This window comes from Engystomops pustulosus, chromosome 2 (genome assembly GCF_040894005.1).
Source record: "Engystomops pustulosus chromosome 2, aEngPut4.maternal, whole genome shotgun sequence".
Lineage (NCBI taxonomy): Eukaryota > Metazoa > Chordata > Amphibia > Anura > Leptodactylidae > Engystomops > Engystomops pustulosus.
Window position 1 is genome coordinate 176,021,611 of NC_092412.1, and position 72,089 is coordinate 176,093,699.

General features: G+C 43.0%; 2 protein-coding genes across 3 annotated transcripts in view; both read left to right on the top strand.

Moving 5' to 3' along the window:
* Positions 1 to 3,758, top strand: part of LOC140118913 (triggering receptor expressed on myeloid cells 2-like) — a 24,206-nt gene extending 20,448 nt beyond the window's left edge. For both annotated transcript variants that reach the window (XM_072137364.1, XM_072137362.1), the window contains exon 4: positions 3,018 to 3,758. In XM_072137364.1, coding sequence (XP_071993465.1) covers positions 3,018 to 3,177 — 160 coding nt within the window. In that variant the 3' untranslated portion in view covers positions 3,178 to 3,758. The remainder of the gene's footprint in view (positions 1 to 3,017) is intronic.
* Positions 3,759 to 23,465: 19,707 nt separating this feature from the next.
* On the top strand, positions 23,466 to 57,445 carry LOC140118916 (uncharacterized). Its single transcript, XM_072137375.1, has 7 exons — positions 23,466 to 23,590; positions 30,660 to 30,995; positions 32,001 to 32,318; positions 41,832 to 41,909; positions 41,983 to 42,061; positions 57,053 to 57,150; positions 57,228 to 57,445. The coding sequence occupies exons 1-7, from the start codon at positions 23,512 to 23,514 to the stop codon at positions 57,278 to 57,280; spliced, it is 1,041 nt and encodes a 346-aa protein (XP_071993476.1). The 5' UTR covers positions 23,466 to 23,511; the 3' UTR covers positions 57,281 to 57,445.
* The last annotated feature ends 14,644 nt before the right edge of the window (positions 57,446 to 72,089 follow it).

Sequence of the window (72,089 nt, forward strand, 5' to 3'; positions counted from 1 at the left end):
AAGAGAGGGGGAAGCCATAATCCCTCTTTAATACTCTTTCTGATGAAAAAAGGCTGTTGTATCTCCTAATACTTGGCTCCATACATCTTCCACCCCCAAAGTATGATGTTTCCACTCTCATGCTTCACAATTGGGGTGGTTTTCTTGGCCTAAATGAAGAACTTTTAATCCATGACAGTATAGTGTGTTATTTACTTTAATCCTTAAGACTTCAGGTCAAGGTCATTGACAAGGTCCTCCAGTGTTGTTATGGGCTGATTCCTGACTTTTCTCAGAAAGTATGACAGTCAGCTTGCGTTGATTCCATTTTCTTATAATTTTACCACCAGTTTTTGCCGTCTCACCAAGCTGCTTGACTCTTGTCCTATTGTCCTAGTCTTGTTGTCAGGATCAGTGGTAGTGGATCCTCTGGACCACCACGTATGATGATGTAAGCCAACACCTGGGACCGGAGTCTAAGTCTAAGTTTTCACCAGAGCCCGCCGTAAAGCAGGTTTTACTTGCCCACCAGGTTGTTCCACAGGTGCAACTTTGTCCGCAGTGGCAGACAAGGCAAAATACAGAATTGTGAGGGGAAAGCGTGGTCGGGGACAGGGAGGAGGTCAAGACAGGCAGCACGTCAAGACAGGCAGCACAGGATCAGAGTCAGGGACGTAGCAGAAGGTCAGGACGAGCAGCACAGAAGCGAGGTCAGGAATGGAATCAAGGTCACAACGGGAAATCAGAATAATCGGACAGATCATCAGGAATAAGCTTTCTCTAAGGCAATGAGGCACAAAGATCCGGCAGGGTGTGTGGGGAGAGGCTGAGTTAAATAGAATTCTGGGTAAGGCCAGCGCCAATTAACGGCGAGCTGGCATTTTAAATCTTGCGCGCGCGCTCTAGGGGGCACACGGGGGGCACGGGAGACCTATGTCTCAGGTCGCAGGCCACCCGTGACACTTGTGCAGGTCTACAAGTTTGTGCCTGGTGTCCTTAGAAAGCTCTTTGGGCTTGATCATGGTGGAGAGGTTGGAGTGTGATTAATTGTGTATACAGGTGCCTTTTATACAGGTATCAAGGTGCAATTAAAACAGGTAATGAGTACAAAGTAGGAGGAGCTTCTTAAAGAAAAAATAGCAGGTCTAAGAGAGCCAGATTTCTTGCTGGTTGGTAGGTGATCAAATACTTATTTCATGTATTAAAATGCTAATTAATTATTTAAAAACCATACACATTCAACAGTCTCTCAATCTTTAAGTGTACCCACTTAAAAATTATACATCTCTTCTTTATTTGGAGGTGGAGAAATTGCTAAATCAGCAGTACAGGCAGTCCCTGGGTTATAGTGGGCAGAGAGATCTGTCTGTAACTAGGGTTCGGGTGTCCGTCAAGGACTGCCTGTAAATCAATTACATATTTTACTATATGTATGTATACACACATATATATATATATATATATATATATATATATATATATATATACACACACATATATATATATATATATATATATACACATAGCTTCAGTAGAGGCTGTAATGTTTCGGTGTAGTATGAACAAATCCACTTAATTTTTTACTTTTGGCCTTTTTCTTGGATACTGTATATTATATGAAGTTTTTTTTCCAGACTCTGTTGGCCTTGCAGCCACATTCTATATACAGCGCTACTCTGGAATTTTGTTTTGATATACATATATATGTGTGTGTGTGTAGATATATATACCATATATATACTGGAGTATAATACGAGTTTTTCAGCACAAAAAATGTGCTGAAAATCTCAAACTGGGCTTATACTCGAGTCAAGAAAAAACCTCACCTGCTGACACCATAATATGCGCCGGCTGGGCCTTGTGCACAGACCCGGCGCTGACCTGGAACTGAAGAAAGAAGGGGACCTGCCCGGGGTTTCAAAAAAGTGAGTACTTAGTTTATTTTTTTTTGTGCTGGGCAAACTGGGGACTGGCTAGCTATATACTACATGGGACTTCTTATATACTACACGGGGGCTGGCTACATACTAAAGTGGGCTGGCTATATACTACAGGGGGCTGGCTATATGGTAAAGGGGGATGGCTTGCTGTATCCTAAAGGGGGCTGGCAATATACTAAAGGGGGATGGCTGGCTATATACTGAAGGGGGATGGCTGGCTATATACTAAAGGGTGCTGGGTGGTTGGCTATATACTAAAGGGGGCTGGCTATATACTATAGGGGGCTAGCTATATACTACAAGGTGGATGACTAGCTATATACTACAGGGGGATAGCTATATACTACAGGGGGCTGGCTGGCTATATACTATAGGGGGGCTTGCTGACTATATACTGGGAGCCTGTGACCAATGCATTTCCCACATTCGGCTTTTACTCGAGTCAATAGGTTTTCCCTGTATTTGGTGTTAAAATTAGGTACCTCGGCTTATACTCAGGTCGGCTTGCACTCGAGTACATTCGATATTCCTTAGCGTGCTACTGTTTTGGTTTTTGTTTTGCTTTTTATATTTGTATATATCTTTATACACAAAAAAAGAAAATCCAAGAAAGTGGCCCCATCTTCAGGAGTGCCACTTCTTTGGATTTTCTTAGTGTCTTCTATGGACTGGGTATCCTGTCCAACCTTAGCTGTGCACCATATTACGACTTTGATCCTATTGATTCACAGTGCTACTCCAAAACTACATTTGTCTGGCTGCTAAGTATATACAGTATATACATATATCTACAATCATTTTCTTTAACCTACATATAGACCAATTTGACATGCTTTGTGCAGTGCTTCGTAATCTGTGTGCGCTATATAAATAAAGAATTATTATTATTATTATTATTATTATTATTATTATTATTATTATGGTCACTGCCCAGTCCCACTTCAAGTATCTAATAGTACCAATTTTAATCCCATAAATCCAGTAGACTTGGTTCTGTATATATGGTTCTGATTCTGTTATAATAATTTTCAGTATGTGTATTACAAGTTTTTTGACTTATAATGACTTCTCAATTGTCTCTTCTCAATTCTCATATAGCTTTTATTGGACCAGTACAGACCACGAACCATTTTCTATGCCTTTATCTGCTGGACATTCAGATGCTGAATATTCTCTACCCAATGACAGAGAGGAAAACAATGACTACCCACAGTATATCAATTACCTTTATATCGGACATCTAAATCAAGCTCATTAGCAGTTATTACTATTTACATCAAAATATATATTGGTATAAGGCTTCTATTATATTCCCAGACATTCTGTGTTCTATCTTTGTGTTTCTGCTGCAAAATACAGATTTAAAATGTTCTTCCCACTACATGTTACAGGTCAAACTCAATTTATTTTAACTCAGATAAAATTTGGTTTTTTTGCCACTACATCAGTTTTCCACATAACAGTGTGGAAAGATCAATATGTGAAGTGAATGAGGGAACTGCTAAAAAAAAGATAACACTTGTTGTGTTTCAAAACCCATGTTGTACAATTAATTTCAGGCATTCGGAAATGAATCCTAATATTTTGAAAGAATTCAATTGCACATGATTTTGTCTTATGCTCCTCATTAGTCTTAAAGTTGCATGTTTCTTTTGTGATATATTATGAAGTATTGTTATTTTCTTCCCTCCTTAATCCTTCTGAGTTATGAAGTTATTAAACAAGTTTAGTAAACAATCCTAAAGTGTACCTAAACAACATTTTATAAATTGATAGTTCAGATGTTAATAATAAATTATGTAAAATACTTTATTAAAGAAATATGTTCCTGTGTTTCCATCTTTTTCTCTGCCTCTCTTCTTTAGAATACTTTCCCATCTTTGGTTTTTCAGATGCAGTTTTTAATAAACCCTAAGTGGAGTAAAAAAATATATATATCAATGATATTGTCTCACACATTGGGGTCATTTACTAAGGGCCCGATTTGCGTTTTCCGACGTGTTGCCAGAATAATTTCAGATTTGCGCCGATTTTCCCTGTATTGCCCTGGATTTTGGCGCACTCGATCGGATTGTGGCGCATCGGCGCTGCCATGCACGCGATGGAAATCGGGGGGCGTGACCGAACGAAAACCTGCCGAATTCGGAAAAACTGCCGCATTTTTTAAAAAAAAAGTGTCGCGGGACTCGCGCTTACCTTCACTAGGAATAGGCCGGTGAACTTCAGTGCATTCCGGCGGGCCTCGGGGAACTTCAGCGCAGCAGCGCCACCTGGTGGACGTCGGAGGAACTACCTTAGTGAATCCCGGCCGGACCCGAATCCACCGCAGAGAACGCGCCGCTGGATCGCAAATGGACCGGGTAAGTAAATCTGCTTCATTGTGATCCAGATAAACTGCACACTGCAGAAGGAAGGTCGGAAAAAGGGCACAGAAAAGATGCTTTACTTGATTAAGTATATTATAAAGTTTACCATTATTACTTGCTGTATTAATTTTGGAAATTTAAAGACATTTCGTCAAAGGTCTAGTTAAGTTTTTAAGCTGCATACTTTGCTTTTCACTAAGTTTAGAATGGTCAAAGGTGTGTGACCTTTAGGGGGCCCCAGAGTGATGGGGGCACTGAGACAGCTGTTGCATAGCCTATGTTCCATCTCCTCTCTTTTTACTGCTGCAGCAGTTAGGTCAGTGAGAAGAGAGGAGAGGGCAGAGCACAGCAGGAGAGTGTGTCAGGCTCCAGCATCACAGGAAGAGGAAGCTGCAATGTACAATGTCCACAGTAGCAGTTCTCAGTGTGTGTCCTTCTGCCTCCATAACAATTCTTGTAAGATTAATAGATTAATTGTGTTTGAGAGGACTGCAAGCCTGACAGTCCTCACTGCTGGTAAGTATATATGAAAAATGTGTTTGTGTGTTTTCAAATAAATAAAATTATAAAACTTTTGTTAAATACACATAAGTTTGCTAAAGTGCATTTATGTGTTTTTATGCAAGTGTTAACGTGTGTGTGAATGTATCTGAACATGCCTGTGTCTGCATATGTATCTCCATATGTGTCTGTGTGCACGTGTCTGTGTCTGCATATGTGTCTGTGTGAGATTGTGCATGTCCCTGCGTGTGCCTGTGCATACATGTGTCAGTCTGCATCATCATAGTATCATAGTATATAAGGCTGGAAAAAGTCCATCAAGTCCAACCTTTAAGAATTAAATGCATGTGTCTGTGTGTGCATTTGTCAGTTTGTGCATGTCCCTATCTGTGACTATGCATTCGTGTTCGTCTGCATGTGTCCGTGTGTGCATGCATGTGTGCATTTTACTTATTAAAGATATATATATAATGGTATGATTTTCAATATAATAATTAGTAGATTACATGGAAAGGGAATCGTAACTTCTGTTCATGTATTCCTCTGAGGAACAGACAGTGAACAGAAGACAATCACCATTTATAATGCACAAAATGATAGTCCTTCATATCTACGCTTTACTGTAAGAGTGGAACCACTCAGGCAGGAGTGCACTACAGTGTCTGGCTCCAGCAATACAGAAATTGTTGTTGCATATCCCAAGTAAAATCAATATTCTTTATTAAAAATAACAAGGTATGCAATAGGTGTAGGTGGAACCCTACACATTTCGGCTAACAACTAAGCCTTCATTCATGGTATGTTAATATCAAGGCACAACATTACCATATAAAACAAACAAAATAAGAAAACGGACACAAGATATAAGATTATATTACTGCTTTTTCTAATATATAGCATGGTAGATACAGTAGGTAGATATGTGGATGATATTCTACTATTGTGGCAAGGGAAACATAATAAAAGTAATGAATTTGTAGCAAATATCAGCAACAATACTATTATTTATGGTTCATGTTTGAAAACCCAATCCTAGACATATTTTTTTTAGATAGTAGGCTATCAGCATCGATTGGTCAGGATCACATAATTACCACCATGTATACCAAACACCTAGCCAGTAACTCTATTTTGTCTGCATCCAGCTGTCACCCTCTTCATCACTATTATTGCTATCCCTTATGGAGAATTTCTCCTTGCTAAACGCAAGGAGGGGTATGACCTTGGGCAATTAGTGTAATTGTCAGGATTCGAGGTTGTGGATCCTCTGGACCACTGCGGATGATGACACAAGCCACAACCTGGGACCGGAGTCTAAGTGATACCCGGTTTTCACCAGAGCCCACCGCAAAGCAGGTTGGTCTTGCTGCGGCGTGGTACCACCAGGTCGTTCCACAGGCGTGACTTGTCCGCAATGGCAGCCAAGGTCGGGGTACAGAAACGGCAGGCAATCTCGTAGTCGGGGACAGGCAGGAGGTCAGGACGGGCAGCACAGGATCGGAGTCAGAGATGTAGCAATAGGTCAAGGCAGGCGGCAAAGGAGCGAAGTCAAAAGCAGAACCAGGGTCACAACGGGAAATCACATAAACAGCACACGGCATAAACAAAGCTTTCTCCAAGGCACAGGGCACAAAGATCCGGCAGGGATCACAGGAAGAGGCAGGAATAAATAGTTTACCTGAAATGGCCAGCGCCAATTAGCCAATCTGTAGAAGTTGGTGCGCGCGTCTTAGGAGCCGGGGACGCGCGCGCACGGCCGAGGACGGAGGAGCAGCGGCAGCTGGAACTGAAGAGGCCAGGACTGGAGTCGGGACCCGTAAGTTGCGTTTGCGGTGCGCAGGCGGGGAGCGAGAGGCACGGGTGACCCCGCGATCCGCGATATGGATCGCGGGACCACCCGGGACAGTAATTAATATTAAATCCAACACCAATACATGGTTGTCCGCTAAAGGACTTTATAAAGTCTGGTGGATCTTGATGCATTGTCTGTATTTATGCTGAAAACAGAACCCTTGAGTTTAAGATAAATGAAAATAAAACCCAAATTATGAAGTCCTTTATTAATTGTGATGCACATCATGTGGTCATATGTTGCATAGACTGTATATACGTGGGTTGCACTATCCAAAAACTGAAAACAAGGATTGCACAACATATAATTAGCGTTAAAAATGGTGACTCCAAAAATTGTGGCTTCTGGAGCAGCAGAACGGCAGTCCATGTGAAAGATTTTACATGGACTGTAAAATCGGTCTTATGGTATCGGACAAGTTAATTAATGGGATTCATCTGATTGGCACTGAATTCAAGATACCCTTATGGTATGAATTCAAAAAACAACTTATATATTTATTTACAACTTATATATTTATTTATTTTCTTACATTGATAAATGTGTGCCATTATCCTTTCTGCTATATATGAGAAAAAGCTGTAATATGATGTTATATCCATTTAATCTTGTGTCTGTTTTCTTATTCACAATCGGAAAAAAGCATGTGATTAATCAGGTGTAGTTTGTTTTATAGGAAGCTGTACCTTTATTTTAACATACCTTGAATAAGGCTTAGTCGTTAGCCGAAACGCGTAGGTTTCCACCTACACCTATTGCATACCGTGTTATGTCTTTTTTAATGAATGAAGAATAAAGAATCTTGATTTTACTTCGGATGTGCCACAACAATTTCTATGTTGTGGAACCTTCCATTTATAGTTTGATATACACTCTTCTATAATAATAGAGCACAACACAAAATTAATCCATTGATAAAAATAGAAAAATAATGTGTTTTTTAATAAATAACTGAAAAATTGCAACACCTCTGCCAATGCAAGGGTTAAACCTGGTGTTTTAAATCTTAGTCCCTTTCCATACCATATAGATTCCTTTAGGAGCCTGATCAACTCACTAGGGGTCTCAAGTGCTGGATAATGGTAATGATAACCATCTGCCTGAGGAGCAATGTTAAGGTACATTATTGCGTTGACCAATTGAATGTGTTATAATATTGTAATAAAAGGGGAAAGCTGGTTGAATAATGAGCTGCCACCTCACAGGGAGAGTTTATAAAACCCCTTGTGTCTGGAAATGTCAAGGTCAGTCCAGAAGGTCTAGAGATGCAGAGTTCCTTAAGCAGAGGTGTCTGTGGCATGTTGCCTTGACAGATTAGGCGTTTGAGAGAACACCAGGGGAGAGGAGACATCCATGACCTGGAGTCTGTAACTACTTACTGCTGAAGCAGCCAACTATTTCCTCCATTTTGAAGATACCTATCGCCGTCTGCTAGGCTGCATTAGCCAGCCACTCAGGTATTCAGGGCCCCGGCTTCCTCCAGCCACCAAAAAAAGGCTAGGCCCCATGAGGGATGTTGCAGAATAACAGAAGGAATCCGCATACATGTAACCCTATGGGGAATTGAGCCCTTTCAAACAAATAACACTATGGGAAATGGCGAACTTTCATACATGTAACACTATGGAGTATGGAGGGTGGTAAAATGAGCCATATAATGGATTCTTTTATGTACAATATATGGATTAAATAAACAATAGCATATTGCTAGGACATTCTGACACTTTATAGCTGGCAAGGACCCTTCATATAAGAGAACAAGGGTACATCCACACTGAACTAAAATGTTGCAGAATTTTCACACAAAGTTCATGTGTGGGAAATCATCTGCATTTTAAGGGTGAAATCTGTGACAATACATTGCTGCAGCGTCTATTATGTTTTGCAGCAGTTCAGGTGTGTATTGTGATGTTCTCCAGCAGCTGAGGTGTGTACTGTGATGTTTTGGTGTAGCTGAGCAGTGTATTACAAGGTTCTGAGTTTCTGCGGCAGCTAAGTTATGTATTTTAATGTTTTGTAGAAGCTGATGTGTATGTTGCGATGTTCTAAATCAGTTGAGGTATGTGTTAAGGGATTTTGGTGTTATGAGGCATGTGTTATGGTATTTTGCAGCAACTATGGTGTGTATAAAGATGTTCAGTAGCAACTGAGGTATGTATTATGATGTTCTGCAGTGACTGAGATGTATATTATGATGTTCTGCAGCAGCTGAGGTGTGTATTATAATGTTCTGCAGACGCTGAGTTTTGTATTGTGATATTCCACAGCAGCTGCAGCGTCTATTATGTTTTGCAGCAGTTCAGGTGTGTATTGTGATGTTCTCCAGCAGCTGAGGTGTGTACTGTGATGTTTTGGTGTAGCTGAGCAGTGTATTACAAGGTTCTGAGTTTCACCCTGTAAGCTACAAAACCTAAAAACTGCCCTGCTGACAAACAATTTAACAATATATTTATGCCACAGATTATTGAAGTACAAATGAATACATCATTATGCAACTGTCAATAGTATTTGTCCTTTTAGAGCAGCTGGTTAATGGGCAACTTCCTTATTTGAACTACCTTATTTTCAAACATGTTGAATCAGCAACAGCATGTCTATGACTCACAGCCATAAACATGAGCATGTAGACAAAAAACATAAAACTCAGCACAGATGCAGCAATTACCTTCCATTATTAGATTTTAAGTATAGCATAAGTATAATTAGAGCAGGCAAATGCCAAAATACATACCTCAAAGTCTGGGTCTAGATTGTTGAGAATACATATGTCATTAATGAAATAATATATATATATATAAATCCACATTTATGTGTATTACTAAACTCTGAATAAAAAATATTTTTTATTTGAATGCTTTGTTCTTAAAGGGATTACAGGATAGGGGATGACATGATATTATCATCAAGGATCTGGTTGCAGGAACCTCCACTAGGGTCTTGTTCCTCCTAATAAAAGCAGCAATTTGAAGATGCACCCTGCGTACTATGCTTGGCTATGAAACATCTGTAAAAAATCAACAGAGATGCTGATGCAGATGCTTATTAAGGAAAACAGGACCCCCCCCACACACACACACACATTCTCGTTATCAGTAAGAATCCCAGCAATGAACCCCTGTGGATGGTGGATAACATAAAAACTTGGAGAGCCATGGTCAAACACATGAATCCAAAAACTGGCAGATAAATAACACCTTTTCTGGAAACTTATAAAAACTGAATAGTTGGTACAGGTGCCATGTTTTTGGTTTCAACATAGCCACCACATCTGCACTAAACTTCCTATCGCCAGAACTTCGATATAAAATCCTGAGCAGTACAGTGACACCTCATCCTCCGTCACAGGCAAACTTCCAGATCCTGAGATTGGTAAGTGTTAGCTATTTACGCCTACACCTCAACAATTACAAATGTCCATCTTGTGCCGATTATAAACCTTAATTCACTCCCTCTTCTACTAACTGTTAGAAAGGTCCCTATATGTTTTTTCATCTCAAATGAAATCTTGATGAATTAATATAGCAATTAATATTCAGAAATGTATTTCTTAAACCATTGATTTATCTATTTATTTATGTATCAATTTATTTATGTTTTATTAATAGATCTAAGGCTATATTCACACTGCTGTTGCCCGCCCGTACCGTACCGTAGCGGGCAACGGCAGTGTACGGGGAGAGGAGGAGGAGGTGAGCGCAGCTCACCCCCGCCCCTCTCCATAGCAACCTATGGCGCACGGCGCCGTATTACGGGAAAAGATAGGACAGGTCCTATCTTTTTCCCGGGTACGGAACGGTACGGTGCCGCACGTGTGCTGCACCGTACCGCTCCCGTAGGGTGCCGTGCGCCCATAGAAGTGTATGGGGGACGTATATCGGCCGTATATACGTCCCCCATACGTTAGTGTGAATGTAGCCTTAAAATGTCTACTCTGACAGATCTACCAGCCTGTTTCTTTCTATATTCTATATTTAACTTATCTACAGAGAAGAATTTTCACTTGAAAAAGGGGACCAGCTTTCCCCAAAACACCTTGTTACACTATCCAGCACCCTTTCATTTATAATTAGTAAATTTCCAGTTTATTCTTATCAAAACTCTTGAAAAATTGTGAGTTTGGTGTGCACGGGTGTTCTCTGCGCTGGAATCAGGTCCGGCCTGGATTCATTAAGGTAGTTCCTCCAACGTCCACCAGGTGGCGCTGCTCCGCTGAAAAGCATCGGAACGCGCTGGAGTTCACCGAGCCGGGCTGAGTGAAGGTAAGTGCAAGCTCCGCGACAGATTTTTTTTTTTTTAATGCGGCGGTTTTTCCAAATCCGTCGGGTTTTAGTTCGGCCACGCCCCCCATTTTCGTCGCGTGCATGCCAGCGCCGATGCGCCACAATTCGATCGCGTGCGCCAAAATCCCGGGGCAATTTAGGGGAAATCGGCGCAAATCGGAAATATTGGGGTAACACGTCGAGAAAACCGCGAATCGGGCCCTTAGTAAATGACCCCCATTGAGTGCCCAAACTACAACCAAAAGCCACATATTTTTCACAAAGTGCCAAAATGTCCATTTAAAATGGCTTATTGCTCCCTGCTCTGTCACAGGTTTCAAACTTATTGGCGTCCTGAAGACACCAATACATTAGAAAGAAGGAGATATTTGGATTATCATTGTAGCTACCCTTTAAGGTCTACTTAACAGCAAAGGCCCAGAGAAGGGTCTACAATGATAATCTGTTCACACCTCCTTGCTCCTCTTGCACTTCAAGTCAATTTAAAATACCCCTGAATATGGCACTTCCTGGGCTGCCTGTGACTGCAAGAGGAAGTCTTGAGTCCTGAATGGCTGGGTAATGGCCTGGGTGCCCACAGGGAGGTTCGCCACCACTGCTCTAGGAAATGTTCAGATCCACCACAATAGAAGCACAATAAAAAAGTTAGGCCCCTTCCACGCTTGCGTTTTTCACGCATGTTTTCTGCGCGTGCTTTTGACATGCAGAACTTGCATTGCACTCTGACCCATTGTAATCAATGGGCTTTTTCAGACTTGCAATTTTTTGTTTTTTAACGCACGTTTAAATCTCGACATGCTCTACTTTTGCAAGTCACGCGCTTGAAAAATGCACCATACAAGTCTATGGAGTTGCATCAAAGATGCATTGCACTCTGAGACACATGCAAGTGCAATGCATTTTTCATGCATCAATTGCCATAGAAAAGATAGAGCTCAGTCCTGAGTCCTTTTCACACGCATTATCTGCGCGTGAAAAACTGAGACAATGAACAAACTCTGACTGAAAACTGACTGAACTCTGATGCAAAATGTCAGTTTTTCACTGACCAAACCCTGATCGCACCCTGATCAAACGCTGACGTGAGCTGCAATCTAAGTGTGGAAGGGGCCTTACACAATGCTCTCACTGGCTTTTGGCATTCAAGGTTGATGACAGAGAAGGTAACCCAGAGCAGCAACTTTTGTCTACTCTAGACTTGCATCTATCCCTTAAGGCAGCGATGGTCAATATGGTAAGGATGACCAGCGCAGGCATTTTTTACGGATTCACATAAGTCTCGTTTGAAGAGGGCTTTTTATGGAAGGTTGAAAACAATTTAAAGTCACACAGTACTTGCGGAATTCCATAAAAAACTCTTCCATGGAGTGTGTGTGCATAAGAGACAATCATTTGGATTCTGCAAGCCCCTGATCATGCTCAGAATAAATGGCACCCAATGATTGAAAAAATATTGATCCAGGGATATACATTCCGCTGTACCTGTAGAAAATTTTAAAGCCCTGGACTGGGGATCCCCTTGGAGATTACTACCCATACCATGTGGACTTTGGAGGCTAGAGGATTAACCCCAAAAATAAAAGCAAATAGGACTCCCGGAATGTTTCAAACTTCTCACAGTCTCCTGAGAAATTATCCAGAGGTAACATCTTTATCTTGTTTGCACTATGGGGAAAATGTTGCTGGGCTGCAAGAGGAGCTGCAGCAGCCCCAGCCTGGAGCTGTGACAAAGCATGAACCTCGTTTGCTAAATCTGCAACTGTGCCTGCTAGGCCCTCAATGAGGTGCACAAGATCTGGAATGGAACTCAAACTAAGCTGGATCAGGAAGACATATCATCAATTAGTATTTTTTGGGCTGGTAATAATGTAATGTGGATTGGGACAGACAGGACAGTGATCTCTAAACTGAGCCCCCCAAACTGTCACCTGCCTACTTGCTTCTGCATATCCTAACTGATACGGGTACAGTCACAGAGACAATCCCTCCCTAGGTCACTGTGCAGACATAAAACTAGACAAATAAACGGAAAACACAATAAAGCACTGTCAGAGGTCTGGTCACAACAGAAATGGCAGTCTCAGAACTGTAGCCAAAAATCCGAAAACCAGTAGAATATCAATGATAATACAATAATTCTTTATTTAAATAGCACACACAGATTACGCAGCACTCGACAAAGCATGTCAAATTGGTCCCTGTCCCCATGGGGCTCACAATCTAAACAACCTACCAGTATGTTTTTGTAGAGTGGGAAGAAACCAGAGTACCCGGAGGAAACCCACAGAAACACAGAGAGAACATACAAACTCTTTGCAGATGTTGACCTGGGTGGGATTCGAACCCAGGACCCCAACATTGCAAGGCAGAAGTGCTACTTACTCAGCCACTGTGCCGCCCACAAACAATAGAGGAGAAAATAAAAGCCAGTCATGTACTAGATGTGAGCCGGATATAAATATGAAACCAGAGAGTCTCTGGCCTACCCGACTGGAGGAGAGCTACAATATGTTTATCACAGCAAGTTAAAGGGGTATTCCCACAAAGACAAATTTCTTAAATATACTCAGGATAACAAAATAACACATTCTATAATATGTTATTAACAAAAATACAGCATTTCACAGATATAAGTCCAACCTGTCTCTATCAGTCCTGGTATACACAATTTCAGTTGCCCCTAGACACGATTCTGTAACTTCTGACTTATGGTTGGGGATGCCATCTTGGATTTCTGTGTGACAGCCGTGGAGCTGAGTTTCTCTCTCTCTGCTCCTGAACTTTAGCCCCGCCCCCTGCAGTCTCTGAACGCACAGTACGTCGAACTTTGAGGCAGATGGGCTACAGCAGCAGAAGACCACACCGGGTGCCACTCCTTTCAGCTAAGAACAGGAAACTGAGGCTACAATTTGCACAAGCTCATCAAAATTGGGACAATAGAAGATTACACATGTATAAATGTAAAATTTAGAGAAGTTTTCAATTTTTCCATAAATAAATACAAAACAAATCACCAAAATGTTAAAATTAATGTACAGTGTGTCAATAAAAAATGTATCAAAATCACCTGGATATGTTAAAGCATTCCAAATTTATCTAATGCCACTTTCCAAAATGACGTAAAGATATCTCAAAACAACAAAGCACCAAAGGATTAGTGATGAACAGATCTATCAAAATTTGGATTCCTTGAGCTTCCAAACTGTCCTTGATGAGAGGTGTTTCCTCTGCATCCAAGCCACGCTTCAGTGATGACCTTGAGCTGCTCTGGGTGTTACCTTGCTGTGAGGAAAACTCTCCACCTCTTCCTCATCTTCCTCCTCCTCCAAAACAGTTCACCAGCGGCACAGTGAAGACCAGTGCTGACCAGCACTCCAGCAACCCACCCTGCAATCCATGTGTGGACTGACCTTACACATGTTCCTCCTCATCCTCCTGTGCCACCATTACATCCTTTGTCATGGCCTGAAGAGCTTTTTCAAGAATGCAAAAGACAAAGGTGGTAGCCCTGACCATATTGGTGGCATGTTAAAAGCAAAGCAGCACACCACAAATATCCTTATGTTGGTCAAGTGCTGTTGGTCTCTACTTCGACTCGCCTGGGCATTCTGGAGCTGTATTTCAAGAAGATGCAAACAATGTTCTAAGTACAGTCCAAACTCCTGAAAGACTGTTTTGCACAGAAGGGATACCCTCAAAACTTTAAAGATGCCTACAAAAGATCAAGTAGCCTGTCACAAAATGATTGTCTGCTCCCTACCGGTATTAACGAATCAAAACAAACAGTGAGGTCCACAAGTTTTATTACCATCTATACATCTGATCATCAAATTGTAAGAAACATTCCTACCAAACATTGGAATATTTTGCAAAAAGACCCATATATTGCAAAAAAAGCGCAATTAGCTGTTAAAAGGGCTCCAACTTTAAGAAAACTTCTTGCCCCTTCGAAACTTTACCAAACAATTTTTGTTCGGGCTAGACACACCCACCCCTCTTCACCCTAAACACCTACTAAATTTGTACAAGAAATTATAATACAGATGTAAATTTCAAATAGATAATCTTTATTATGTACATAAAATTGCCCTTAGGGACAAAAATGACAAACCAGACAACATAGGAGCAATTGACAGACTAACATACAGTGCATAATGCCCGCATGTAAACAGTCATCATTTCTAGTGTAATCCCTGATAAACTGTATATTAAATCCAGGGAATGAGCAAAAACTACAGAAAAATATATCTACATAGAGTATAGCAGCACATAGTCCTGAATCACTCTGTTATTCAAGGGAAACAGGAATTTGGTAAAGGTGCTTGTAAACCAGGGGAAAAAAACACAGGTTACAGATATAGACACCTGTTTCGCCACAAAGGCTTCTTCTGGGGGCGTTCGAAACTTTGCAAAAAAGTCCCCACAAAACCAGTCTGGGCGGGTATAAATGCAGTGTAGATAAATGTAAGACAAGTGACATCCTAATTAGAGATGAGCGAACACACTCGTCCGAGCTTGATGCTCGTTCGAGCATTAGCGTACTCGTAACTTATCGTTGCTCGGACGAGAATTTCGCCAGCTCGAGAAAATGGCATCTCCCGCCATTGTGATTTTTGGCGGCCAGAAACAGAGCCAATCACAAGCCAGGAGACTCTGCACTCCACCCAGCATGACGTGGTACCCTTACACGTCGCTAGCAGTGGTTGGCTGGCCTGATCAGGTGACCCTGGAATAGACTAGCCCCTGCCCGTGCTGCTCGGATCATTCTCTGTCTGGATGCCGTTAGGGAGAGAGCTGCTGCTGGTCAGGGAAAGCGTTAGGGTGTTCTATTAGAATAGTGTTAGGCAGGAGTGAGTCTACAAGAACCCAACAGCCCTTCTTAGCGCTACAATAACGTTATATTTTTTTTTTTTTATTTGCTTGTGGCTGGGCTTGCTGGCACTAGAAGTGCAGCTAGTACCATATTGTGAGGAATTTGCAGGGAGACTTGCGATCGTTGTGTTTAGCTCTTAGTGACACACATATCCATTTCAAACACCTAAGTGGGACAATTTATTAGGGGTTTGATTTGAATTAGGCACAGTCTGCTGATTTATTTTTTTTTACGTTTATTTACTTTTATAACTCAAAGTCATCAGGCACAGCACAAAATCCAGTTGTGTGCTGTCAGTGTAGTTTAGAAACTAGCCATAGCAATAGGATAGCATCGTTTTGTTTAAAAAAAAAACACAAAAAAACAAAAAACAAAAAAAAATTTACAGTTTACACTTTAATTTTGAAAATGTTTAACCCGAGGGCTAGGGGTAGAGGACGAGGGCGTGGACGTGGGTGTCCAACTACTGCAGGGGTCAGAGGCCGTGGTCCTGGGCGGGGTGAGACACCACCTGCTGATGAGGGAGCAGGGGAACGCCGCAGAGCTACACTCCCTAGGTTCATCATGTCTCAACTTACTGGGACTCGTGGTAGAGCACTGTTGAGGCCAGAACAGTGCAAAGAGGTGATGTCGAGGATTGCGGACAATGCTTCTAGCCATTTGTCCACCAGTCAGTCTTCCACGCAGTCCACCCATGTCACCGAAATCAGCACTCCTCCAGCTCCTCTACCTCAGCCTCCTTCCCCCCAGTCTGCCCCCTCCCAGGAAAATTTGGCATTTGAACCGGCATACTCTGAGGAACTGTTTTCTGGACCCTTCCCAGAGTCACAAACCACTTGTCCGGTTGCTGCTGAGCTCTTTTCAGATGCCCAGGTTTTCCACCAGTCGCAATCTGTGGGTGATGATGACATTATTGACGTAGTGGAAGAAGTGTGTAAAGAGGTTTCGGACGATGAGGAGACACGGTTGTCAGACAGTGGTGAAGTTGTTGTCAGGGCAGGAAGTCCGAGGGGGGAGCAGACTGAGGGATCGGAGGATGATGAGGTGACAGACCCAAGCTGGGTTGATAGGCCAGGTGAACACAGTGCTTCTGAGACGGAGGCGAGTCCTATACCAGAACAGGTTGGAAGAGGAAGTGGTGGGGCCAGACGGAGAGGCAGGGCCAAAGCTGGTGCATCGGCGCCAAATGTTTCACGTAAAACACTGGACGACCGACGGACTGTGGTGTGCAACTTGTGCCAAACCAGGATCAGCAGGGGTTCCACCACTACTAGCTTAACTACCACCAGTATGCGCAGGCATATGAATGCTAAACACCCCACTCAATGGCACCAAGCCCGTTCACCTCCGGCCAGGCACACCACTGCTCCTTGCCCTGTTTCATCTGCTAGTCAGCCCCCTGACCAGGACCCCGGCCCAAACACCTCCCGTGCAAAAACCCCATCTTCGCCTCCACGATCCTCCAAAGCATCCACCAGCGTTCAACTCTCCATACCCCAGACGCTGGAGCACAAAAGGAAGTATAGTGCAACCCACCCACATGCCCAAGCCCTCAACGTCCACATCTCCAAACTGCTTAGCCTGGAGATGCTGCCCTATAGGCTGGTAGAGACCGAGGCCTTTCGAAACCTCATGGCGGCGGCCGCCCCTCGGCATTCGGTCCCCAGCCACCACTACTTTTCCCGATGTGCCGTCCCAGCCCTGCACAAGCACGTGTCAGACAACATCATCCGTGCCCTGACCAACGCCGTTTCTGACAAGGTCCACCTGACCACGGACACGTGGATGAGTGCTGCCGGGCAGGGCCACTATATATCGCTGACGGCACATTGGGTTAACTTGGTGGAGGCTGGGACCGAGTCTGACCCTGGGGCTGGTCATATACTGCTGACGCCGAGGATTGCGCCATCCGTTGGTAGCTCTAGGCACAGCAGCAGTGCCATCACTAAGCGACAGCAGGCGGTGCTCAAACTGCTGAGCCTAGGCGATAAAAGGCACACCACCCAAGAGCTATTACAGGGCATCACGGCGCAGACTGATCTGTGGCTGGCACCGCTGAACCTGAAGCCAGGCATGGTTGTGTGTGACAACGGCCGTAACCTGGTGGCGGCTCTGCAACTCGGCAGACTGACGCCTGGCCCATGTGTTAAATCTCATAGTTTAGCGGTTCCTCAAGACATACCCCAATCTGTCTGATTAGCTCACAAAGGTGCGCCGCATCTGTGCGCATTTCAGGAAGTCCAGCACAGATGATGCCACTCTCAGGGCAGCACAGCGCCGCCTCCAACTGCCCGCTCACCGACTGTTGTGCGACGTGCCCACGAGGTGGAATTCAACATTAACCATGTTATCCAGAGTTTACCAGCAGCGCAGAGCGATTGTAGACTGCCAGATGTCAACTTCCACCAGAACTGGTAGTCATGTCAGTCAGCTTCCTCAAGTCTACAATGAGGAGTGGACGTGGATGTCTGATATCTGTCAGGTGCTGAGTAACTTTGAGGAGTGAACACAGATGGTCAGTGGCGATGCCGCCATCATCAGCCTCACCATCCCGCTGCTTGGCCTGTTGAAAAACTCTCTGGTCAGCATGAAGTCGGAAGCTATGCGCTCGTCACAAGAGACGGGGGAAGAAGATTCCCTTGTTGATAGCCAAAGCACCCTCAGGTATGTTCCTCAGCGCATATCGGAGGAGGTGGAGGAGGATGAGGAGGAAGAGGAGGAGAATGTTGGCGAGACAGAAGAGGGGAGCATTGTTCAGTCCTTCACTGTTCAGCGTGTATAGGTAGAAGAAGAGGAGTTGGAGGAGTTGGAGGAGGAGGAAATTGAGAGTCAGGCCAGTGAGGGGAGTGAATTCTTGCGTGTTGGTACTCTGGCGCATATGGCAGATTTCATGCTAGGCTGCCTATCCCGTGACCCTCGCATTCAAAGAATTTATTCCAGCACCGATTACTGGGTATTCACTCTCCTGGACCCACGGTACAAGCAAAATCTTTCCACTCTCATCCCTGGAGAGGAAAGGAGCGTGAGAATTCATGAATACCAGCAGGCCCTGGTGCACAAGCTGAAACAGTATTTCCCTTCTGACAGCGCTAGCGGCAGAGGGCGTACTTCTGCGGGACAAGTAGCGAGGGAGAGTAGGCGAGCAGGCAGCTTGTCCAGCACTGGCAGGGGTACGCTTTACAAGGCCTTTGCCGGTTTTATGTCACCCCAGCAAGACACTGTCACCTGTCCCCAGTCTCGGCAGAGTAGGGCTGATCTTTACAGAAAGATGGTGAGGGAGTACGTAGCTGACCATACCATCGTCCTAAATGATCACACAGCTCCCTACAACTACTGGGTTTCAAAGCTGGACATGTGGCACGAACTGGCGCTGTACGCCTTGGAGGTTCTTGCCTGCCCTGCCGCTAGCGTGTTGTCCGAGCGGGTTTTCAGTGCAGCTGGTGGCATCATCACCGATAAGCGTACACGCCTGTCGACTGACAGCGCTGACAGGCTGACGCTTATCAAGATGAATAAAGCCTGGATTTCTCAGGATTTCAATTCTCCACCAGGTGAAGGAAGCTCAACCTGAATAATTTATGCACTCCTCCTCCTCTTTGTACACTAAATTTTTGGGAGTGCCACATACAGGCACTCAATCTATTTAATTTTTCTGGAGGACCACCTACCTGCTCCTCTGGTTTGAAAACTTTTTTGGACTGCCACATACAGGCACTCAATCTATTTAATTTTTCTGGAGGACCACCTACCTGCTCCTCTGCTTTGAAAACTTTTTTGGACTGCCACATACAGGCACTCAATCTATTTAATTTTTCTGGAGGACCACCTACCTGCTCCTCTGGTTTGAAAACTTTTTTGGACTGCCACATACAGGCAATCAATCTATTTAATTTTTCTGGAAGACCACCTACCTGCTCCTCTGGTTTGAAAACTTTTTTGGACTGCCACATACAGGCACTCAATCTATTTAATTTTTCTGGAGGACCACCTACCTGCTCCTCTGCTTTGAAAACTTTTTTGGACTGCCACATACAGGCACTCAATCTATTTAATTTTTCTGGAGGATCACCTACCTGCTCCTCTGCTTTGAAAACTTTTTTGGACTGCCACATACAGGCACTCAATCTATTTAATTTTTCTGGAGGACCACCTACCTGCTCCTCTGGTTTGAAAACTTTTTTGGACTGCCACATACAGGCACTCAATCTATTTAATTTTTCTGGAGGACCACCTACCTGCTCCTCTGCTTTGAAAACTTTTTTGGACTGCCACATACAGGCACTCAATCGATTTAATTTTTCTGGAGGACCACCTACCTGCTCCTCTGGTTTGAAAACTTTTTTGGACTGCCACATACAGACACTATCCAAATTAAATTGTCTCCATAGAAGCCTCCACACGTCGTCTTTTTAGCTTCCTCCACACGTTGTCTCCATTGCTACCTCCACACGTCATCTCCATAGCTGCCTCCAAATGTCGTCCATATAGCTGCCTCCATACATCGTCCCCTTCATAAACGAGCTGTGTCAGGCAGAATTTTGGGTTGTTTTCATGTTAACTTTGTCGCCACCCTGCTGTGTTATCCACAAAATATACTGGCAAACTTTTATCATTTACCGATATTATTTCAGCGCTTCTTGCGCATCTGTTTACATTCCCCTCACCCGCCATAACCCAAACCTATAAGAACACTACTACACTTGATCTTATACAAAAGGTTCTTAGAAGTGCTGTTTGGGGAGGAGCCGAGAGACAGGGGCTTGAACAGGCGAAAGCTCGCCTGGCAGCGGACCGCCAGCTCCATCCCAAGATACAACTAACATAGTTTTAACTGCAGCACCTTTAATATACTACTACTTCATTGCCTCCATACATCGTCCCCTTATCAAACGAGCTGTGTCAGGCAGAATTTTCAGGTGTTTCACCAGATACACAGTGGAACTCGGCCCATCTGTCGCCGCCATGCTGGAGACCTGAAGTTGCAATCATAGCAGCGCAATATGGATGCCCCATACTGTCGCTCTTAATCATGGAACCATTTCCGAAAAAACAATTAAAAATAGAACCACTATGCTATTCCATCATTCCTAGGTGAAATATTCAAACGACCCCGCCTGCTTTGAAAATTATAATTTTTTCAAAGTAAACGCTTCTGGCCCCCAGGCCCATTTTGGGTGGGGAGGAGCCGAGAGACAGGGGCTTGGACAGGCGAAAGCTCGCCTGGCAATAGGACCGCCAGCTCCATCCCAAGATTAGGCAGCCTCAGAGGCATCCATGCATACTGCCCCTGCTGTTTCCTGTCCATTTTGCCTCCACGATCCTCCACAGCGTCCACCAATGTCTCCATGCGCAACTTTCAACTCTCTATACCCCAGACGCTGGAGCACTAGAGGATATGCAGCACATCATCCCCTTATCAAACGAGCTGTGTCAGGCAGAATTTTTAGGTGTTTCACCAGATACATAGAGGAACTCGGCCCATCTGTCGCCGCCATGCTGGAGACCTGAAGTTGCAATCATAGCAGCGCAATATGGATGCCCCATACTGTCACTCTCAATCATGGAAGTCGTCTCCATGGCTGCCTCCACATGTCGTCCCCTTATCAAACGAGCTGTGACAGGCTCATTTTTCGGGGGTTTCACCAGATATGTTATGGAACTTGGTCACTATGTCGCCACTATGCTGTGTTATCGACTAAATATACCGTCAACCTTTTGTTCACAGAGGAAATCATTTCAGCGCTTCTTGCTCACCTCCTTTGGTTCCTCTCTGCCGCCTTAACCAGGCAAAATACTGATAAATACAGTGCTACACGTCATACTCGCCAAAAGGAATTTTTTTAATTGGTTTACGTCCATTTGGGGTATGTTGCCATGCCACTCTCTAGCCTGCAGCTGCTGCCGCTGCCTCTGCATGCCTTCCCCTATAGTGTCAGGGTCAATTATTGCATGTTTTAGATGCTATCTAGCCTCATTTGGTCACTCTGTCATGGCCATGCTGTTGCCCATAATTTTGGCATAATGGTACGATTAAGCAGCCTCAGAGGCATCCATGCATGCTGCCCCTGCTGTTTACTGTCCATTTCCGTGGTGTTTCCATCCTTTTCTGAGGTTCCCAGGTGTTTGGCCAAGCTTCCCTGTGCAGAGCCTTGGTCCCCTTGAAAAATGCTCGAGTCTCCCATTGACTTCAATGGGGCTCGTTATTCGAAACGAGCACTCGAGCATCGGGAAAAGTTTGTCTCGAATAACGAGCACCCGAGCATTTTAGTGCTCGCTCATCTCTAGTCATAAACAAACGTTCTTTACTGTGCAAGCATTGAGACTATGAAACTCTCTGCCACAAGATGGTGTAATGGCTGATCATTTGAACATGTTCAGGAGGGGCCTGGATGCCCTTCTGGAGAGCAATACTATCACAATGTAGGGGAATAAAACTATTTTGCAGTTTCTATTGATCCAGGGAGTTATTCTGACAACCATATAAGCCTTTGGGCCAATTGGCATCAGCCTTGCAGGGTTTTTTTTTTCCTTCATCTGGATCAATATAATGTATATGTTGGACTTGATAAACTGATGTCTTTTTCTAACCTTTTTTACTATGATACTATAAGTATGCTGTTCTGCATGCTAAGTGTCTACTGTGAGTGCCACCAAGTAATGCATCTTGTCCATGTCCAGTTATTTATCAGGGGTGTTTCCTGCTGATCTGCAGCCCAGATTACCGTCTGCTGGTTTGCCGCAGGAGGATCTGATGCATGGCAATCATTCAAGCTGTGCGGCAATATCAGCCAATCTATCTCATGTGTACTGGTCAGTAGCACTGCTGCTGGCCATCACATCTCTTATTTCCCTATCTCACTTGACTCCATGGGGGTCATTTACTAAGGGCCTGATTCGCGTTTTCCCGACGTGTTACCCGAATATTTCCGATTTGCGCCGATTGTACCTGAATTGCCCCGGGTTTTTGGCGCACGCGATCGGATTGTGGCGCATCGGCGCCGGCATGTGCGCGACAGAAATCGGGGGGCGTGGCTGAACGAAAACCCAACGTATTCGGAAAAACCGCCGCATTTAAGAACGGAAAATGTGTCGCTCGGGACGCGCTTACCTTCACTTGGTCCGGCCCGGTGAACTCGAGTGCATTCAGGTGCTTTTCAGCGCAGCAGCGGAGGAACTGCCTTATTAAATCCCGGCCGGACCCGAATCCAGCGCAGAGAACGCGCCGCTGAATAGCGAATGGACCGGGTAAGTAAATCTGCCCCCATGACTCTTCATTTCACCACCAATCAGTAAAATTAGTATACTGCTGTGATCATAAAAGCATTTCCTGCACTCCAGGTGGTTATAAGAGCTGCAACCGGACCAGAATATTTAGGATACTGAGCAGGAGATACTCTCACACACATCTGCTCACATGAATGTACATGCTAACCCCACCCTGATATGATTTAAAATAATTCTTGATCATTTACGGACATTTTATCTGTTGAACAATTTGTCTGTGAAAATAAATAACTAATATATAGTCTGTGGGTTTTCTCATGTCATATAGCAGTGTCCATAATGACAAACCATTTCCTATCTGTGGTTATCTGCACATGCCATAACTTCCTTTGATTTTAGCTTGGAAAGAATGATGAAGACATATTGTACATAATTTAACAGTACCAAAACAGTTATATTGCTCTTTCTAGACAGGAACATAAACAGCATCACAATCATGAAGTCAGTGAAGTTACATCTCTTTCAAGTTGTGGGATCTATGGCTTTTCATATTTTCTTTTTTACATGGATACAATGTAAGTAACAGATTATTTATTTATATGGTAAACTACATGTATGAAGTAGTGATCATTGTAGTGGCCATGTTTATGGCTTTCCTGAAGCCAATGTCTATCCAATTCAAATTTTATTAAAAAAACATACTTGGTTATATACAAACATGTACTGCAACATTTCCATAGGTTCATATAGGGCAAAGGTAATTTTTATATGACAAACGTGACTATGCTCTAAGCCATTGTCTTCATACTTGTGAACTAAAATGTTTTCTTTAATGTACACTGGAGGTGAAATTAGATAACAATGTATGATCACTTGATTTTTATCAGAAATTATATAACTATTGATCCCCTAGTGAGAAGTTGTTTTGTACATAGTGTTCTAGCAGTTGTTACACCACAAGACCACATTAAATTACATGGTGAAACAATTATAGTATGAAATGCAATAATTACAATAAAAATAGACACGAGCTTGACAGACATTAAAAAGGGATACTACAGAATGGGTGCCGATGCGACACTAACGGTGATTTGGGTGAAACAGTGGTATGCCGCAATTGGTTTGGTAGAAGAGACACTGTTCGTAGCTCCACATTTGCCAAGTATTGGTGCTTAAGCTGACTGGTGCTGGCTACCACTGGAGCGGTGGTACAGTGTTTCTCCTGACCTGCCATAAGGCACTGGTTATGATCATTTACATTTCAATGCTCCGATGATGCCATAATTGGTGCTTTTGGCTGTTAGGTGATGCGACATGGAACCCCTGCTGATGATGATCTTTTGGGTACTGAAAGGGGGGTGACGGAATAAGTGCCAAGCTGGTGCCGCAGGGCAGGGGGTGGTGTGGGGTGAGCTGGAGCAGATGCACAAGCAGCCACCTACAGCAGCACCATTCTTGACAGTGTATTCTATTAAGTGTGACTGCAAGTCCACCAGATTTAGGTTAGGTTAGTCAGAAGACAGAGTTGAATGATGTGACTTTACTTTTGCAAATGTAAGATGAGTGATATAGTAATTTAAGGTTCACAAGTACTTACAGGAAAGAGTCCCTTTGTTCACTTCTTCAATTCTGGTCTAATTCTTTTGTGCACTTATAGATTCATTTAAAAGAATACACTGCCCACCAGTGTGTGAGGGACTTTAGGTCTGCAATTTATACACTCCAGACAAATTAGCTATAACTACCAGGTGTTAACAAGAGAGTGGAGAGAAGACAGAGAAGAAGTAAGGAAGTTTTCAGAAAACAGCAGGGAATTAGTTATGCATTCACACATACTAATACACAAGATGGTTACAGATACAAGATTATTGCTTGAGATGGCTGGGTCTTCTGGTACCGAGTTAAGCACACATACACAAGAAAGTAGCCTCTCACACTGCTCTAGTGTGATTTTGGTCCACTATTCCTCAAGTCTCTTCCATAGTGGAGTAACTGTTGTGGGGTTCTCGGCCATTACTTTGTCCCCAGGTATTAAACAGAGGTTTTCTACTAGGTTTAGATTAGGCCTCTTTTTAAAGGAACTGCTTCACCCATTTTGCTGTGTGACAGATGGTATTGTCCTTCATGAAAATTGCTGAAAAAAGTGTTGAATGCAAGAAAGGAACTGTCAGGATTCGGGATGAGTGGATCCTCTGGACCACTGCGGGAGGTGGTCCTAGCTGACACTTGGGACCGGAGTCTAAGTGGCACCTGGTCTTCACCAGAGCCTGCCGAAAAACGGGATGGTCTTGCTGCGGCAGGGTAGCATAGTCCTACAGAACGGGGCCACTGAAGAACTGCAGACAGCTTGGCAGGATCCATCCGGCGACCTCTGTTGGAGATGATATAGCTGAGAAATGGAATACTCCGCTGATGGGATAGGCACTTCTCAAGTTTGACGTAAAGGGGATTCGTAAAGGTGGATCTCAAGGTCTGGAGAGAATACCAGAATATCATCCAAACAGACCACAACACAGGCACAAAGCAAGTCTATAAAGATGTCATTAACAAATTCCTGGAAGACGGCTGGTGCGTTACAGAGTCCAAACGGCATCACCAGGTACTCGAAGTGTCCATCACGGGTATTAAAAGCGGTCTTCCTCTCATCTCCCTGGCGGATACAAATGAGGTTGTAGGCCCCACGAAGATCCAATTTGGAGAAGACTCCACGAAGACGGTCAAACAGCTCTGTGAACAACGGCAACGGACAGAGGCTTGGTGCAGTACTGGACCGGGTCAGAGAGGATTTGGCCACTGACAGAGGAGATGACCAAAGGCTTCTCGAGGTGTACCACGGGAATGTGATCCCGGGAGACCAAATCGGCATCCATGAAGTTCCCTGCAGAACCGGAGTCCAAGAAAGCAGAGACCTGAATCTGGGTGCCAGTGCCAATGCTGAGAAGCACTGGAATCATCAGGTGTGGAAAAGCTTTGCTTACACTTTGGGATGTTTCTCCCAAAAACACTAGATGCTGGCATTTCCTGGGCGGACGGATAGAGCAAGACCCAAGGAAGTATTCAGGACTTGCACAATAAAGGCAGAGGTTTCCCTAACGTCTTCTCATATGCTCCTGGGAAGAGAGTCTGGCTCTGTACAAGTCCATAGGCTCCTCTGCAGATGGTGTGACCAGAGACTGGAGCGGCCTTTGGAAAGCAGGAGCCAGACGAGGAAGGTGTTGTGAATGGACTTGGGGTTGGTAGAGGCATAACTCTTAAGCACGCTCCCTAAACCATACAACAATCCGCGTGGCTAGGGTTATGAGACCACTCACGGTAGACAGCAGATTAGCAGCCAGAGTGTCCTTAATGTGAGAGGACAGTCCCTTTTTGAAAGCTGGGGACAGCGCAGTCTCAGAAGAGGAGGCCCGTGCAGGTTCTTCAAACACGGATCCGAACTCCGCCAGAAATGCCATGAGGGTCGCCTCTGTCCCAAAGAGGGTTAGCCCAGGCCAGGGCTTTCCCGGAGAGGAGGCTGACGATGAATGCCACCTTGGAGCGCTCAGTGACAAATTGAGAAGGCATGAGTTCTATGTGCAGGGAGCCCTGGGTTATAAAGCACAGCTTGGGATCCTGTTGTTGATGCTGAGAGACTAGCAGCTGTTGCAGCATGAGCGGCAATCTGCAGGGATTGCTGGACCATGATGGTGGCAAGATCGGGCCGACCGGGAAGTGGAACCTTGGCGGAATCAATGGCCGGATCTTACTGTCAGGATGCGGGATGAGTAGATCCTCTGGACCGCCGCGGGAGGTGGTACTAGCTGACACCTAGGACCGGAGTCTAAGTGGCACCTGGTCTTCACCAGACCCCGACGCAAAGCAAGATGGTCTTGCTGTGGCAGGGTACCACCAGGTCGTTCCACAGGTGCGACTAGCCCACAGTGGCAGCCGAGGTCGGGGTACCTTAGTAGGAGTAAGGGAGGGCGGCAGAAATGCAAGGTCAAGTCCAATCCAGGGTCAGCAACGGGAGGTCCAGGCAGATGGGAAAACAGGAACAATGGACACAGGAACACAGGAACACAGGACTCAGGAGCAGAAACACAGTAGTGGGAACACAGGACTCAGGAGCAGGAATGCACAGGAACGCAGGAATACTCAGGAGTGTCGCAGGGAAGCTTTCTCAATGGTGTAGGCACAAAGATCCAGCAGGGTTTGCAGGAAGTGGCAGGCTTAAATAGATTGTGTGAAAATGGCCAGTGCCAATTAGTGGCGCGCTGAGCCTTTAAATCTTTTGAAGCTGGCGTGCGTGCACCCTAGGCAGGGCCAAATTAAGGTTGGTGGGGGCCCCTCGCCCCCAGTAACACAGCTACATACAGCCGCCTTGCCCCCAGTAACATAGCTACATACAGCCGCCTCGCCCCCAGTAACACAGCTACATACAGCCTCCTCGTCCCCAGTAACACAGCTACATACAGCCGCCTCATCCCCAGTAACACACCTACATACAGCATACAGCCACCTCGCCCCCAGTAACACAGCTACATACAGCCACCTCGCCCCCAATAACACAGCTAATACAGCCGCCTCGTTCCCAGTAACACAGCTACATACAACCGCCTCATCCCCAGTAACACAGCTACATACAGCCGCCTCGCCACCAGTAACACAGCTACATACAGCCGCCTCGCCCCCAGTAACACAGCTACGTACAGCCGCCTCGCCCCCAGTAACACAGCTACATACAGCCGCCTCGCCCCCAGTAACACAGCTACATACAGCCGCCTCACCCCCAGTAACACATCTACATACAGCCGCCTTGCCCCCAGTGACACAGCTACATACAGCCGCATCACCCCCAGTAACACAGCTACATACAGCCGCCTCATCCCCAGTAACACAGCTACATACAGCCGCATCACCCCCAGTAACACAGCTACATACATGCATACAGTCGCCACACACATTCAGTAAATAGAGCATCTACATACATACCATATACACAGCATATATGTGCACATGTATATGCTTATATAAATTTATGCATGTATAAATACAGTATATACATATATACACAGTAGATGCATATATACACAGTATATAAGATAATCCTTTATTAGTCCCACAGTGGGGAAATTCACACCGTTACAGCAGCAGAGAGGGTACAGAGAGTGAAGTACAAACTATGACAACAATAATATTAGGGATAAATCAACAAAAAGAAAAGGGGGATAAAAAGACAAAAAAGAGACAAGCAATGATCGGCAGTTTGATGTTTAGTCTGTGGATGGGATACATATTTAGGGCTCATTCACACGGCCTTCTGGGGATGTACAGGCGGGTGCAAATTTGCAGCCACATATACGTCCCCATAGAGGGCAATGGCAGCCCAGCAGCGGTATGGTGCCACACATGTGTGGCACCGATCCGCGCCATACACCGCAAAAAGATAGAGCATACATACTCTATCTTTTTGCGAGTGTGCGGCCGCTGTTTTCTATGGAGGGAGGAGGGGCCACCTCCTCCTCACCTCCGGCACACTGCAGTATGACCGCACGTTGGGCATACCTCGTGTGAATGTACCCATACACAGTAGATGCAGGAGGCGTTCATCTGTGCCGGGAGGCGGGCGGCTCGGGCTTGCAGGGGGGCTGGCAGTATTGGTAGGCTCGTCCATGCAGGGGATGGGCAAGCGGAGAGGCGGTGACCCGTGTGGTGGAGCAAGATGGTGGGGGCCCCGCCTGTAATCTGGCCCTGACCCTAGGAGTCGGGAACGCGTACACGGAACAGGACGGAGCAGGAACTGGGACCGGTTAGTTGCGCGTGTGATGCACTGGCGGGGAGAGAGGGGCACGGGTGAGCCCGCGATATGGGTCACGTGACCACCTGTGATATGAACCTTATGTTGTTGAAGACGGTTCTGATGCACACTTGCATTCACTCTTCCATATAGCTGTATGAGTGGCCCAACTCCTGATGCAGAAAACATTTCCTAAACCATGACACTTCCTCTACCACCCTTCACTGACATCTTTACACACACCGGGTTCAGTTTTTCCTCAGTTTGTCAATGAACATTATGTTGCCCATCAGACTCAAATAAATTAAACTTGCTTTTATCACTAAAATGAATAGTGGACCAGGTCCCCTCTGCCCAGTTGAGTCTAGCCTTTTGATTGTTTCTGTTAATGAGAGGTTAGGTCATGGTAGAGTCAGATTTCAATCTAAATGCTCTTAAATGTTGTGACATTACATCTTTACAGATCTTTACCCTGATCATTGCTGAACTGGCTGGCAATTCCAGCTGCAGTGATGAAATGATTACCCATGGATATATTATCCTGTACTCTCTTCCTTTTTTTCTTTGGAGGTTGACCCGCCTTCTTGGGGGACTTGAATGAGTTTGTGATATTGTAAAGATGCAATATTCTAGAAATCACAGACTTGGAAAGACCAAATTTCCTTGCTATGGCTGATAGGGTCACCCCTTTGGCCTTCATCGGAACAACCTGCTGCCAAGGCGGTTTCGTTCAATTTGGAACAGCACATAATGTTTGCAAACTCAAATGAAAAAGTTAGGTTTCCAGTTTAATAGGGTTTGTCAGACAATTATAGGAAATAAGCACAAGGTACCACCTACCAATACCAATAACTTACAGGTATCTAAAAGCTTTATAACAAAGGGAAAACACTCGCAGATGAAAAGCCAGCTCACCCAGACAGTCCAGATCAAAATGCTCCTGGTCTTGGCTCCGGTGCACTTAGTGAAGTATCCACAGCCATAAGGCCTATACAGAGAACATGCAGTAGGCTCAGCACTGATAGGAAACCACCAGGGGTAATAAAAGAAATCTTCTTTGTTAGTGTGTAAGGAACATAACAGTATATGTGATGATCTATGCGTTTTAACAGAGATCGTCTTAGTCATGATCTGAGATCATACGTGGTGGATGGCAGTTTAGTGCACAAACAAGAAGCAAATAGCTTAGTGAATGGTGTGTACAGATTAGAAACACTTAGGAACACAAATTTATACAGTACAATACAATACAGTAAAATTAAAGATAATATCAACCACCCCATGCATGGCGTACTTTAGGCACAGATGAGTGGTTTTAGTTCCCGTTTTATTCTTATGCAGTGCAGGTCGGAGAGGTGTTAGAAAACATTTATACTGGCTGATGTCGAGCTGTCAAATACTGTGAGGAAGGGTAGACCAAGTCAGGATTGTGTGTTACATATTTTAGAATTGTAATGGGGAAGATTTATTTATTTATATTTATGTGTAACCTTTGTTTTTATTGTGAATGTGGTTTTATGTGTGTTATCTTTTGTCAATATTTTTTTTTAATTCTGTATTGCGGATGTGACACTTTAAGTTCCCTCTGGGATAATAAAGTTATTATTATTATTATTACTTCAGTGTCTAAGATAAATCAGTATAAAGAAGAATATACCAGACAGGTTGGGATTTTAATCCACTTAAAGACTTGAACTATAGCTCATATAATTTTGGTAATAAAAGTTATGTTTTATAGTGATATATTTAGGGGGAGCGGGCAGGTATCAATGGGGCTGTAGCTACTATCTAATGAAGTGGAATTTGGTTATTACTTTCTTGGTATTTGTCAGGTAATGAAGACTTTTTAAGGTTTTTGTCATGATTTCCAGGCTCTTCAGATATACGTGTTCGTGAAGTCCAGGCTGCAGTTATGGGTTCAGTGACCATTACATTCAACTATGACAGTTATTGGTACAAGAATCTCATAAGCAGCTGGTGCAGACAAGTATCCATGACAGAGTGCGAAAATATTGTGGACACAAGTGTTGCCAACCGAGATGAGCACAACAGAAGGGTGTTTCTTTCACAGAATACAGAAAGACTTAGCATAGTTAATGTGACTATGGTGAATCTACAATGCTGGGACACTGGTCTATATAAGTGGCGAATATGGACTGGAACAGATTATGATATAATTGAGAATGTCCTGCTGCAGGTGGTTTTTGGTAAGTACTTAGATGAAACTTTGATGTCCTCCATACTGTAGGTTCCCATCCCTTAGGACTCTTCACCCAGGCTTTGTTTTTCACATGTGTGGGTCACTAATTTCCACGATTGCTTTATAAAGCCATCATTTTTAATGGGATTTGTATGATAAATGTGAGGCACGTTCCGACCTGAGCACCAGAACACCCCTTTCAGTGCAGAAATTTGTGTTGCGTGAAGAATAGTGCGGTCACAACACAAAAGGGTCGCATGCGACACATATGCGTTGTGGACACTTATTAAATACATGTGCAAGCAGTTTTCACATAAAAGAATGTGCAAAGTCTGATAGAAAACTGGCACAGTGGCTTTAATAAATCTGTGCCACGATCTCTTTTTTCTAGAATGATGAACACACATGTGCTGTGTAACTCTACTTTCAAGTGTGTGGAATGAAGCGGAAGATATCCCAGTAATACAACTACTAAACATGGCATGCTTATTTTCTCTTATATTATAAATACCTATTATTAATACCTTTGCAGAAGCTAAATGGCTTTTTCTTGTCCTTCATATACAATATCAGAGCATCATGGCATTTGAGCCCTTAGTATGATTGTTACTGTCTTTTTGCATTATTATAAAAGCATATTTAAAGATACAAAATCTGCAAAATGTTACTTACTGCTAAAGTCGTTAAGGCTACCTGAAAATGGTCCCGTAGTCTATTTATTGCAGTCTGTGTGTCAATGGTGGATGAGATCCACTCAAGCTGATGACAATAGTTGAAACTGCCCTGGCCACAAACATTGCCAAGAATAGATCCTGCTACATAATTTGCGGCCAGGGCAGTCGGCTCACACATGGGGCAGTAGAAACAGTGGCAAGAAAGACATGGGGACGTGTGCAACAACAATAGTGTGCTTTGTGATAAGTGAATTCAATTTTTAAACAGTTAAGGAATATTTTTATAGAATTTATCAGTGTATATTAAATTTAATATGTTTCTATTTCAATACCTACAGGACTACCACCCAAATTACATGTGGCAATATATAAGCTGTATGACACAGTGGAAATGAATTGTGAATATAATCAGAGACAAAAATGGTCAAAAGCCTGGTTCAAGAAGTTAGGTCATGATAAACTTCAGTGGTTGGTACATTCTGATGGAAATGTCAATATGGACTATAGTGCAAGATCAATAGTGTATGTTGATGAAACAAACAGAGTTTTGGAAATGAAAATAATAAATCTGGAACTCTGGGACAGTGGTTTCTACCAGTGTCGTGAAGCAGGAGGTGAAACAATCTTGAAGGAAATCTTGCTACTGGTAACTTTAGGTAAGAATTATCATTTGACAACTGAACCCACTCATACAGAAAAATACACAAAATTGAAAACAAATATCTGGTTTACTCGCATTAAATTACTAATCTAATCAAATATGATACATACACGTAAATTAAACAGTTAAAAAAAAAGTTTTTCTAAAAGGTGCCTGTATTTTATAGACCAGTAAAGACAGAACCCCCCTGACCACTTTAATGGAGATCAAGTGAAGCATTAATAAATGGCTTCTCCTGATTGTTATGAAAGCTAAGCATGTACGCTGCTCTTCCTCTCCCTGCCATCCTGACCGTAAGATCCAAGGACCTTACGTAACATTACTGGGTGGTGTGACCGTCTCAGGTCACATGACCCAGAAGTAGAGGCTCTGGATGCAGCTAAATGGAGACTGTTAGTAGCTTTGGGACTGCAAGCAGTGTTGGGGTTGTAAAGTGAGGGAATGGGGAGCAGATGAAATTTAGTAGATATGGTGAATGGGGAATTGAGGGTACATAGAAGATGAAATTTAATAGTATGTGTCGGGGGTTGCTTACAGATGTATGTCTACATGTAGCAGAGTTGTCTGTAAGTAAGATGAAATGTAAAAAAGTTTTATTGGTACTATAATACACCACAACACAAAAAGACAATAAAAACATTTAAAAGTGTGAACAACACACAAAACCAATCCAGCAGGGAGACCTAGCATATGATAGTGCTGGTCATCCCTACAAACCTCCAGCTCCCCCTACTGGAATAACACTCCCCCAGCTGCACAAAATAGAAAAATTGATATGGTGATAAAATACTGAAAGGTTATACCAATAAATGAAATCAAGACATTAAAGGGGTTGTCCGAGTTTTAAAAAAAAAAAAAATGTGGCCGGGAGCGGGGTTACTAAAACAATAAAGCTGTACTTACCTCCCGGTGCCCTCCCGTATCCAGCGCTGCTGTCGCTCCGGTCCGGGGGCCATGTAAACAAACATGGCGGCCGGAGGAGCGCTGGACTATCCGTCCCTATACACAGCATTGTGTATGGGGACCGGAAGGTTGTCGCATCCGGCCGGAAGCTGAATGCAGCGCTGCTCCGGCGGCCATGTTTGTTTACATGGCCCGCGGACCGGAGCGACAGCAGCGCTGGATACGGGAGGGCACCGGGAGGTAAGTACATCTTTATTGTTTTAGTAACCCCGCTCCCGGCCACATACATTTTTTTTTTAAACTCGGACAACCCCTTTAAATCTCATAAGTGGACCCCCATAAAGATCTGCAAATGTTTAAACAACAACCATGCCACAGAAATATCTGCAAACAAATACAATGAGAGAATATATGGAAAATCAATGAGGGTATCTATCTACAACAACCGGGATGCACGCAAAGGAGAGGTGAGGGGAAGCTGGGGCACACAGCTTTTTGGTCACTGTCTTTTCTCTTTTCAGTTTGGCACTTTGCACCTATTGGGTCACCTTCTATTGTGCGGTATTTTTTTGTGACCCCTTCATCACATCTTTGTATTCAGTAGCCCATATAACACTTGGTGGGTGTTCATTACTCATTCTCTACATATTCATTTGTTCTTCCAGCACGATTGGGCACGGTTCATGTCACCGTTTTTCACCTTCACTTACACCTTCGAAGATTTCTTCTCTCGCGCACTTGGCAGCTTTATTCAGGCTCTGTTGCACTTTTAGTATAATTTAATGTGCTTTACACTTACCGTTTAGGGTTTTTGCTCCTACTTGCTCCTGCTTTTGGATCCCTGTTTGGTCGTTCTCATCTCATGTCCCGTCCTGCCCCTTTGATGACATCTGATTACACAATCCATTGAATACATCACCTGGATGACTTGCTCTCCGAAAACTAGACTATTCCTCAGTATGATTAGCCGATTCAATATAATTGTAAATTTGTGATACAATATTTTCATATAATGTGATTTTACGATTGTCTTATTTGAGATACATATCTATTATTGAGTATAGTACTGTATATTGTTGTCCTGTCTCCATTATGCTCGGCAATTCTCTGTTCTTGCTCCTTTTATCCTCTGCAGGGCAAACTGTATGCATAATAATTCTTGGTTTCTGCAGAGGCAATTGCACTTTTGTTTGCATGGTGATTGGGTGTGTGTATGTATGATTCATGGGCCCATGGAAGAATGAGTGTATATTTGGATATGAGTGTGGTTATCGGCACAATTTTAATTGATTGACAATTAATTTTAGGATGAACTATTTACCCTTGATAGTGTGGCATACATTTATACATATATAATAAGTCCCCTGTTCTTTGTACTAATTTCCACATTTATTTGGACTAGGTACATACTTTCAGATTTTATTAGGTAGATATGGGCTCAGTGGTTGTGTATAATGTATAATTCATGCATCTATTTATTTATTTATTTATTAATTTACTCTCACATTTTTTATATTTTGTCACCCGCTCTTCTTACCTATTATATTCAGCACGACACCATTTCATACACATTTCCACATGTTACACTCATGTAGTACATCTGGTGAACACTAGAGGACACTAGTAGGAGCGTGCGCCAGTTTCTGGCGCATGCGCTATCACTCCCACCAGAGGACATTATTAGAAGCGGGCGCCAGACTACTCAGATTCCTGAGGCCGCGCATAAATATAACTGACAGCTATGTATCAGACTTACGGTCCGGACTGGAAGTCATCAGCTGCGGCATCCACTGCTGAATGAGAGACGCCGGAATAAAAACGGGACACCAGCCAACACCCCGGAAGCCAGTTGGGTGGCGATACGCGTGGGGCTGTGTGCCCCAGCTTCCCCTCACCTCTCCTTTGCGTGCATCCCGGTTGTTGTAGATAGATACCCTCATTGATTTTCCATATATTCTCTCATTGTATTTGTTTGCAGATATTTCTGTGGCATGGTTGTTGTTTAAACATTTGCAGATATTTATGGGGGTCCACTTCTGGGATTTAATGTCTTGATTTCATTCATTGGTATAACCTTTCAGTATTTTATCACCATATCAATTTTTCTATTTTGTGCAGCTAGAGGAGTGTTATTCCAGTAGGGGGAGCTGGAGGTTTGTAGGGATGACCAGCACTATCATATGCTAGGTCTCCCTGCTGGATTGGTTTTGTGTGTTGTTCACACTTTTAAATGTTTTTATTGTCTTTTTGTGTTGTGGTGTATTATAGTACCAATAAAACTTGTTTACCTTTCATCTTGGGTCCTATTGCATACTTCTTGTTTTCTTGTGAGTTCATTATTGGTCTTATATGTATGTCTTTGACCCTTACTACACCTACTAAAGGAGTGCTAGTCCCGCCCCTTTTGCTGTTTGAGTTGTCTATAAGTGTGAATATTTAAGTGATGCCCGTGTGTGCATGTAGTGGAGCTATTGCAGAGATGTGCATGTGACCTTCCAGAGAATTTTTAATAGGTGTCAAATACATTTTTTCTAATTTTGGGATTCTTGGGTGCGGGATATAGCAAGGTGCGTCTTACAGTCTACAGTTATACATAATTCTGTGTATAATTCTGTAATTTATTTCTCAGTAAATCTTAATACCTATGAGAGCTATGTTTCTCATAGACTTTTAACCTCTTCATGGCTAGGGGCTTGCTTGCCAGAATTGCAATGGAAAGTTCACTGTACACATTCTGCAGCAACTAAAATCAATTGAAAATGATGGATTAGCATGGGGTAAATTCAGTATACAGGCGTAGGGCGTAAAATACAGTTAATTCGATACTATGTAGTCAATGTACAGCAAGTCTGCTGGTTAGCTGCAAGATATTCAACTGAAACTAACCACTGTATGTATATAGTGGGCGTCAAAAGTATACCCACAAACTGAAATGGATTTCGTAAAAATAAAAAGGTATGTTTTTGTAAATTAAAAAATTAAAGGTTTTGGCTTGTATATATATGAGTAAATACTTTGTATGACCACCGTCAGTAAGTTTGTTGGGAGAATGTTTGTGAACAACAATTTTCTAATTACCAATTTAACACACATACAGGATTAAGGTTGGTGGAGGCCCCCAGGCGAAATAGCTGGTGGATTCTTTACATTTTTTCTAAGAATCCATAGCTGAATTAGATGGGATGGGTCCCTGAGTTGAAGGCCACCTTCCTCTCTGGCAAATACTGCTACTAGTAAATCATCAATCGGTCCTCAGTATAGAATAACTGCAACCTGTCAGTCTACAGTGTAGAAAAACAGCAACCAGTCAGTCCGCAGTGTGTAAATACAGCCAGCAGTCAGTCCAAAGTGTAGAAAAACTGCCAACAAGCAATCTGCAGTGTAGAAAAACATACACCAGTCAGTCCAAAGTGTAGAAAAACTGCAACCAGACAGTCTGCAGTGTAGTAAAAATTCCACCAGTCAGTCCGCAGTGCAGAAAAACTGCAACCAGGCAGTCTGCAGTCTAGAAAAACAGCCAACAGTCAGTCCGTAGTGTGGAAAAAATACACTAAGGACTGGCTTTTAAAGGGATTTAGATTTGGACTTTGAATTGACTAATTTAACACACATACAGGATTAAGGTTGGTGGAGGCTCCTGAACAAAATAGCTGGTGTTTCTCTACATTTTATCTAAGAATTCATAGTTGCATTAAATGGGATGGGTCCCTGAGTTGCAGGCCACCTTCCTTTCAGGCAAAAACAGCTACTAGTAACTCATCAATCATTCCACAATGTAGAATAACTGCAACCAGACAGTCTGCAGTGTAGAAAAACGTTCACCAGTCAGTCTGCAGTGTAGATAAACAACCACCAGTCAGTCCACAGTGTAGAAACACTGCCACCAGGCAGTCTGCAGTGTAGAAAAAAAAGCCAGCAGTCAGTCTGCAGTGTAGAAAAACTGCCACCAGACAGTGTGCAGTATAGAAAAACTTCTAATAGTCAGTCCACAGTGTAAAAAAAACTGCCACCTGGCAGACTGCAGTGTAGAAAAAAACTGCCAACAGACAGTCTGAAGTGTAGAAAAACTGCCACCAGACAGTCTGCAGTGTAGGAAAACAGCCACCAGTCAGTCTACAGTGTAGAAAAACAGCCATCAGGCAGTGTGCAGTGTAACAAAACAGCCACTAGTCAGTCTGCAGTGTAGAAAACAGCCACCAGTCAGTCCACGATGTAGAAAAACTTCCATCAGATAGTCTGCAGTGTAGAAAACCTTCTACCAGTCAGTCCACAGTGTAGAAAAACTGCCACTAGGCACTTTACAGTGTAGAAAAAGAGGCACCAGTCAGTCCGATGTGTAGAAAAACAGCCACCATGCAGTCTGCAGTGTAGAAAATCTTCCACCAGTCAGTCTGCAGTGTAAAAAAACAGCCACTAATCTGTCCGCAGTGTAGAAAACCTGCCACTAGTCATTCTACAGTGTAGAATGAGTCAGCCACCAGTCGGTCCACAGTGTATAAAAACAGCCACCCGTCAGTCCGCAGTGTATAAAAACTGCCACCAATCATACTTTGCTTTCCCTTTTAGGTAAAAAGGACCCTAACTTAATATTATTGATTGCTATTATCAATATTTGCCTTCCTTTTACAGGAAAAGGTCTCCCCCCCCCCCAGAATCGAATTTATTAGTTGGGGGCAGGGGCCTCCGTCCGGACAGGAAGCTCCTGATCGTCACTGTATAGTGTTCGATGCGCCCAGAAACGTCAGCTCGAGCACTATTACTGGAGCGTTGTGGCCGGAAGACAACCCCAGCACACATCGCTCCATGAACTTGGATGCCCGGCCGCGTTTTTTAATTTATTATGGAGCAGTAAAAACATTGTGCTGGCCCGGGGCCCAACATATTAAACAATTCATTATGAGAGCAAATGAAATAATTCATTGTGGGCGGATATGAAATAATTCATTGTGGAAGGCAGCATATGTAAGAATTAATGGTGGGGGGAAGCATATGCAATAATTAATGGTGGAGGGGCAGCATAGGAAATAATTAAAGGGGTATTCCAGGAATAAGCATAATTCATATACAAATGGGTACTCAAAATATAAGCTAATGTGTAATTAGTTATTTAAAATTTTGCTCCCCTTAGCAGAAAATGCTGGTGGCATACACTGTGATTGAGAATTAGAATGCTTCTGGCCCTTTAATCAGTCCATTAATTTCCTCCACGCGGTCCGTTACGGAGAGGAAACAGGACAGAAGATGTCCGCTGGTCACATGCCTGGGCAGGTCATGTGATCACCACTACGTTTGGGTGTAGTCAGTTGGTTAAAGTGCATCCAGTATGGCCAGTCTTGTGGTGATGTGCAGGTATGACAGTTACACATCATTACTATGAGAACAGAGCAAGAAAGTCTATTATGCCATCACTGGGCGCAGAGCATAAGAGGGAGGAAGAGTTACTGAGAACTAAAGGATCCTGGAACTTGTAGTTTCCACCTGCTTTAGAGAGGCCATAAATTTTGTAAATCATAAAATCAAACTATTTAAGCTCCATTTTGTGATTAATGACATTGAGTATAGTTGTATTCATTTATTTATATCATCATTGGTTTTTGTGTCAGACGTTCATATTCCCGGAATACCCCTTTTATGGTGGGGGGCAGCATAGGAAATAATGGTAGAGGGGAAGCATAGGAAATAATTAATTATGAGGGGCAGCATAGGAAATAATTAATGGTGAGGGCAGCATAGGAAATAATTAATGGTGGGGGGGCGCATAGGAAATAATTAATTATGAGGGGCAGTGTAGTAATTAATGGGGTGGGGGAGGGCAACATATTCAATAATTAATGGAGAGAGGTCCCAGTATATTTAATAATTCAGCCAATTAATTAATCAATTGGGCCAATATATAAAATAGTTCACGAGGGGATGTTGTATATTAAATAATTAATTGAGGGGGGGGGCATTATGGAAGTGGCCACATGTACCGCTATTTATTTTTAAACTTTAGTCCGACCCTCCAACAAACAGTCTGAGAGGGACAGTGAACTGCCCCCTGTGTACAAAAGTTTGGGGACCCATGGGCTATGGAATCCCAGCAGGGACGGTCACTTCCAACAGAGGATTAGTGTGGTGAAATCTGATGAAAGCTAAGGCACTGTCTGCTAGTTAATTGACCAATGCCTCAAATTCATGTTTCCTATTGGGGATATCCTTTTCCTGCAGCACCAGCGCCATCACCTCCACCAGCAGCAGCACAAGGAGTTAACTGTGTTAATGTTTCCAGCCAATGAAACTGTGTTAATGTTTCTAGCCAATGATATGCATTTCAATTGCTGTAAGGAAGGAGTAAGCTGGTTGGATGATCCTCCTGAGCAGGACACTCTCCAAGCTTATATAAACCTTGGGTTTGGAAGGTTCTAGGCTCTTTCTCCTGTGATCTCTCCAGGGAGAGCCCAGAGAGTGCTGAGGAACAGCACTCCTAAAAAGATGGCATGTAGCCATGAGGCCTTTGCAGACCTCCATCACCAGAAATCTGCCTTAACTTTGCTGCTGAAGCAGCCAACCATCCTCCAGCCTGAAGCCACCAAAGAAGCTGAAGTCTGTTGCTGTTTAAGGCTGTTGCCTGCTGGTTGCTTTTCCAATAAAGAACTGTACGCGAGTGATCCCTGGATTAGGCTGTTCACCATCACGGGCTTCCCACCCTCCATCATCTGGGATCCATATCTACACATTGGGGTTGACCCAGGGAGAAACCTATTCTATCAGCCTCTTCCTCCATTTTCTTGCAGACATCACCTGCTGGAGACCTGCCAGACAAGGCCCCGTTTCTGTATAGCACTGTGACCAACGTGTGTCTTAAGCCACAATAGTCAGCCATTCTGGTAGTCCAGGCCCTCGCTTAATCCAGGCTACGAGAAAGGCTAGGCTCCGGTGGGGGTGTTGCACATGCATATTGCATAATCCCTGACTTTTTCATTTTGAAACACCTGCAGTTATTCACACTGCACTTGAGGTGTGAGGGAGTAACAGAATTGGAATCTATGTATGACGCAAACAATACTACCCCCGGTAAAAAAAAACACAAATATTAATAACACTGGTACTATAAAGATGGAATGTATCTATGATGCAAACAGTACTTTCACTGGTACTGGAAGCATTACTGTAATATTCAGGAACTGTCAGCTATAACAGTGGTATGCAACTACTACTTGCATTACTACTGATCCTTCACTATAGCCGATGATCAGCAAGATCCAATTCTTCAAATTGCCCTGAAAAGGCACACCTTCTTTCCCTGTCGGCCCTGAAAAGGGCAATTGTGATAATATTATAGCTCTATTCCTCAGGATACCTGCACACGATCGTTGTTTTTTATGTCCACAATCTGCGGCTGTAATGCCTGTAATCTGTGTTTTCAAAAAACCCTGGGATTGAGCTAGGCCAGACCATCAAGGTAATTTGATTGTTTTCCAGTAACCAACCACAAAACGCCCCCCCCCCCCCCAAAAAAAAACCTAGTAAAACCATGTACAATCTGTTTTTTACACCCTCATTGACTTCTATGGGACTGCCTGAGTCACAAATATGGATTAGAATAGGAAATGCTCTGAGTTTTTCCTCATGAGCACAAAAACAGTGCTGAGCCCATAGCAATACATGGAGTTGTGAGACTGCAGCAGAAAAAAAAAAAACACTGTAGAGCCTCAGGAAAAAACTATTGTGTGCACGGGGGGCTCACTATCCCTTCAGCATCAGCCCTCTATGCTGTAATGGCGCTGGAACATGTCAAACCAAACAAATTTGGTGCATAAAATTGGTACTTCATGTTCACTTACAATTGGACCCAAGTTTTATTGTGAACATTAAAGAGATTCCACCATGATTGACAATCTTTTATTTGTGTGATTGACTAGAATATTTAGATAATCTACATTTTTATTTCCGTGCTTAAACACCCTGTATTTCTAAAGAGCACATGTACTTATTATTTTGCACCATATGTTTTTCATTTTCTGGGAAGACTTATTATTTGCTTAGGAAGCAGCTGCTTGTTTATCATAGAGTTATAATCCCAAGTTAAATTTTGTGACTTTAGGGACTGTTGCACTCATATTGGGGGACCCAAAAGGATATCTGTGACACAAAAATACAACCATTATAGGAAGGAAGGTGGCAAAAGCTGGTACTTACAATTGACAGTTTGAATTTTTCATTAATCCAATCTGGTAACACAATCAATGTAAAAATTAAATTGGATAAGTTGTCCAGTGATCATTTTATTCATTTATCTTCATTTATCTTTAGAACCTAATTTTCAATCCCATGCTTTTAACCCCCAAAGGAGGCATTAAATGAAAGAACTATGAAGAGGAGTTTTTATATTCCTGATAGTGGTCTTTGACCCAGGCTTCCTATAACCTGCTCCACAACCCTCTTCCATTTTGCCTTTCCCCTTTAACACCCCAATATAATGTCTAAGCGAGATAAAAAAAAAGAACTGTGATATTACCAAAAAAAACCTCTGTAAGCTCCACATGATTTTCAATGTTCACTCTTTATCTCCCACAAATCAAATCAGTAATAATTGTGTCAATCATCCTTGTTTATTTCTTAGATACGTATGAAGACAGTTCCGATCACACTACATTTTCCACCTCAATTTATACAAGTACTTCTCCTAACACAATTCCAGGTAAATAAAATATAGTAGTAATAACCTCTGCACAGTTAAAACAAAAGATCTCAACTGAACTATTCTTAAACAGGTAAAACATATGCAAGTCCAGTTGATGTAAAAGCTAATATCAGCAATGGAAAGAGCAGTAACTTTACAGAGGATAGCATGTAAGTATTATTTTTTTAATTGAACTATTATTGTAATGTTTGTGATGTTAAGCTAAGAAATAAGTGCCTCTCCGCCCCGTTAAAGAGGACCTGTCACCCTTGAAAAATACCCCCATCAAATTAGTTCCCTCTAATCCTGTCCCCATCCCCTTTATATTTATTGAATTTTTATTAAAATGTGTGTGTGCATACTAAGTTTTGAACGATCCGACCTCTTATCAAATAAGAGGTTGCATTATCGTCGTGCAGGTCCCCTAGCAGTCAGCCGTATTCATGAGAGGGCCGGCCGACACACCCCCTTCACGTCCCTGTCAGTCAGGGACCTGTAAGAAACGCCGTCAGGAGCACATGTATTGCGATTCTTACAGGTCCCTGACTGACAGGGGCGTGGAGGGGGGGTATCAGCCGGCCCCCTCATCAATACGACTGCCCGGGGACCTGTGCGACAATTCAACCTCTTATTTGATAAGAGGACGGGTCGTTTAAAACTAAGTATGGACACTCACATTTTAATAAAAATTCAAAAAATATAAAGGGGCTGGGGACAGGATTAGGGAGAACTTATTTGGTGGGGTTATTTTTTGGGGGTGTCAGGTCCTCTTTAAGGGGAAAGTGCCGCCAATTTTTATTTTGATTCATTAAATTTGGATGGCAGAATTTATAACTATTTGCAAATTAGTTTTTATTTTCTTTTTGTATATTTTTTTCTTTTATATTTGTCCATGAAAATGAAGGCTGCTAAGCTCTGGTATAAACAATAATATGTCAACACCCATTGCTTATAGCAGTCTCTAAGCAATGGGTGTTGGGGTCCACAGAGAGATTTATAGACATGCTCTAAGCAGATAGGAGGCAGATAGGAGGCATAAATAAACTGTAACATCATCTATTGCTAGTAGAGGCAGTAATGTTGTTTTCTATATGTTATGATTGTTGTAAAAATATTGGTGGTTTATAATATAAATAGGATCCTACAGAATTAGGAAGTGTCTTTAGCTCACTTTTCATTGTAAGAATTACAACATATGGTACTTTTATCAAATATAGATGGAAATTTTTGAAAAACATACCCAAAATTTACGGAATTATTTAAGTAGATTTCTAAGCTTAGAAATATACAGTTGTATATACAGTTACATGGAATATTGAGCCACATTAGGTTTGCAAGACTTTCCAACATCACTAAATATGTGGTTTGTTTTCCTTTATAAGGCTGCATTCACACACATGTATGGGGGACGTATATACGGTCGACACGGTCCTGTACGGGAGCGGTACGGTGCAGAACACGTGCGGCACCGTACCGCTCCGTAGCCCTTAGAAAGATAGGACATTTCCTATCTTTCTACGTGATATGGCGCCGTGCACTGTATATTCCTACGGAGAGGGGCGGGGGTGAGCAGCGCTCATCCCCTGCTCCTCTCCGCAGCGCCGATGTGTGTCCGCTGTACTACCATCTGAACAGTTCTGCAGTAATTAGACAGCAAGTGAGTGTTTTAAACCAGAAAAGGAGATTCATTACACTCACCGGCCACTTTATTAGGTACACCATGCTAGTAACGGTTTGGACCCCCTTTTGCCTTCAGAACTGCCTCAATTCTTCATGGCATAGATTCAACAAGGTGCTGGAAGCATTCCTCAGAGATTTTGGTCCATATTGACATGATGGCATCACACAGTTGCCGCAGATTTGTCGGCTGCACATCCATGATGCGAATCTCCCGTTCAACCACATCCCAAAGATGCTCTATTGGATTGAGATCTGGTGACTGTGGAGGCCATTTGAGTACAGTGAACTCATTGTCATGTTCAAGAAACCAGTCTGAGATGATTCCAGCTTTATGACATGGCGCATTATCCTGCTGAAAGTAGCCATCAGATGTTGGGTACATTGTGGTCATAAAGGGATGGACACGGTCAGCAACAATACTCAGTTAGGCTGTGGCGTTGCAACGATGCTCAATTGGTACCAAGGGGCCCAAAGAGTGTCAAGAAAATATTCCCCACACCATGACACCACCAGCCTGAACCGTTGATACAAGGCAGGACGGAGCCATGCTTTCATGTTGTTGATGCCAAATTCTGACCCTACCATCCGAATGTCGCAGCAGAAATCGAGACTCATCAGACCAGGCAATGTTTTTCCAATCTTCTACTGTCCAATTTCGATGAGCTTGTGCAAATTGTAGCCTCAGTTTCCTGTTCTTAGCTGAAAGTAGTGGCACCCGGTGTGGTCTTCTGCTGCTGTAGCCCATCTGCCTCAAAGTTCGACGTACTGTGCGTTCAGAGATGCTCTTCTGCCTACCTTGGTTGTAACGGGTGGCGATTTGAGTCACTGTTTCCTTTCTATCAGCTCGAACCAGTCTGCCCATTCTCCTTACCCAAGTGAATTCATGTGTGGCATGTTGTACAACAAATAAGCGTGAAATTTTAGTTGATATGTTTAACATTTATTTATGAAAAAAATGGAAATTTGGTGAAATCTTTTTTTAGAATTCTAAATGTTGTGTTTAGTCTTAACAAGAAACGAGCGGACCCAATGTTTGCATTCTGATTCAGCTTTCGTTACCAGACATATTTCCAGATTGGCAATCGAGCAACTAATTCTACAAAATTGATGCTCCTAGAAACTAGCCACGGCATTGATTGATTGGCCAGTGGTATATAAAACTAATTTGAGGCAAAAATAACAGTAAAATAAGAAGAGGCATTTTTATTTTTTGTTGACAGAGCTATTTTACTGCTTATTTTTGCATGACAATTTCTACTTTTTATTTTTGTAATTTAATCTCCTTCAATCGTATTCTTTGAGAGATAGTTGGACAAAAATAGTAATCTTAGCTGTATTTTTTTTTTATATTTTTATTATTTTCTTAAATTCATTTACAATAGATAAGAGCAAAAGAAAGCAAGGATCATACAAATCATTACAAAAGTTACTTCCAATCTTAATTGGTATCACATATCTTACATATGAACCCTTCATTTATTCTCATAACATTATTCCTTCTAATCCTATACCCTCCCCCCATCCCTCCCCCCGGTGGTTGACATTCACTATTATATATATCCAAATATGTAACTGGGACAAATCAACGTAGATTGAAATCTATGCATAGTCCTATATTCATTTAAGGTATAGAGTTGTCTAATGGCTCTTCTTTTACTTCATGGTGGGGGGATTCTTGAGAGCCATACTTTCCTTAGTTTTTCCATTTCCTTTACTATCTAGTTGTTCTGCATATAGCAGAGTATCCATTCTGCTTTCCCAATTCTGCACGTTTAGCGGGGTTTTATTTTTCCAGATAAATAGGATCACTTTTCTTGCCATGAGTAAACCTTTCATCACATAATTCATCCCACTCGTTGAGCCTGTTACTCCGATCTTAGAGCCCAAAATACACACCTCCACACTTGCCAAGATTGTACAGCTAAATAACCCTGCCAATCTGTCTAGAACCTTATTCTAATATATATGTAATTTCGGGCATCGCCACAGCATATGTATTAGGTCTGCATCCACCAGATTACACCTAGGGCACCTTTCATCCTTGGTTTTCCTAAAATAATTCAATCGTTTCGGGGGGTGTAATGAGCTCTATGCATAATAAATACCAGGGAAATAATATGGGATATATTTTTAGTTATTTTTTTAATCATTTTGAGTGAATCTACCTATACTTCTAAAGACAGATCGGGTACTACTTTCTTCCATTTGTTGAATCCTCCTTTGGCTGGAGGGTAAGTTAGATTTTTCAACAATGTTTTATACACTCTATACATTATACCCTTTTGTTTTACTTCAGAATTGAAGACAAAGCTAAGTGGATGTTTTTCCACTGAATATTTTACTCTTTTTGCAAGCTCCTTATAAGCACAGCTATCTGGACAAAAAAAACGTACTCCCTTCCCTAACCAAAACCTTGAATAATCTACAGGTGTTAAACTTTTATCTGTGAACCCCCACAATGGTGAGCCCTCTAAGAATCCCTTGTAGTGCAGTTTTTCTTTAGTTTTTTCCCAAACCCAATTCATTAGTTCAAATACAGGGTACTGTGCTTTAAATTCTCTTTTTGAAAATATTCCTGACTCCAAAAGTGACCAAATATTATAAACATTTAATAGCTTATGTACCCGCAAAATGCAGTACTATTATGTCATGCTTCTGGCACCTGCTCCTGAACGAAGCCGGCGCCAGAAGCTGCGGGTTTCAGCTATATATTATAGCCGACACCTGATCGGGGTGTGCAAGGGGCATTTGAGAAGAATCTAACACCCCCCCGCGGTGCTTACCGGGGGGGGGGGTCCGCTGCTCCGATCGCAGCCCCGGGACTGCCAGTGTCCGGGGCTGCGCGATCCTACTCTGTGTACCGGGTCCCTGCCTTCTAGCAGGACCCGGCTGTAACACACTGAGCATGTGTTACATTGTGTTACATTACACAGTGTAATACATCTGTACATCTGTATCAGTGGATCACTTGTTCAAGCTAACCTGTAAAAATTAATAAAAAATGTTAAAAACACTTCATATATACATTTATTAATAAAAAGAATTAATTAAATAAAGTTAAAGTCCACTAAACACAAATATTCCCTATATACATGCAATAAAGTGAAAAAAACACAAAATAGCCAAAAAAAACCACATATTTGGTATCGCCGCGTGCGTAACAATCCGTACAATAACTCAGAAACATTATTGGACTGGTTCGTAAAAACGCTGTAAAAACAAAACCCGAAAAACACGCCAAAAATGTACATTTTTCATAAAATCTCTACACAAAAATGTTCTAAAAAGTGATCAAAAAAGTTATGTGCGCAAAAATAGTACCACTGAAAAGAACACTTCAACACATAAAAAATAAGCCCTAAACTAGCTCTGTCAACCAAAAAATATTAAAGTTACATCTCCGAAAAGATGACAATGCAAAAACAAATGAGATTTCCTCTATATTAGTTTTTATCCAGTAAAATTGTAAAAATAAATGAAAAACTATATAAATGAGGTATCACCGTAGTAGTAGTGACCTATAGAATAAAGATAATATAGTATTTTTAGTGAACGATGTACGACCTCCAAAAAATACGAAAATAAAGTAAACCAAAATTGACAATTTTCTTTTCACCCATACATTCAAGAGTTAATAAAATCTCATCAATAAGCTAATGACCCACTAAAATGAAGTATTTGTAAAGTGCATCTCATGTCGCAGAAAATAAGTCCTTATATGTCCAAATTGCCAAAAAAATAAAGATTGTATAGCCAATAAAAAGTGACAATGCATAATCTGCTCTGAATGGTGCAGCTCCCCCTCAATGCCCTGGTGTGTGCCCATACAGCAGGTTACCACCACATATGGGGTATTGTTATACGCGGGAGGGATTGGGTATCAAATTTTGTGGAGCGTTTTGGTATTTTATCCACTGAGAATTTGTACATTTTTTGAAAAACACATTAATTTAGCCAAAAAAAAATTACTTTCAAAATTGCATCCAATTTTGTTTTAACCCCTGTAAAACAATTAAAGGGTTAACAAACTTTATAAAAGTTGTTTCACGTACGTTGAGGGGTGTAGTTTCTATAATGGGGTAATTTATGGGCTTTTACTTTTATTTAGGCCTCTCAAAGTGATTTGAAACCTGAGCAGGTCCCTCAATAGCAGGATTTTGCGTTTTTTATGAAAATGTGAAGAATCGCACCTAACGTTCAAAGCCCCATAACATCCTACAAAAATAAGAGTATGCATAAAAAACCATGTCCACATAAATTAGACATTTAGTGAATGTTAGTTATTACATTTTACTGCGGTTATGACTATGTTTGGAAAAAGTAGAACATTTTGAAGTTCGAAAATCAAGAATTTTTCCAAATTTTCACCAAATATCTGATTTTCTCATAAATAAATGCAAAACATACCACCAAAATTTTTCAACTAACATGAAGTACAAAGTGTCACGAGAAAACAATTTTAAAAACACTTGGATATGTTAAAGCGTTCCAAAGTTATAACCACTTTCTAGTGACACAGGGCAGATTTGAAAAAATGGGCCATGTCACGAAGGTGAAAAGTGGCTTCAGCGTTAAGGGGTTAACAACATATTCAAGGTGTTTCTAATTTTATTCGATATAATTATAGGACTATTTTGAAACTTGAAGAGAATCTGAGGCAATATAATCATTTTAAACAACACCACTCTAGCTGCCATCGATAAGTTCATTTTCCTCCACACTATTATTTTTCGTCTTATACTATGAATTAAGGGTTTAATATTTAGGTTAACATAATCCCTCAAATTTTTACTAACATTATCCCTAGGTACCTCATTTTCTCTACCACTGGAAGATGGTCTATTACCGGAGCCATTTGTCCAGTAGTATCCAACGGGAGACATGATGACTTGCTCCAATTAATACATATGCCAGAGAATTTACCATGTTTTCTTAGAAGGTCAAAGATTTCTTTAATACTGTCCTCATAATTATCCAAATATATTAGCATATCGTCTGCATATAACTGAAGTCTGGATTCCCTCTCTCCCCACCTAAATCCCACCAGTCTATCAGATGCTCTTATGTTACAAGCCAAGCGCTCTAAGGCTACTGCGAACAAGAGCGGGGAAAGAGGACACCCCTGCCTTGTACCTCTATATAGCTGCCAAGCCGCTGACGCTCTCCCGTTGACACTAACTCTCGCTGAAGCTCCTTTGTAGAGGATTTTCACCCAATTAATAAACTGTGATCCGAAACCCATCCTCTCTAATGTGGACCAGATGTAGTCCCACTCGACGCGGTCAAAAGCTTTGACCGAGTCCAATGTAATCACCACCCTCCCTGTTCCCGTCTCACTCGGGGCCTGCAAATTCCACCAGAGCTTTAAGATGTTGTCACGGACCGATCTCCCCGGCATGAACCCAGACTGATCAGAATGGACCACAGTCCCAATTACTTTCAATAACCTTGTTGCCAAGATTTTAGCCAGCAATTTGTAGTCGGAGTTCAGCAAGGAGATCGGTCTATATGCATCTAATTCTAGTGGGGTTTTCCCTTCTTTGGAGATCAGAACAATAATTGCTTCTCTCATAGATTCTGGAAGTTGCCCCTTCCTGAAGGAATAGTTGTAAACCTTAAGTAAGAGAGGGAGTAATATATCAGAGTAGTTTACTATCAACGGGGATACCGTCAGAACCTATCGCCTTCCCTTTCGGAGAGTTCCTAAGTGCCACTATTAGTTCCTCTAGAGTCAGTGGCTGCTCTAACAGCATCATTTCTTCTGATGATAATCGAGGGATAGGTATATTTGTTAGTAGCTCCATTATCTCTTCCAACCCTGCTGTACTCTCTGAAGAGTATACACTCTCAAAGAAGCACTTAAATTCTTCCCGAATCCCATCTTGTGTAGTCACCAGTTTACCATCTTTTCCTCTAACTCCTCTAATAGTGTTGTTATTTGGTTAACTTTTAATTAGGCTAGCTAATTTCTTCATCGATGTATATTGCCCCAAGATTGACTTCTGGCTCCGGAGTTTATTCTCTCTAGTGACTTTTTCTATACAATGCATTCCCAGATAGTTCTCTGCATTGGTGATTGGAGACAGCTATCCATTTTCCCCTCCGTTTTTTCTCACTGGGGGAACACCCAACTTCAGAGAGTCTGGATTTGGAGGAGTTTTTCAATTGCTTCCTACTGGCCATACCGCTTTTTTTTTTTTCCTCTTTTCCTTCCCCTTTCTTCTTCCCCCCTTCCCTCCCAGTTAAGTCCACCAAAGACCCTGCACCAAAAAAATTATATATTTCTTTCCCTCTTCCCCTTTGAACTCTGGTCTAATCCTGAAGGAACCGATTCAACCTTAGTGACCAACGTGTAACAAAGTGGCACAATAAGATAAACAAATAAGCATAGATACAATATCACATATAAACAGCAGTATAGCCCAGGTAGAACACATTGATTAGTCAGGAGCAGACAGTGAGCTGTTAGTTTACACAGTGAGAGAAAAAAAAGAAAAAGAAAAAAGTTCTCAATTTAGTTCAGTCCACAGCTGCAAGCAAATTCAGCATTAAATGAACACAAGAGAGATGTAGTCTAATATCTGGTGTTAATATTGATCAATTGTTCCACTATGGCGTTCAACGGAAGAGTATAGCAGTAGCGTTCAGAAGCAGAGTTAGTGCAATTTTAAATTGTGCTGCTATATTACTCTAACGAAAGCAGAATTGTTAGTATGATGGTTATATAGCGAAGTTACATAGCACAGTCATAGAGTCTTGAATAGTACTTTAGATTATCTAGAGCAACCGTCAAGCATTAATCAAAAAGATAATTCACTCATGGGATGAGGGAGGAGGAAATATAATGGCATTGGACACAGGGTTTTTTTTTTTTTCTCACCACTCCGTAGGCAACATGAGGCAATCAATGGACAGCAGCCACAGCAACGGCTTTACACCTTCAGGCGGATTCCCATAACCTTGTCCGGCTCGTAGTCGTATCCTCAACTGGGGGGCCCCCCACTAGTGTAAACACTCGCAGGGAGAAGCCACCCCAGATCCAGAGGGAGCACGATCACCCCAGCGCCGGGTTCCAACGATGGGCGTCTTAGGGGCTAATAACCACCTTCCACCTGCCTGGTCATCATCAGCAGTGTCTGCCTAAAGGAGGAAGCGGCGCCTCCGTCCTATACCCAATTCCTGGCAGCCTACGGCCCACGGTGTCACGCGTCCCATGTACTAACGGGGTGGAACATCAGGCTCTAGCGGCACCTCTACTCTGACAGCGCGCGCATTCCGTCCTGTGTTCACGTAGGTGCGTGACATGCAACGCGCTTCATGCTCCTCCCAATCGCCCCTTCAAGGTGAAATGTTATCATTTTAGCTGTATTTTTTGTTTGTATGGTGATTTTCACTTTCTTATGTTGAATGGGAAGTTTGTAATGGATAGGGGGACTTGTGACAATTTTATCATTTTTAATTTTATTTGTAAACCCATTTTTAAAATTCTTTTTTACATTTCTTCTTAGTCCCTTAATGGGGCTTTTCATCCACTGTTATTTCATTCATCCCCTGCAGATGAAGAATCTCTGAACTATTCAGAGATGGAGAGAGGTCTTGTGGATTTCCACAGTCTGGGTATTAGGGACTGCGCTGCAATGAGTAGTAAACCCATCAGGGAGCACTTGACTTTGGCAAGTGAAAGTGGAAGCATTGAAAGTAATAATGTATTGTAGTATTCTCATTATTGCGGTCTGTGAGGTCCGAATCAGCTCTATGACGCCTGCCCAGAAAGATTGTATTTTTGGAAATACCCACCAAATATGGTGCATCGAGCAGGGATCTGTTTGCATTTCCAGCACACATCAGGGCACGTCGGGTATACAGTGTCTAGTGTGGAGAAGACTCAGTACCATCTAGAGATAATCTTATCATTGGTCTCCTGAGATTTACCAAATATTGAGAGCTTGTGCTGTTGCCCATCTCAGAAACATCTCCAGAATCCGGCCATTTCTGACAATTGAAACTTCTAAAATGCTAATTGTTGCACTGATTCACTCTCGACTAGACCTCTGTAACTCCTTACTAATTGGTCTTCCACTCACTAAACTCTCTCCTTTTCAATCTATTCTTAATGCAGCAGCCAGGCTTATCTTTCAGACCAAACTCTACACCGATGTCTCCAGTTTGTGCCAGTCACTGCACTGGCTGCCTGTCTCCTTCTGTATTCACTTTAAAATAATAACCCTCATCCACAAAGCTCTGCATAATTCTGCAGCTCCCTACCTCTCTTCTCTCATCTCATCATCACCTAACCCATGCTCTTCAATCTGCCAGTGATATAAGATTAATCTCTACTTAATCAAACCTGTCTTGTACCAGGACTTCTCCCGAGTCGCACCAACTCATAACCACCCTCCAAATTTTCAAACATGCTCTTAAAACCCATTTCTTTAGGCAAGCCTATCACATTCGCTAACTGCATGAAATGTCAATTTTCACTTTACTAATCCATCCTGTGTTCTCCTCCCATCTGTTATCCGGCAAACACCAGATATATACCAAGCTCAAGGCTTCTCCACATTCACTTTCACCTTGGACTCTGTATATAAGACGGCTGCTGATGGTTGGTTCAAGCAGCAGAATTTTTATTTATTAAATTATTTATACTGTTCCCTTATAAAGAATGGCTGGACCATTATACAAGCTCTTATACCTCATGTCACCCCCTTCATCTTCAAAGAATGTAAGCTCTTGCGAGCAGAGTCCTCACTACTATTGTTCCATATGACTGTCTGCGTGTAGGTGCTAGGCACAATGTCTCAAAGTGTGTTTAATCTCAATGAAGGTTAAGTTTATGTCTGTTTGATGTATAGAAGTGGGTCAGTTGGGTGTCTTAAGTCTAATGGGACAATCTCTGTGCATGCAGGGAGGGAATCCTCTCCAAGCAGCTTCTGTAAAGTGAGCGGTGAGGGTGTCCTGAAGGGAGCTAGAAATCCAGGAGTAGAACCTGGGAGAAAGTCAGGGTTATCTGTCATCGAGACCAAAGGGCCATCACTAGTGAACAATCTTGATGAGGTGTGGAGCCTCTTAAGAGAGAGGAGAACCTGGGAGGCTACTAATTGGCAGCCCATGTTGCGACCATGGGAGGGTGGTCAGGTGGGCTGATGCAAGATGTTCTTCTAGTTGTATCGAGAGCTTATATGGGCCATTATGAAACCAATCTTGAACATGTGCTAAATTAGAGGCCATAAAGTTGTTGCAAAAATTAGGTAGACCTAGACTGCCGTGTTACTTTCTCTGTATGAGAGTCAATTTTGCTATTCTGGGGGGAGAGGAGGCCCAAATTAATTTATTTAGAATCACTCTCAATTAATTAAAGAACCCTTCAGGTATGACCAGAGGGATTGTCTGAAAGTAGTATAGAAGACAAGAAGACTGGGGAGCACAGCCATTTTGATGCAGTTAACCCTGCCTATCCAGGAAATTCTTTTGGTTGTCCAGTAATATGGATCCCGCTGTAGGGATTGAAGGAATGCACTATAGTTAAGAGGGTAAGTGTTGAAGAGGTCAGCTGGAATAAGAACACAGAGATAGGGGATAGCATCTGTTTTCCATGTGAATGGATAATTGTCCCTGACGTTTTGAGCCTGCCTAGCAGATAGCTCTATCCTCATAGCAACACATGTAGAGTGATTCATTTTATGGTTGCTAAAGTACCCAAACACGTAGAGAGTCTACATAAGTTGGGAGAGCAAGGATTCGGGGTTCGTCAGATACAATAAGATGTCATCTGCGAATGCCGAGTAAGTATATTCCCAGCAGCCTAGGGAGATTCTGGTAATAGCTGGGTTTGAGCGTATCGCAATTAAAAACTGTTCATTTACCAGGGCGTAGAGAAGTGGGGAGAGTGGACACCCCTGCCTAGTGCCATTACTAATTGTGAAGGAAAGAGAGAGGATGCCATTGATTTTTTCTTGGGCATGTGCATAGGCATATAGAGCCTTATTTTGGTCAACATAGTGGGTACGAGGCCAATCTGACAAAAGGTCACCACCAGAAATCCCCAATTCATTAAATTGAAGGCCTTTTTGGCATCTAGAGAGATGGTAAGCACTGGGAGCGAGGCACGAGAGACATGGTGGAGAAGTGAAAATGTCTTAAGGGTATTATCCATAGCTTTGCGGGCAGGCACAATCCCACTTGATCTGGGTGGACTAGGGACCCAAGAGAGGAGCCAGGTGGCAGGCGATAAGTTTAGCATATATCTTAGCATCCACATTAATTAAAGAGATAGGCCTGTACCTCGGGCAAAGTTGTGGGAAGTTGCAGTTAAATGTGAATGAAGTAAGGAGAGGTGAAGTTTACAGAGATAGCATTAAGAGTTAATGAGAGAATAGTTAATTCTTCAGAGTTTAAAAAAAAGGCTGCAGTGAAGCCGTCAGGACCAGGGATTTTTCCTGCCAGTAGAGATTTAATAACTGAGTGTAGTTCTTCTAGCGTGAAAGGGTTATCAAGGAACGTAGCTGCTTCATCAGAGATTGCAGGCAGAGTCGTCTCCTGTACTTATTGGGCACCTGCATCGATCAGGGGGCTGGAAAGGAGGAGGATGGAGGAGGTTATATGTATAAGGTTTGTACTGGGTGAAAACTTCAGCTATTTTAGTCAGTCTTATGGAATTTCATGTCATTGTGGGTTTTGATCAAAGCAATATATGTAAGTGCCCTCCTGTCCCTGAGAGCTCTGGCAGGGAGCCTGTCTGGCTTGTTCCCCCACTCATAGAAGGATCTAGAGCAGAGTAGTCTAAGTCGTTTTTGTTTGGTGTCTGAGAGTGGTAAACTGCAGTTACTGTTTGTGTTTGGACTCTAGGTTAGCTAGCAACAAGAACAGCAATTAGGGTTTAGCACTTGCCTCCTTTTTAATACGTGAGTCTTTGATCAGAGTCCTTCTGAGGGCTCCTTTATAACTTTCCTATTTTGCTGAGATGGAGGAGCTTTGGTCATGAGAGTGGTCTGCGTCAAATGATGCTGATAATCTCTTGAGCTCATCTAAGCACAGTACGTCTTTAATTAGAGATTCATTAAGTCTCCAATTGTAGGAGCTTCATTTTGCTGGAGTGCTGGAGAGATGATGCAGGAAATTGGAGCATGGTCTGAGAGAAATACAAGACCGATATCTGAGTCTATAACCTCTAAAACTAAGTGGTGATGAGTAAAAATCTCATCTAAAATCTGCATCCTTAACGGAGCCGGCGCCAGAAGCTGCGGGTGTCGGCTATATATTATAGCTGACACCCGCCTCTAACACCCGTGATCAGAGATTTCTCCGATCGCAGGTGTTAACCCCTAACACGCTGCGGTCGCGCTGACCGTGGCGTGTCAAGGGCATTAATCAGGGAATCGAAACACGGCGCTTACCAGGGGGGTCCGTGGCTCCGATCATAACCCTGGGATCTGCCAGTGTCCCGGGGCTGCGCGATCTTCTTCCGGAGCCTTGAGCAGCATGCTCAGTGTGTCACATAATACAGTGTAATAAATCTGTATTACACTGTATTAGGTGAAGAATAGCTTGAACAAGCGATCCGTACGGTGAATGCCGTAAAAACGAAACCCGTAAAACTCGCCAAAAATGTAAATTTGTCATAAAATTCCTTTTAAAAAACTCAATCTTTATTATGATATCCCTTATATCTCAAATATTAAAACACCCCATTAAAAGGGATTAAACCAAAATAATGAACAGTGTGATCATATCTGGAAATGGAGACCATTATACGCATTCTAGGCCCACCCTGGTATCATACAATTATACAGTATAAGCCAATGTTCAAGGGAGAGGGGTTACATATAATCCATAATATAAAACATTCTGAAGAAAGTCCCCTCAGACCAACTGTTCCAGGCTAATATTTATCATACCAAAGAATACCACCAGAGGCCATGCTCCACAAAACCAGTAACATACTGTCCAAAACCCCAACACATGTTTCGCACCCTGCTTCATCAGGGTGTGTCTGCCACCAATACCCCTCAGTGTTTTTTAGCTACAGTTTTACCAAGCAATTGACTGTTTAGAACATAGGTGTACATTTTGTTTCCATGGTCCAAGAGCAAACTTTACATTTATCTACATTAAACCTCTTCAGCCATTTCTCTACCCATTCCTTCAGCTTCCACAAATCCCTCTATTTGTGTGAATAAAAAAAGTGAAAATTGCCACACAACCCCCACATATTTGGTATCACCATGTGCGTAATGACCTGTACAAATGAATCATTATTGAAACTGCTCTATGAACACCGTAAAAACATTTTTAAAAACTAAACAAAAATTATGATCTTTAACTCAACCACCTCCGTAGACCAAAATTATAAAAGTGTAACACCTCTTGAAAGACGAGAAAACTATAGATATTTTAGTGTGTGTGTCAGGGACTGTAAAGCCCCACACAGGATCACTCCACTGCCGATACCTGAAGTTTATAATTTATAAGTTTATAATTGGTTATACGAGAAGTTTGAGGTGTGTAGTTTTATAAATGAACAAATAATAGAACATGTTGTTAAAATTTTAAAACTTTTAAAGTCTTTAAAAATAGGAAGATAAAAAAAAATGATGCCACCATAATGCAGTCAGATGATAAATCATACTTTTGCCTAATTTGGTTAGGTTTATGAATTGCAGAAAAATTACAAATTTCCAAAATAAATAAAATTTAGCAAATTAATAAATGTAAATTAAAAAAATTAGACCTATTGACCAAAATTGGAATTGTTCCAAAGTTATTACCATATGATGTAAAACTGGGCTGCCTTCAGGTCCAAATGTACTAAACAGGTCATCAATTTTCTAAATATCGCTAAAGGCGCTATTGTCATTAAATTTTCACCAGATGTAGGTTGCAATCCATACCATTAAAGAAATCAAGCCATAAATTAAGGTTGTGCAATAATGACAAATGAGATTAAAAAAAATATGAAATAGACATGCACAATTTTCTCACATGGTTTAGATTAAAGTGGAGAATTTCACTTCAATACAACGTTTATTGATATATTTGCTTGGTGAGGTGTTCAATACTTGCTGTCGGTTGTCATCTTATTGATTTGTATTTCTCAAGCTGAGTAACATAAGAAAAGTTTCAACATGAATTTGATGTGGATGAAGCAGTCAGGTGAACATAAGAAAAGCCACTGTACCTCACTACAATGGACCAGTATGCAGTATTTAATTTTTTCCAGCCCCTTTTATTTTTTTAGATTTATTGTATCCACCACTACACAATAGATTTAGCCTTTTTAGAATCCTACCAATCACATACTGTGTAAGGAACGTACAAACCACATTTCTTAAAGTTATAGATTTTGCATACCAGAAAAACAATATATTCCCCCTCTGAAAAAAGTAGTGGCAAACAAAAAGAAAAGTCCATGTAAACATGACCTAGAAATGTTAGGTAAGCCTTTACTAACAATGGAAATGAATTTGTTTGACTATTTTTAGAATTGTGCATCACAGGACCTGGGATATTCTCCGTTGGGTACTTCTTTTGTGCATGGGACTTTGTGTTATCCTCTTTACCTTTTATCAAAAGTTTTTGGGTGAGTTGAAAGATTTTTTGTATATACATATTTGCAAACATTAGACGATATTGATATCTATTTCTGTTACCTTGCAGACAGTATTTCTCACATACATCAGATATGTACCCGCTCTACAAACATGATCTGAAGGCTAAACATATGAGCACTGTGTAGTTTATTGTTATTATGCCTTATATGTTGTACAGTGTTATTTCTTTCTATAACAATGTAATACAAAGCAAGAAACTATACAGTTAACAGCGTTGTTGGGAACAGGCTCTAAATTAAAATTGCAAATGACATGCTATTTGAATCAGGTTTTCTCAATAAACATATTTGCTTGAAATATATTTAAAATGTTTCTTGCTGTTTATCTTCAGTCACAACACATTAACAGAGGTTAATAAGATATTTTCTGTCTTTGAGCTCAGAGCAAGATGGGTGCTGTCAATACTTCATAAATGAATATTGTTGTTAGTTATAACATACTTGGCAAAAAAAAAATAGTTTTGTAGATTTATTTTTACATAGCCTTTAAGATATGTTTAGGGAAGCTCTAAATAAAAATGTAGTGTAAAAGTGGCATGTTATAGAGCAGTTACAGGTAAGACTATTCCCTTGACTTCTTAGCCTAAACGGTACAGAGATAAACTATAAATACAAAATAGCACAAAGTAGTTTTCCACAAAATTACACTCTGTTCTAAAACACATTTGAGGGATTTATTATGGCTTGTATGCCAGTTTTCTGGTCCTCAAATCGCAAAAGCCAACAATGGCGAATATTTGCCCCTTTTTGGCACCTCCATTTCAAGTGAGTGTGGAGGGGCATGAAGGGGTGTGAGGTGACAGAGAGGTTGGCATGGGGGCATGGGTAATGCACCAGGTAATGGGTGTGAGTGTAGTAAAAATGTTGTGACAGGTAATTTTAAATGTATATATTGGCACAAAACATTCTGGTTTTGCTAATCATACAAAGGGGCTTATTTATCGTATGACGGTGCTCGTGCTTGCTCCGTGGCTGCATTTTTTGCAGCGGCATACATGAAGAGGCTTCCGCCTCTTGATCTAGAGGGCAGGCGGCTGCGCAGCGTTTATTCTATAGGTAACAAAGATAATAGGCAAAGTTGTTCTACATCCCATGAGCTATTGATTTGCAAAAACATTTTTTTTACGGTTGTGCTTTAATTGATGACAACTTTAGAAATGTTTTACATATCATAATTTTTACTTTTATTTGTATGACATGGAAGACTATAACTTGATAGACTTTTACATTTTTATAGAATAAGCAGCCAAATAAAAAAAAATAGTAAAATAAAAAACGTTTTTTTATTTATCCCATATTTTCTAATAAGCAGTAAAACTGTAAAATTCGTTATTAAAATATGTTTTAAATACTGTATATGCAGTTTCAATCCATCATCATTTTCCAAGTTCATAAACAGAAAATGCATGTACTTTTGCAAAGCATCTTTTGCAGCTCCTTCTGCAGCCTGCCTTCACCTAACAGGCTGTAGGGGGCTCAGTTCAAACGGTCATATCTCCTGACCTGTGGCACTTGATGTGTATATATGTGCTATATGCACTAGGAAATTGTGAATAGGAGTTAAATAGCTGTATGGCAGGCATGAAGAGGTGAGCTTCAAGATGCCACAGATCCAAAGAACTGTGCCTCCCCTTCCAGGTTCTTAGCCATCAGGCTGCAGGGAGAATTTGGAGGATGCTGCACACAGGAGCTGCTTGCAACTCACAGATAATGTAAATATTTACTTTGTTACAAAATTTTGATAAGGGATAATATCAACTAATGTTCAAGTTTTTAACCCTCTCCTATGCATAACAATCTGAGAACACACTTGCTCTCCGACTGTCTTTTATATTTTGTGGCTACATATTAGCACCGCAACCCAGAACATGTCCATGAAGGTAACACGAAAACACACATACCCTGTTTTACCGATAATAATCCAGTGTCTTATTAAATTTTTGCTCCTAAAAAAGCACTGGGTCTTATTTTAAGGGGATTTTTTATTTTTCAATGTACACGAATTTATTGTTGAGCACAAAATAAATATTTATTAAAATACTGTAGTCATTACATCACAAACCTCAGCATATTTTCAGACAGGTTCTTCTGGAACCTCCTCATAACTCCCTATAACCTAAATTTCATGCTGAATTTCTTGTGACTCCATTTCAACTATAATGTTTGACTCCAATCTCTCATGTTTAGCAATAACACTTTCCAACAATGAGGAATTCTTGTCTGGGTAGCCTACTGTTAGCGCATTTTCAAAGCATTATTTATTATGGCACATGGTTCCGATATTGGTCAGAAAATACATTGGCGCACCAATAAATGTGACTTTTGTTGTCAAATTATCATGCTTTATGGTTATATAGTTTTTTTTATTTGGGTTACCTTTGTGTAAGGGAGCATACAATAATATAACTGTATGAAGCTTAGTGCAATTTTCTGCACAAATAGTTTGGGAGCCTCCTGTGGATTTAATGTTCCCTTTGCTGCATATTTTGGTGAATATAGACGTGAGGTATTGTGGATTTGTACATATTTTAGAGGAAATTTTCATGTAACTTTTGTATTTTATTACTGTTTGCTGCAAAGTTGCATGAAGGTGGTAGTGTGTCTGAATGTAAAAGTTATTTTTGTATACATGGTAAGCGGAAAAAAATTATTTTGACAGAATAGGAGCTTCTTACTTTGTGTGTAACATATTTTAACCTGGCCCTTTTATGTTTTTTCATTTCCATTTTTTACTCCCCACCTTCAAAAATCTATAAATTTTTTAATTTTACAGTTAAAGAGCTCTGTGTTGGCTTGTTTTCTGCGTAACAAATTGCACTTCATACTGATGGTATTTAATATTTCATGCCATGTACTAGGAAGCGGGAAAAAAATTCTGAATGCAGTGAAAATGGTGAAAAAACAACGCATTTGCGTCATGTTCTCGTGGGCTTGGATTTTAGGGCTTTCACTGTGCGCCCCAAATCACATGTCTAGTTTATTCTTTGTGTCGGTCTGATCATGGGGATAACAAATTTGTATAGGTTTTATAAGAACTGTACGACCGTTTGATCACTTTTTATTGAATTTTTATATTTTTCAAAATGGCAACTTTGGGCGCTATTTTCCGTTGTGGGGTTAAACGCAGTGAAAAAAACGTTATTATTAGAGATGAGCGAAGACACTCGTTCGAGCATTAGCATACTCGAAACTGCTCGTTGCTCGGACGTATATTTCGACAGCTCGAGAAAATGGCATCTCTCGCCGTTTTGATTTTGAAACAGAGCCAATCACAAGCCAGGAGACTCTGCACTCCACCCAGCATCACGTGGTACACTTACACGTCGATAGCAGTGGTTGGCTGGCCTGATCAGGTGACCCTGGAATAGACTAGCCCCTGCCCGCGCTGCTTTCATCATTCTCTGTCTGGATGCCGTTAGGGAGAGAGTTGCTGCAGGGATTGCGCTACAATAGCGTTATATATTTTATTTTTTTTATTTGCTTGTGGCTGACCTTGCTGGCACTAGCAGTGCAGCTAGTACCATATTGTTACGAATTTGCAGGGAGACTTGCGAACGTTCTATTTAGCTCTTAGTGACACACATATCCATCTCAAATACCTAAGTGGGACAATTTATTAGGGGTTTTATTGAATTAGGCACAGTCTGACGATTTATTTTTTTTCACAACTGAAAGTCACGATTGTGTGATTTCTTCTGAACGTTTTGTTAAAAAAAACACACAAAAAAACACAAAAAAACACAATTTTGAAAATTAACTTAACTTTTCTTCAATAAAGCTTCAAAAGCTTTTAACGGATGTGCTGCGTTTACAAGTCTTTTGAATTTCTACATACCACACCTGCAATCCTGGCAGGCAACGCGATTGCACCCTTACCGCACCGGTTTCAAGAGATTACCTTCTCTGTGTCTCCACAAAGTATCTGGACATCAAAGACCTTGGAAAGGGGTGAGCTGCACGTTACTTTCTTTTTTCGACAATTTTGAAAATGTTGAACCCGAGGGCTAGTGGTGGAGGACGAGGGCGTCCAACTACTGCAGGGGTCAAAGACCGTGGTCATGGGCGGGGTGAGACACCACCTGCGGTGCGATGAGGGAGCAGGGGAACGCTGCAGAGCTATACTCCCTAGGTTCATGTCTCAAGTTACTGGGACTCGTGGTAGAGCACTGTTGAGGCCAGAACATTGCGAACAGGTGATGTTGTGGATTGTGGACAATGCTTCTAGCCATTTGTCCACCAGTCAGTCTTCCACGCAGTCCACCCATGTCACCGAAATCAGCACTCCTCCAGCTCCTCCACCTCAGCCTCCTTCCCCCAGTCTGCCCCCTCCCAGGAAAATTTGGCATTTGAACCGGCATACTCTGAGGAACTGTTTTCTGGACCCTTCCCAGAGTCACAAACAACTTGTCCAGTTGCTGCTGAGCTCTTTCCCGATGCCCAGGTTTTTCCAACGGTCGCTGTCTGTGGGTGATGATGACATTTTTGACGTAGTGGAAGAAGTGTGTAAAGAGTTGTCGGACGATGAGGAGACACGGTTGTCAGACAGTGGTGAAGTTGTTGTCAGGGCAGGAAGTCCGAGGGGGGAGCAGACTGAGGGATCGGAGGATGATGAGGTGACAGACCCAAGCTGGGTTGATAGGCCGGGTGAACACAGTGCTTCTGAGACGGAGGCGAGTCCTCGACGAGAACAGGTTGGAAGAGGCAGTGGTGGGGCCAGACGGAGAGGCAGGGCCAGAGCTGGTGCAGCAGCGCCAAATGTTTCACGTAGTAAAGCACCCATGGCGAGGGCTAGATTTTCGAAAGTCTGGAGGTTCTTTAAAGAAACACCGGATGACCGACGGACTGTGGTGTGCAACATGTGCCACACCAGGATCAGCAGGGGTTCCACCACTACCAGCTTAACCACCACCAGTATGCGCAGGCATATGAATGCTAAACACCCCACTCAATGGAACCAAGGCCGTTCACCTGCGGCCGGGCACACCACTGCTCCTTCCCCTGTGTCATCTGCTGTCTCTGCAGCCCCCTGCCCAGGACCCCGGCCCAAACACCTCCTGTGCGAAAACCACACCTTCGCCTCCACGATCCTTGACAGCATCCACCAATGTCTCCATGCGCAGCGTTCAGCTAACTATACCACAGACGCTGGAGTGCAAGAGGAAATACAGTGCAACCCACCCACATGCCCAAGCCCTCAACGTCCACATCTCCAAATTACTCAGCCTCGAGATGCAGCCCTATAGGCTGGTAGAGACCGAGGCCCTTCGCAACCTCATGGCGGCTGCCGCCCCTCGGTATTCGGTCCCCAGCCACCACTACTTTTCCCGATGTGCCGTCCCAGCCCTGCACCAGCACGTGGTCAGAAAACATCATCCGTGCCCCAACCAACGCCGTTTCTGACAAGGTCCACCTAACCACGGACACGTGGACGAGTGCTGCCGGGCAGGGCCACTATATATCGCTGACGGCACATTGGGTTAACTTGGTGGAGGCTGGGACCGAATCTGACTCTGGGGCTGGTCATATACTGCCAACGCCGAGGATTGCGGGGCCTACCTCGGTCCAGGTCTCTCAGGCCTATTATGCCTTCTCCTCCTCCCACCCCTCCTCCGAATTACCATCCGTGGGCATGGCGCCATCAGTCGGTAACTCTAGGCACAAGCAGCAGTGCCGTCGCTAAGCGACAGCAGGCGGTGCTCAAACTGCTGAGCCGAGGCAATAAAAGGCACACCGCCCAAGAGCTATTACAGGGCATCACAGCGCAGACTGATCTGTTGCTGGGACCGCTGAACCTGAAGCCAGGCATGGTTGTGTGTGACAACGGCCGTAACCTGGTGGCGGCTCTGGTACTCAGCAGACTGACACATGTGCCACGCCTGGCCCATGTGTTAAATCTCATAGTTCAGCGGTTCCTCAAGACATACCCCAATCTGTCTGATTTGCTCACGGAGGTGCGCTGCATCTGTGCGTATTTCAGGAAGTCCAGCACAGATGCTGCCACTCTCAGGGCAGCGCAGTGCCGCCTCCAACTGCCCACTCACCGACTGTTGTGCGACGTGCCCACGAGGTGGAATTCAACATTAACCATGTTATCCAGAGTTTACCAGCTGCGCAGATCGATTGTAGACTGCCAGATGTCAGTCTTGAGCTTCCTCAAGTCAACAATGAGGAGTGGACGTGGATGTCTGATATCTGTCAGGTGCTGAGTAACTTTGAGGAGTCAACACAGATGGTCAGTGGCGATGCCGCCATCATCAGCCTCACCATCCCGCTGCTTGGCCTGTTGAAAAACTCTCTGGTCAGCATGAAGTCGGAAGCTTTGCGCTCGTCACAAGAGACGGGGGAAGAAGATTCCCATTTAGATAGCCAAAGCACCCTCAGGTCTGTTTCTCAGCGCATATCGGAGGAGGTGGAGGAGGATGAGGAGGAAGAGGAGGAGAATGTTGGCGAGACAGAAGAGGGAACCATTGCTCAGTCCTTCACTGTTCAGCGTGTATCGGCAGAAGAAGAGGAATTGGAAGAGTTGGAGGAGGAGGAAATGGACAGTCAGGCCAGTGAGGGGAGTGAATTCTTGCGCGTTGGGACTCTGGCGCATATGGCAGATTTCATGCTAGGCTGCCTATCCCATGACCCTCACTCTCTTGAACCCACGGTACAAGCTAAATCTTTCCACTCTCATCCCTGGAGAGGAAAGGAGTGTGAGAATGCATGAATACCAGCAGGCCCTGGTGCACAAGCTGAAACAGTATTTCCCTTCTGACAGCGCTAGCGGCAGAGGTCGTACTTCTGCGAGACAAGTAGCGAGGGAGAGTAGGTGAGCAGGCAGCTTGTCCAGCACTGGCAGGGGTACGCTTTACAAGGCCTTTGCCATTTTTATGTCACCCCAGTAAGACACTGAGTAGGGCTGATCTTTACAGAAAGATGGTGAGGGAGTACGTAGCTGACCATACCATCGTCCTAAATGATCACACAGCTCCCTACAACTACTGGGTTTCAAAGCTGGACATGTGGCACGAACTGGCGCTGTACGCCTTGGAGGTTCTTGCCTGCCCTGCCGCTAGCGTGTTGTCTGAGCGGGTTTTCAGTGCAGCTGGGGGCATCATCACCAATAAGCGTACACGCCTGTCGACTGACAGCGCTGACAGGCTGACGCTTATCAAGATGAATAAAGCCTGGATTTCTCAGGATGTCCATCTCCACCAGGTGAAAGAAGCTTGTTAAATATTATTGATGAACAATATTCTAATTTGGGTGTGAAAATGTACTCAAGAGTTGATCGAGCACAACATGGTCAATGAGATACAAATGTGATAGGATTAAAATTCAAATGGAGAGTAAGTGTGTAATAATCATGAGTGAAAGATCAGGAACATACATGGGCAGCATTGGAGTTGTAGGTACATTCTTGACATATATCTAAAAACCTATGGAAGAAAGCAACCTTCCCCCAACCCCATGCTATCACATGGCATTAGTTATCCTTTACCATATAATGGTCTCTGTGTTAGCTGGTCATAAAGGAATGTTACCATATATGGTTATGAACAAGGCCAATGGATGAGTTTGGCTCATAATGCAACTCTATAGGACTGTAGTCTTTAAAAGTGACTCGGTCCAAGGGGGAGGGGCACATTTAGCATTTTACACGCGCACACACATGCCAACATATGGAGGAGATTTAAGGACACAAGATGGAGATGAAGAATGGAGGAAGAAAGAACAACACAAGATGATGAAACCTTCACCAGAACATAATTTCATGGACTGACTGACTGTAACACATGACTAATAATCTGCAAAAGTTTTCTGTATTCTACAACCTGGACAACGACAATAAACGTAACTTTTTATAATAATTACCCTGAGTCCTTCTATATTTGGAAGAACATATTAAAGGACATGGGAAAGATTTGATATTCAATCTGATATTTTTTACAAAGCTCAACCTGAATAACCGCCATAACCAACCCAATTACTTATAAAAACAGTACTACACTTGATACAAAAGGTTCTTAGAAGTGCTGTTTGTAGCCCCCGCCTGCTTTGAAAATTATAATTTTTTCAAAGTAAATAAAGTGACAGAAGTGTGCATTGAGTATATGTTATACAGGATGCCTATACATATATATATATATATATATGGAGACCAGAGCAGGATATATAAAGTAAAATACCAATGAATATAACAAATTGTACCTTATGTAAAGTGAGTCTAGACACCAGGTCTCCATGAAGTCTATATGGCCAGAGTTATACTAGCCGACAATTGTATAAAGCACAGTCTGAACACATTACAGATAAATGCGAAACAAGTTTCCAATCCCAACCTGTGTCTGGAGGAGGATGACCCGACGCGTGTCGCCTATCAGGTAGGCTTCATCAGGAGTGAATAAATGACAGGGGAGGACTGCCTTTTATACCCGCAGCTGCTCGGCGTGTAGTTCCGGTCCGGATTGTGGCGCATGCGCAGTACGTTTCCCGTAAACCGGAAGTGCGTCATCAGGCATTAGTTACCTAGTATATGGAACGCAAACTGCGTCTCACCGGACTAGGAAGGAAGTGGCGCATGGGTACACTTCTGTCACTTTATTATAACTATCTTTATATACAAGTCCCATACCTCTGTCTGACTTTGTTCTTTATGTATGTCCAATTTGGGACTTTTTAATGGTGTTTTATAATTGTGTGTTTTTGTATATATTGAATAATAAAAACTTAATTTGTCTGACTCTGTACATATGCAGATTACCATATCTGGACCCCACCATGATATGATACAATTTTTTCAAAGTAAACGCAACTGGCCCCCAGGCCCATTTTGGGTGGGGAGGAGCCGAGAGACAGGGGCTTGGACAGGAGAAAGCTCGCCTGGCAGCGGACCACCAGCTCCATCCCAAGATCCAACTAACATAGTTTTAACTGCAGCACCTTTAATCTACTACTACTTTACTGCCTACATACATCGTCCCCTTATCAAACGAGCTGTGTCAGGCAGAATTTTCGGGTGTTTCACCAGATACATAATGGAACTCGGCCCATCTGTCGCCGCCATGCTGGAGACCTGAAGTTGCAATCATAGCAGCGCAATATGGATGCCCCATACTGTCGCTCTTAATCATGGAACCATTTCCGAAAAAACTATTAAAAATAGAATCGCTATGCTATTCCATTAGTCCTAGATGAAATATTCAAACGACCCCGCCTGCTTTGAAAATTATAATTTTTTCAAAGTAAACACTTCTGGTCCCCAGGCACATTTTGGGTGGGGAGGAGCCGAGAGACAGGGGCTTGGACAGGCGAAAGTTTGCCTGGCAGCGGACCGCCAGCTCCATCCCAAGATTAGGCATCCTCAGAGGCATTCATGCATACTGCCCCTGCTGTTTCCTGTCCATTTCACCTCCACGATCGTCCACAGCATCCACCAATGTCTCCATGCGCAACTTACAATTGTCTATACCCCAGACGCTGGAGCGCGAGAGGAAATACAGCACATCATCCCCTTATCAAACGAGCTGTGTCAGGCAGAATTTTCAGGTGTTTCACCAGATACATAATGGAACTCGGCGCATCTGTCGCCACCATGCTGGAGACCTGAAGTTTCAATCATAGCAGCGCAATATGGATGCCCCATACTGTCGCTCTTAATCATGGAAGTCGTCTCCATGGCTGCCTCCACATGTTGTCCCCTTATCAAACGAGCTGTGTCAGGCTCATGTTTCACCAGATACGTTATGGAACTTGGTCACTATATCGCCACCATGCTGTGTTATCGACTAAATATACCGTCAACCTTTTGTTCACATAGGAAATCACTTCAGCGCTTCTTGCTCACATCCTTTGGTTCCTCTCTGCCGCCTTAACCAGGCAAAATACTGATACATATAGTGCTACACGTTATCCTTGCCAAAAGGAATTTTTTTAATTGGTTTGAAGCCTGAGTCCATTTGGGGTATGTCGCCATGCCACTCTCTAGCCTGCCGCTGCCTCTGCATGCCGTCTTCTATAGTGTCAGGGTCAATTATTGCATGTTTTAGATGCTATTTAGCCTCATTCGGTCACTCTGTCATCGCCATGCTGTTGCCCATAATTTTGGCATAATGGTACGATTAAGCAGCCTCAGAGGCATCCATGCATGCTGCCCCTGCTGTTTACTGTCCATTTCCGTGGTGTTTCCATCATTTTCTGAGGTTCCCAGGTGTTTGGCCAAGCTTCCCTGTGCAGACCCTTGGTCCCCTTGAAAAATGCTTGAGTCTCCCATTGACTTCAATGGGGTTCGTTATTCGAGACGAGCACTCGAGCATCGGGAAAAGTCGTCTCGAATAACGAGCACCCAAGCATTTTAGTGCTCGCTCATTTCTAGTTATTATATTTGGATAGATTGGGCATTTTTGGATGCTTTTTTTTTACTGTTTTTATTTATATGACTTCTAGGGAAAGGGGGGGTGATTTGAATTTTTATGGGTTTTTAATTATAATTTTTTTTATACTTTTTTTTCTATTTTTACTGTTTGTCAGACCCCCTAGGGCAGTGATGGTGAACCTTTTAGAGACTGAGTGCCCAAACTACAACCAAAATCCAGTTATTTACCGTGAAGTGCCAACGTGCCATTTTAAGCAGTAACTTATTGCTACCTGTTCTTCCACTTCTTTAATTATATCGGCCGCCTGAGGCCACCAATACAGTTGAAAGAAGGTGAGCAAATTCAGACTCTCATTGTAGCTTCCTTCCCGGGTCTCTCTGTACAGGAAGAATGTTAGGTCCAGCAGGATGAGCTCCAAAGATAATGCACTTCTGTCAACACCTTCTCACTTTTCCTGCAGTTCCAAACAGTCAATGAAGTGTCGCTGTAAAATAGTGCTGAGAGAAACATCTTATAAGTTGCCTGTGACTGTGGGAAAATTTAATGGATTTGGTCCTGTTTGGTGAACTGTGTCCTGGGCTGATGGCCTGAGTGCCCACAGAAAGGGCTCTGAGTGCCACCTCTGGCACCAGTGCCATAGGTTCGCCATCACTGCCCTAGGGTACTTTAACCCTAGGTTGTCTGATCGATCCTACCATATACTGCCATACTGCAGTATGGCAATATATGGGGATTTTCCTCCTCATTCATTACAGTGTTCAATTAGCACATTGTAAGGAATGAGTTAAAACGAGACAGCCTCAAGTCTTTGGAAGACCCAAGGTTGTCTTAGCAACGGATCGCCACTCCCCGCTAACATCACACAGAGCGACGACCTTCGGTATGGACGCCGCCACCTTTTTGAGGCAAAGCTGGCGGCGATTGGCAGGATTACACCCACGATTGGCGCTAGCAATATGCAACAAAGACTTATCGTCTATGTAGAGGGCTGAGCTCATGAGCCCTCTCCATGTACCCGCACCTGACGCACACTGTACCATTATGGCCCACGTCGGGAAGGGGTTAAACACATTTGTGGATTGCAACCAAATATGGCATGGTTTTTGTTTTAGCATTTTTGGAAGTGTAAACTCTTTTTTTGTATTGTGGTATATATAAAATGTCCTCACTTTGTGTTATTATTGTTAAATTTGTGCATAAACCTCCGCTTTTCTGTGAGTTTTATGGAAAAAACGACATATGGGGACGTGGTTTAGGTATGGTGGAGTAAAGATGCTCTCTTTAGGAGCACCTTTCTAGTAGGCGACCTTACTCCGTCCACAGCACAATTCCCCCGCTTACCAGCATGTCGGGCAGGAGAGGAAGAAGCACGGCACAATCCGACACTACAGACGCCCATAACACAGCTCCGGAGCAGAGCCATTACGCCAGAGGAGCCGGCAGGGAAGACTGGAGCTGCGCAAACTCTGCTGCACAATAGAGCAGGCACTCTCCGACAATGCAGGAGTCCGCGGAGCTTCACAGGTACCGACAGAGGACAGCACGCTGTCAGAATCCAATATGGCGCCTGTCCCTACTAGTAGCCATCCTCCCGGCGCCATTAACAGGGGACAGGGACATAGTATGACACCTGCTCTACATGTGAGCCCACACCCCTCACAAGCCAGGGATAATGACCAGGCATTAAGCTCTGAGTGGATAAGCCAACAGGAAAGCCCCAGGAGCCACTCCACCTCCTCCCCCTTCTCCTATAGATTCACATGGATCCACAACGATCCACTCTGAATTACAGCTCCTAAGAGAGTTAATCCAGGCTCTCCCCACACGACAGGACTTGGATTCTGTGCGTCAGAGAGTGGAGGTTTCTCATCAACAGGATCTTGAAGGCATTGGAGAGAATATTGAGGCGCTCGCTACTCGCACTGGTGGACTGGAGTTTCTGCCCTGGAACAAGAAGCTAGTATCTCTAGCTCTTAGACGACCAAGAGAACAGAGGCAGAAAGAACAATGTACATATAAAAGGCCTTCCTGAGATCCTTCCTCAAGATAATCTCCAAGAAAGGGTTATGTCCATCTTCAACAAGCTGTTATGCCGTCCACTCGACATAGAACTACTCATGGATCGTATTCACAGAGTATCCAGGATGTCAGCCGCAGACCCTCCCTCACCCAGAGACATACTTTGCCGCCTCCATTACTTCAGTCATAAGGATAAAATTATTTGTGCTGTCAGGTCTGAAGGTACTATTCAGGTAGATGGATCTGCGGTACTTATCTATATGGATGTCTCCACCGCACACTTAACATGAGGCGCCTGCTGCAACTGCTGCTACAGTGCATTAAAGAAATGGGGTCCTGTTAGTGTTGGGTAACACAGAAGACAGGGGATAGTGAGCCCTGAGCTTGCCCGAACCTCTGTCCCTTCCTATAGCCCCCCCCCACGCTACACAGACTACTTGAGGACTCGAAATACACTAAATAAGTGTGGGAAATGAAAACACGAACAGACTGACAAACATAAAACACAAAAGGGTAGTAAACTAGCCGGAGTCACAACGAGAGGGTACGTCAAGACCAAAATCAGTAAGCAAAGAGTCAACTAGCCTAGATCACAACAATTCAGACACAGGGCAAGTGCTACTGACTAGTGAAGCTGCAATTTATGCAGCCAGAAACCCACCTCCAGAACCTGATAGGAGCTGGACAATTTCTGGGAATTAACCCCTCATGGTGCACAATAACCAAGCACAATAGCAGGCACTATGCAGAGGTACCACAACTCCCAGCAGTTCAGAACCCAACTCCTAGACAGCCCAAGGCACACGCCAGAGACCGCTGGTATCGGACGAGAGGTGGAGTTTGCGTGGATATGCGCTGGAGGTCAGATAACGCTGCTAGCACCACCAGAAGAACCAGAAGTCCCAGCATTTTCCCCAGCGAACCTGACAGTACCCCCCCCCCCTCCTGACGGGAGGGCTTCAGACCCCTAGATCGTAAAGATGGCTTCTGAGGATAGGCCTGATGAAATAACCTGAGTAACCGCAGAGCATGAACATCTCTAGCCGGAACCCATAACCTATCCTCAGGACCAAAACCTTTCAAATGGACCAGGTACTGCAGGGAGTTACCTACCCATCTGGAATTCACGACTTTTTCCACCTCAAACTCCAGATTCCACTCCACAATAGATGAAGGGTCAGGAAGAGGCAAAACAGGCTCACCATAACGCTTCAGAAGACTCTTATGGAAGGTGTTATGAACCCGCCACCCTGCCTGTATACCCTTGAGACCATGGCCTGGTGGGAACTGGAAGCGGAAGAAGAGGCCCCTCAGGACATCTCCTGGGAGTTTTTCCTCACGCACAGACCTGACAGGCTTGGGCGAATGCGTGCACATCATTAGTCATGTGAGGCCACCAGTAACTTCTCTTTAAGAGATCCAAGCTACTCCGCATTTCCGGATGACCTGCCGATACCGAGCAATGCGTCTCCTCCAACACTTTCAAACGACAGGAAAGAGGAACAAATAATTTGCCTTCCGGAAGGCCTTTTGGCAGCAGATCTTTGTCCTGCTAAAATTTGAGAGGAGAAGTGGGAGGAGACAGCTGCCAGCACAACACCTGGAGACAAAATATCACTGGCCGCAGCCTCTGGAAGCTCAGGAGTCCCGAAGCTACGGGACAAGGCATCAGTCTTCACATTTTTAGACCCGGATTGGTAGGTGACCACAAAATTAAAGCGAGAGAAAAACAAGGCCTTGTCTGACTTGAGTTCAAGCGCTTAGCAGTCTCCAAATATACTAAATTCTTATGATCCGTTAGCACTGTTATCGGATGAAGAGCTCCTTCCAAAAAGTGTCGCCAGACTTCAAATGCCCACTGTATGGCAAGGAGCTCTCGATTACCAATATCATAATTCCGCTCACAAGAAGAAAACTTTCTAGAGAAATATGCACAGGGTCTGAGTCTGGTGAGAGTGGAGGACCCCTGAGACAACACTGCACTTATTCCAACCTAGGAGGCATCTACCTCCACAACAAACGGTTGAGAGAAGTCAGGTTGAACCAAAACTGGGGCTGCCGAGAAAGCCGCTTTTAGCGTTTCAAATGCGAAGCAAGCGGTAGGGAACCAATTACTTGGATCCGCACCCTTACGGGTTAGGTCCGTGAGGGGTTTGGCGATCACGGAAAAGTTCTTAATAAAGTTCCGATAATAATTAGCAAAACCCAAAAAACCGTTTTAAGGCCTTAAGATTGGTAGGCCGAACCCAGTCTGTGAGCGCCTGAACCTTACTCGGATCCATCTGTACATCAGAGGGAACAACAACATAGCCTAAGAAGGAGACAGAAAACACACTTTTCCAGTTTAGCGAAGAGGTGGTTTTTGCGTAACCTGGTAAGAACTTGGCGGAGATGCTGCTGGTGTGAAACCAAATCAGGAGGGAAAATCAAAATATAGTCGAGATACACCACCATAAACACACGATGGAGTTCATAAACCCTTGAAAAACCGCTAGGGCATTACTCAAACCAAAGGGCATGACCGGGTAT

Bases quoted from the DNA above. Each gene is read 5' to 3' on its own strand.
- LOC140118916 (XM_072137375.1), top strand. From the start codon at position 23,512: ATGAAGTCAGTGAAGTTACATCTCTTTCAAGTTGTGGGATCTATGGCT. The intron at 41,910-41,982 runs GTAAATAAAATA...ATTCTTAAACAG, and splicing joins TTCTCCTAACACAATTCCAG to GTAAAACATATGCAAGTCCA. The intron at 42,062-57,052 runs GTAAGTATTATT...GACTATTTTTAG, and splicing joins AACTTTACAGAGGATAGCAT to AATTGTGCATCACAGGACCT.